This window comes from Pinus tabuliformis, chromosome 2_2 (assembly GCF_031772625.1).
Source record: "Pinus tabuliformis cultivar Carrire ecotype Pingquan chromosome 2_2, CPIR1, whole genome shotgun sequence".
Lineage (NCBI taxonomy): Eukaryota > Viridiplantae > Streptophyta > Pinopsida > Pinales > Pinaceae > Pinus > Pinus tabuliformis.
Genome location: NC_142300.1, coordinates 1,247,724,367 through 1,247,796,455, shown reverse-complemented (window position 1 = coordinate 1,247,796,455; position 72,089 = coordinate 1,247,724,367). Strand labels below are relative to the sequence as shown.

General features: G+C 40.9%; 1 pseudogene; it reads right to left on the bottom strand.

Annotated features, from left to right (window-relative positions):
* Positions 1 to 32,559: 32,559 nt before the first annotated feature.
* Positions 32,560 to 62,142, bottom strand: LOC149198020 (E3 ubiquitin-protein ligase RGLG2 pseudogene; annotated as a pseudogene).
* Between the last annotated feature and the right edge of the window lie 9,947 nt (positions 62,143 to 72,089).

Here is a 72,089-nt window from a genome sequence, read left to right as displayed (position 1 = left end):
CTGATTTATGCATTTGTTATATGAGTTTATATCTTGTTATAAATGTGTGCACTGGGTTTTATTGTTAAATGTTTTCTTAAAGACTATAATCAGAAGATTAGATCTATAATAATTTCATTAAGAAGAAAGTACCCCTGCACAGATCTTCGCAAAATCCCGATAATAATCCAGAGTAGTGCGTGGCCACAAATAGTTCGTGACCCCTCCAGACCACATCAAGACATCCCAAGGTGCGGAAACCTAGTTTCAGCACCCTCCCCTACTACCTCAGATGAGACCTCAGTCCATGCTCTGCAAACTGTTGCCGAAAGGGCCGATAGCTGCAAGATTTGTTTGGCTAATAATTCTTCCGAGCCTAGTTCAGGGCCCAATAATCCAACAAAAGGCCTCCAAAAAAATTGAGTTTTCCAACCTCACTCAGAAGCATTGTGTTTGGTAAAAGAAATTTTTGAGACAGAAGTTTTTGGGAATAGAATATTTTGCGGGTCAGCCTACCATCACCATGGTATGTTAGGATGTTTATCTTAGTTTTGAGCCTTTCTTTGCCGAATGAATTTTAGAATCCAGGATAGAGGCGATCTCAAGTTTCATTCCCAAAGGCTTAGGAATCCCTTGACCGGTTTTGGTGGGATACACGGTAAAGCCTGAGGGAGAAATCTCAGTTTAGGGCCTAGTGATCTGGGTTTTTATTGCAGTAAATCCTGAGAGACTGGTCCCAGTTTAGGGCCTAGTGTTCTGAGATTGGATTGCAGTAAAGCTTAAGAGACAAGGAGACATAAAATTCCTCAAGCATAGTGATGGATTCCGGATGGCATTCCAAGTTTGATCCGGTTGTGATTAGAGCACCGGATTTGGTGTGATCACGGTTTGGTGAGGGTGGACGTGGTTTAACCTCTAGATTCCCTTGGTTACTCTTGGATTGGTTGTTCTATGAGATCCCACATTCATACTTAGAATATAGCACAGGGGTGACTAGTTGAAAGAGAGATTTGGTTCAGCCATGTCTATGGTCGGGTGGTACGTGGAAGTCCCGAAGCTGGTCAAATTTTCCTATGATTAATAAAAGCTAAGTTATCTTAATTTTTCACTTGTTTATATGTGGATTTGATGGTTGTCATATCTCTGATATTTATATGGTTTTATGCTGGCTATAAGAATGGTTAAATGACTAGTTCATCTCATGTTTATTTCATGTATTTACTTGTAATTGTTAAATGGATGGATGCAAGACCTAATTGATGATATAATAATTCAATGAAGAAGGTGGTGATCCTTTTGGTTTTGTTTCATAATTTCGTTCAGTCATTTATGCTCTATCTTGTATCCTAGACCTGTAGGTTGCATTGATGCCAAGTGCTTGACAAAATGTCAGTCCCGGTTGGGGATGCTCATGCATAGTCCTGAGGTTGATTTTTTATTTTTTTTATATTCTCATCATGTCTTTGATGGATTCTAAAGGTTATAACAAGTTTTGGGCAGAGGTCGAGATTCTTGTCTAGAAAAGTAGCTCAAATCCCGAGGACGCTGCCATAGGTTTGCTGGAAAAAGTATAGGGGCCATTAAGGGAATTTTGAGGTCTAAAATGGGCCTCCTAAGGAAATTATAAAATAATAGTGGAAATAATGAAATAAGATTAGATTACATCATCAAATTTAAGAGGGAGAAAAGAAAAAATTGTTTTTTCAACTCATATTTTCAACTTATCTCCCTATGGGTTTACTCAAATTTTGAGAGGCAACACTCATTGGATGCATAATTTGATTCCTCATCCAAGGAGTACCCATGTTTCATACTTTCGATGGACCCTGCTACACGAAAAATGATAAATACATGAAAAACATGATTGCAATCACGTTTTTTCATGTATTTCTCATTTCCATCCCGTCATTCTCGAGGCTTCTAGTTAGAGAATCTTCTCCTCCACTTTAGGGAAAAATTCTTGAAGAGGTTCAACGCGAGTTTTCCTTATATAATTTTGTCTCGCAACACTAGGTCATAATAGTGCAACAAGTTACCAGCATGGGTCTCCAGTGGTGCAAAATGCGTTGATCCTGAAAACTAGGTTTTTGACAAGTTTTCTCAGAAACTCTTTCAAGGCAATTTTTCTTCTCTTCTTCAGGGATGCTTCTGTATATGTTTCATGGTGAATACACTGATATCTTTTTTCATTTTGATGCTTCAGGATATTGGATGGGAAGTGTGACAAATACTATGTAAGAGATACTGTAACCAGTATCATGAAGGGAGTATATAGTCCTACCTTAGTGTAAGCATGGAGTTTGCTGAGGAAAAAGTAGTAGATCAAGAAAATGGAAGTGAAGAGACACCCAATTGATGGTGCATGGTTATAGTGAATTTTTTACAAATAGAATATGTGGAAAGGATTTTTTTCCATTGTACCCTGATTTATAAAGTTAAATTCAAAATTGACCAAAGTTTTGGACAACATATGGAAGAGCATAAATCAGTAGAATATTGGGTGAATTGTGTTATGGTTGAAGTGGTTTAGCCAAACAAATCCCACACTACCAGCCCTTTCAGTAATAGTCCACAGAGCGCGTACTGAGGTCTCACCCGAGTAAGTATGGGAGGGTGCTGGAACCAGGTTTCCACACCCTAGGGATGTCTTGATGAGGTCTAGGGACGTTCGCGAACTGATCTTGTGCACTTGTACTGCTTCACGTAGCTATCCGACCTTCGCGTAGCCCTTGTACCGAGTGCAAAGAGGAATTGTCCAGATCCCTTACCCTTAGTATGTTATTATTATAGATCTGACTTAATTCAGTAATTCTCTATCAATCATTCAATATTCATAATAAGTGTGCACAACCATAAACCTCAGAGAGATGCATAAAACCATAACAGAAGAATGAGCACACTGATCTACAAGCAGATGCACAATATTTTAGAAACACTTATTTTTTATTAATATTTTTCTTCGTTACAAACCCAACTCCACCTGTGCACTCAGCTGCAAGGGTCCGCTCCATCATTAACTCGTAGCTGCGACACATACGCTCATCATGTTGAATTGTGTTGTGTGTTTTGTCTCATCCAGAAAGACCTGTCCAACATCCAACGGAATAGTCCACAAAAAATGTGACCCTCATTACAACTAATGAACAAGGGAAGATCCATCTACCATCCAGCAGAATATTCCACAATAGATGTGACGGTCATTATAACCAAGGAGTAAGGAAAGGATTGTCTAGTGTCCTACGGAATATTCCACAAGGATGAGACAACGGTGACAACCATTATAGCACATTTCCTACAATATCAGCACTAAAATAACCGAAATAGTTCAACTATCTTAGTACATGTGAAAACAAACATGAAATATAAATGCTCATAGAATAGTCTGAAAAAAATCCATAAGTCATGCATAGAAATGTGCTCGCTTGAAAAGGCTTCTATAATCAAGAAAAAGTTCCAAGGCACATGTTTACATTGTACATCACTAGCCCCAGTAGTGGGAAATTGGAGCCACTCCTTGCTCCTCAAAGAACTAACTGAAAATCACTATGATTTGTGGGAGGAGCCAAGGCGAAAGGTCCTTTGCACATAAAATGAGGGGGTATATATAACCAAAGGAGTGATGCCTACCCCTTGTGACTCTTTGACTTCCCTCATGACTGTTCAACTTCCTATGACTTTTAACTTACATTACTCTTCATATTCATGTGTGTCCATTGAACTTTCACTTTACAATACATTTTATTTACAATATTCATGGCCCACAATGGTGATGTAGCATGTGAAAACTCATGACACGACTTGACATGACACTACTAACATGGATTGGTTTGATGATGTGGTAATGTCAAGCTATTGTTGTTGCTGAGTGATAGATGTGTTCTTGGATGTGATTTCTCTTCTCCTCTGCATAGCTTGATGGTGTGGGATCTTCAATGATATTCGTTCTTTGGAGGTGGTTGTTATAGACTTTTTTGTGCCTTACAGCATAGAGCATGAAATGTCAATAATCTAAGGGATCCAAAGTCCCTAAACAAGTTGTTTTTACCCTTAGGGGAACAAGGTCAGCAAACCACAGCACTACAAATCAGTTCTCCACTGAAAAATACTCAAAAACAGGTCAATTCTAGATCAAAGCAGCTGCTCCAAAGGCTACCTGCGCTGCATAGCAGGTGCAACAAAGGCTACCTATGTTGCATAGCAGGCAGAACAAAGGCTACCTGCGTTGAGCGTACTTGGACATGTGGAGGAATCTTTTTCTCAAAGTGCCAGTGCCCAGGAAGCTTCCGGAAAGACACTTGATCATAAGATTCGCCTAATGATGAGTTAAGAGCTTCTAAAACTCCAAGTGGAAGACAGAAACTCCAAGTGAAGAACTGAAGGACAACTGGAGTTGAAGAGGACAACAAGTCACACATCAAGCTGGCTTATCTTCACTCCAAAACTCTATATAAGGATCTCATCCCATGGGATCTGGGAGGCCGGAATTTAGTGCAAAGAATTGCTGTTGGTTTACAGTTGTGAGCATTGGGTGATTGCTTGAGGGAGGTGAAGAAGAGATTTCTCTCCGTCGGGAAGGTGATGCTGGATTGGACCTCTCATGGTTGTATCACCGCCTGAACCTTACTTCCATATATTAATAAAGCATTTGAGGTTCTTCTATTCACATGTGTTTCAATGGTGTATTGTCTTACTTGCGTCTTTGATTTATGCTAATCCTTGAATCAATTATGAATGCATGCCTCTTGTAGTTTCCTTTTCTTGTCTTATTTGCAAGATCTCGTGTAGCTGGGCCCGTGAAAAGACTTGGAGCTGGGAGCAAGCGGCAATCAAAGGAGATTGGATCGACCATTTGCGCAAGACATCGGTAAGTGGATCTCTTCCTTCTATCTCTTGCATGTCATAAAGAAGAAACTTTAGATAGCTTTGCTTTCAGCTGTTGCTAAGGAACTGTCACCCTTAGAGTGGGTTAGGGTCATTCCGAGTTGGATACTTTCCCCCACAACAGACTGGCGACTCCGCTGGGGATTGTGTCTTGTTGGTAGCTTGTGTTTATTGCTATTCATTTCTTAAACAAAAGAGTACCGAATCGAACTGCATGCGAGTCCTTCGAATGCAAAGTAGAGGGCAGCTACTCTAGCCCAGTGCTGGGCCTGTTTATGATTTGAAGATCAGATCCACGAGGACTCTTTTTAGCTCTTTGTGATAGTGTTCATCTTCCTTTAATCATCCTCTAGTGTATACTTGACTGACAGCCTCTGATTTGGCCAAAAACCGCTCATTTTTTAGCAAACTGTGACCCGGAATCTGAGAGAGACGTGACTTGTCTCATCAGTGCAGCTGCCACAAAGGCTACCTGCACTGCAACGCAGGTCCCGAAGGGGCTACCTGCGTTGCATCTCAGATCCACAGTGCAGCACCTGCGCTGATCCAGTTTTGCCTTATGCAACTTGGATTCTCCACTGTCTGTTGCCCAGTTTTCAGTATTGTTTTTGTAGCCAGTTGTCAACCTGTATACCCAGCTGAAACCACTTCTCTTTGCCTTCATTCCGCCTCAGTTGTATGAAGAAACCGTGATTGTTCTTATGGTATTTCTTGCTGTCATTCACAGTTTCCCATAGCGAAAGTGAACTAGTCTTGCTATGACCTCTTGAATCTAGACCTGTGAGAAAGTGTCGTTGTGATTCTAAGAGTTAGTTTATTGCTGTTCATAGCTGCTTGAGCATTTGCTTTCGTTATATGGTTCGAATTTCAGTATTTCTTGTGTTGAAACGAGTGAATATTAAGGTGTTCTTTTGATTACTGGACAAAAACTTGTTTTCTTTCACTTGAAATTGAATTCGAAATTATACAACAGCTTTCTTTTTGTAATACATCAACATTAAGGAAGAAGAAAAGAAATACTTGCATTGTGCATGTGCATTTTGACAGTTTGCATGTCGATTTAGGAAAAGTGCATCAGTGTGTGCTCTATGATCTGTTTGAAAAGATGATGTCTTTCTTTTCCTTCAGTAGTTAAGGTTTTCATAAGTTGAAAGAATTGAAAAAGCTTGCTTATCATTCTTAGACTGCATTTAGGAGTTGTATCATACATCACGTGGTGATCCGTAAAGGCAAACTGCTAAGCAAGATCAACCTAAAAAGAACTGAATTTATCTAACAACGCTTTGAAACATAACGAAACACAGTAGAGGTCTAGGTAGAGACGTGAACCGGCGTCGTTAAACATAGTGACTGTTGATCTCTACGAAGGGGGGTGATTCCTCCTGAGGGACGATAGCACTAATACGGACTTGTGCCCCCGCGTACCGTCGCGTATATTGGGGGACCCCTATAGGAACAAAGCCTTTATCCATAGGAAGCCGTGTCGGGCGCCCTACTGATCGCGATGCAGTGAACACAGCATTCACGAAGATCGACCACTCGTACCGTAAAACGTATTCTGTGGTTTCGCGAAAGGTTTGGCACACCCTTGCCTAGAACTCCAGAGTAGTTTCTTTTGGCCTTTTTCAAACTCTATAACTGAAAAAGTCCATCCGAGCATTTGTCACTTCGGGCTCGTTAATACATCGAAGGAGACTAGAGTCATCTTTAGCTTTTTCTCGACTCTTAAAACATGAAAAAGCAAGTTGTGTCTTAAAAGCTTCTAAAATTAATTCAATTCGAAAACACATTTTACCCTGTGCATTGTTGGTTGATCAAGTAATCTGCAATCGTGGAAGAAAGTCAATCGATGAACCGTCGTTCGCGGAGGAACACGAGACAAACGTCTTTGTCCCCGGAATCGAAAACAACCCGGGCAAAGCGACCTCGTTCAACTGGTTCCAAATCTCCTGTCAAAGTTAGAACAAGTGTTCCAACGACATCTGAGGTTCCAGTTACTCCAAACATTTCTGGAAACCCTGCCCCTATTGAAGAAGTTCAACAGCCCCAGAAGGACAGTAACACTGATCCTAGTCTGAAAGCAAATACTTGTGTTACTGAATCAGGTCCATCAGTGATCGGTTCAGAGAGTCTTGCTCCTCAAACAACTGTCGCTGTCGAAACAACCCCTTCTTCGGCACCAGAGATATTCTACGGACCTGACGGTCTTCCTCTTCCACCCGGTCTGATCGCAATAGAAGAGATTGTAGAAGATCCACAAGCAACTGCTCCAACACATTTTGGAGCAGGGATCATTCTACTTCCTACTGCATCAGAAGCTAGCCTATCACCCAGAGAAGTTCCTGAAGAATCACTAGGCAATCTACTGGATAGACTCAAAATGTCTGAACAACCGTCGACATCCAGGACTGTGCCAAATGACACAGCGACCGCAGAACTCCCTGGGGTCATTCCGACAATGTTCGCCGGCACACCATCTGTCCCTAACTCTCAACAGCTTGCGGGGGTCCCTTCGGGGGCCATGATGACAGTATGGTCTGTTCCTGTTTGTTCTCCCGGGATAATACCCGGTAACTCCTATGTTGGAACTCAACAGATTGATCCTTTTGGAAATCCGTTGGGGCAATCCGGTCCTCGAGGTGTAATAAATCCTCTCGGTTCCGAACCACCACCGTATGGGGGGCAATATGCTTTCTCATTACCCCCTCCAGGAGGTTACCCATACAGGAGTTCACAACCATACTCAGGTTATACTGGAATAACTACAAGTGGTTGGATACCTATGCCATCCTAGCAACCAAGAGTTGTGTATTCTATGCAACAACAGATGCCTGTGACGAACATCCCGACGACACCAGCAATTGTGACTGTGTCGCAAGTTCAAACGATACCTGTTACATGTCAACCTCAGTTTTCTCAGGTTGTAATGCAACAACCCGTTGACCCTGCAACCCAACCGCAATCGCCGGCTAGCGAGGCATCACAAACACAAACGGGTACCCTTACCCCTAATCTTGGCCCAGTGGTAAGCATAGCACAACAACCAATGGCGTCACAACCATGGTTAGTGCAGTATCAACAACCGCAGTTCCAGCAAGTGTACCAAGGTACCGAGCAGCAAATTTTTGCGAATAATGGACAACCGTACCTACAATACGGTCAAAACCAACCACTCTACGGTGGAGTAGTCCATCAACCGTATCAGTCATATCAGCATCAATTACATTATGCTGGTATGCAAAGACCAACTGCTAAGGCGATTCCATCGTACCCTGGGTACGCTTCACCTAACTTGAGTCAGCAGCTGCCATTCGTGGCAACTCTGGAGTTACCCGATCTACATCGGTTGACAAACGATCCTATTGCCTACGCCCCTTGGTGGCCCATGATTCCTCACAAACTTCCATCGGACATTCCTAAATTCAATGGAAATCCAGGTGAAGACCCGTCGAATCATGTCATGACCTTTCATCTGTGGTGTTCATCGAACACCCTGAACGATGATTCGATAAGACTTCGCCTCTTCCAGAGGACATTGACAGGTCCGGCGGCTAAATGGTATATAGAATTGCCAAGAGCCTCTTTCGACAATTTCAGCTCCTTAGCCACGACTTTCTTAACCCATTTTCAATTACCAATCAGGTATGAAACAGGAACCGAGATACTGACCAACTTCAAACAGACGACAGCTACTCACATATCTGATCATATACATGAGTGGCGGCGCCGTCGTAGGATGGTGAAAACATACGTTCCTGATCAGCTACTAGCTGAATGGTTTATAAAGTCACTGCTTCCAGCTATAACGGAGGATGTGGCCAAGGGAGGAGTCGTAACAGAGGAGCAAGTCATTGCTCGTGCTCAATATTTAGACTTGGTATATACTCAGTCTGGCACGCTCTATGACAAAATACCTGATGCCCCCAGACCTGAATTTTCAATTCCTCCCCCTCCTAAATCGAATATTGACTCTCATGCCGGAGATGGCGTGATTGGCACTGCAAGCGCGAAGTCGAAAAAGGCTTCACCTCAGAAAGCCCGTAAGACTTCAGATCGAAATGCCCATGAAGAGATTCTTGCTTCGGAAGTAAATTCCATATCAGCAGATAAAGGCAAAGAAACCAATCAACCAGGAAGCAAGAAGAAACAAAACAAAGGGAAGAAGAAGCAGCAGGATGATCCGTCACCTGAAAAAGCTTCTTCAAGCTCTCCTAGGAAAGGGAAACAGAAAGAGAAGTCACCTGGTCCATGCTCCATATGTGACGAGGATCATTGGACACAAAATTGTCCATACAAAGCTGAGCTCAAGAGATTCTTTAAAAGTCCAAAGAACCCAGCGGTGTTGACTGACCCGTTTCCCAACCCAGGTCAAAATATGGTTGATAGTGGAAATGCTTCCCCGTCGCAAGTGCTGATGTTATCGATCTCTAAGCAGCAAAATGATGCTTTGATTTCGACAAGGAGCAAAGATTATGGGAATCCGCAACTGTCAAACGAAAAAGGTAAAGATCAACCTAGTAGTTCGACAACAACTTCGACAGAAGTTGTCCCACCCATAATGCCAGAATTAACGATAAAACCACCTAAGGGTGTAGTACACAAGTCGACGTTTAATCCTCGTGCCAGAGCGGCGCAGCATTATAACATAGTAGAAGATTTGGCTCAATCGCCATCCGCTATGTCGACTCTAGAAGTACTACAAAATTGTCCATCCCAAAGGCAGGCATTGTTATCAGCAATAGGAGGGGTTGATCCTAAGGATTCCAATCTTGTGTCCTTTGATCACAAAGGGTATGACCCTCAGCTACCAACTCAACTCGCTTTCCTTATCCAGGTAAAGGCCCTCAACAAAACTGTTCACAGAACAATTATTGACGAGGGGGCATCGACATGTATTATGTCGATGAGCTGCTGGAAAACGCTAGGGTCACCAACCTTGTCGAGATCTTCGACAACACTAAAGGCTTTCGACGGTAGGACATATACCCCTTACGGTATCCTAAGTAACTTGAAAGTTGAACTAGGTGGAAAAACAGTAGAGATTGATGTTGAAGTCATAGATGGAAATCTAGATTACAACATCCTACTGGGAAGACCATGGATTTATGCCATGGCAGCTGTCGTGTCGACTTATTTTAGGAAGATCGCTTTCCCGTTTGAAGGAGGGATTATGGTCGTCGACCAACAGAACTTCCTCCTTAATGGTTCACAAGTTACGGGAAGCATTCCCATGATCCATGAAAGCGACCATTCAATTCAAGATATAGGAGTAGGACTGTTGAAAGGCCCCACGATGATGGGGACTTTCTCGCTACCAAATCATATGTACATAGGAAATGTACCGTTGGTGGCCACCTGCAACATGATATCTTCCACGAAGGTCGCAAAAGACAAAGTCATCATGGATCGGGCAATGGTGTTACACCCGAGCCCAATCGAAATATTGTAGCAATCAATGTTTCAGGCATGGGAGGCGAGCCCAAATCAATGCTCGTCAAGCGTCTGGGTAGATAGGTCAGGAGAATGTGGTACCCCTTTGGATCCTTGGTCACGAGTGCATGCAAGTGACGAAGGAATCCTGCAGTCAATGTTGATTGAGGGGGCACCATGGGATGATAACCACCATCGTTCCCTTCCTCAGGAAGATACTCAAGGTGACCTGTATCACCCCTCAGTATTTGAATTCCTAACAAATACTGTAAATACGGTGGATTCCGAGAGAAACCTATCCAATATAGAAGAGACTATAGCCATAAATATCTCGACCAAAACAAACATTGTAGAGAATATTTATGTCGGCAAAGGTTGTTCCCCTTCAGAACAAGAAATATATAAAGCTCTTTTCCGCGAATTTAGAGATGTCTTTGCTTGGTCCTATGATGAAATGCCAGGCATCGACTCGAGTATAGTTGAACATGAAATTAAGATGTATCCTGATGTCAAACCAGTAAGACAACGGCTTCGGCAGGTGCACCCCAAGAAAGCCGCTGCCATCAAGGCGGAAGTTGAAAAGCTCCTCCATGCTGGTTTCATCTACCCGGTTCCTCTAACCGATTGGGTATCGAATATTGTCCCTGTTATGAAAAAACAAGGAACAATACAAGTGTGCATCGATTATAGGGATGTAAATCAAGCTTGTCCAAAGGACAACTACCCTACACCCTTCATCGACCATATAATTGATGAATGCGCCGGATGTGAAATCTTTTCATTTATGGACGGATTTTCCGGGTATAATCAAATTAATATCCGCCCACAGGACCAGTCAAAGACTGCATTTATTTGTCCGTGGGGCACATTCGCTTATCGAAAATTACCCTTTGGTTTAAAGAACGCAGGGGCGACATTTCAGAGAGCAATGAATTATGCTTTCCATGACATCAAGAACATCGTTCAACCTTATCTCGACGATCTTCCGGCTCATTCGCAAAAGCGGACTGATCATCCGCATCATTTAAGAGCAATATTTCTACGTTGCCGACACTACAAGATAAGACTCAATCCACACAAATGTGTGTTTTGCGTCGGTTCTGGTCGTTTACTTGGCTTTATAGTCTCCAAGGATGGGATTCGTCTCGACCCTTGCAAGGTGCAGGCAATCATTAATTTGCCTCCACCTTCGAACTTGCTTCAGATTCAGAAACTCCAAGGGAAAGCAAACTTTCTGAGGAGGTTCATTCCAAATTACGCAGAACTTGCTAAAGGTTATACCCGTCTCTTGAAAAAGGATGTACCTTTCGTCTGGGACCAGGTTGCACAAGCTTCCTTTGATGCTTTGAAAGAAGCGCTAGTCAAAGCATCATTAATGTATGCCCCAGACTATCTAAGGGATTTTAACCTGTATCTGGCTGCAGCAGATACGACCATTGCAATGGTTTTGGTTCAAGAAATCGATGGAATTGAACACCCTATATATTATTTAAGCAAAAACTTAAATGATACGGAAAGTAGATATTCTCATGTTGAAAAGTTGGCATTAGCAGCTGTTCAAGCGATTCAAAGATTTCGACATTATGTCCTCTTTAGGAAGACCACTGTATTGTCAGATTGCAACCCCATGACTTATATACTGTCGCGACAGTTGCTTGGGGGCAAATATTCAAAGTGGATAGCTATCCTTCAAGAGTTTGATCTGGAATTTGTGAAATCCAAATCAAAGAAAGCTTTAGTTTTCGCAGAATTATTATGCGATCTCCCGTCATCGTACAACGATGAAACGTCCAAAGAATCGATCGTGGACGAAAGTTTGTTTCTAATATTAGCAAGTGATGAGTGGTATGGAGATATAATAATTTATCTCCAAACCCAAAAGTTTCGGCCAGACACCTCTCACTCAGAACGAAAACGCATTCGATACCAAGCAAAAGACTACATGATCGTCGGTGATACGCTTTACCGTCGTGGTGTCGATACGGTCCTGAGAAGGTGTCTAACCCATGAGGAAGCCGAAAAAGCCCTGAATGAATGTCATTCAGGCACCTGTGGGGGGCATCAATCTGGATATGCTACAGCACAAAGAATCTTACGAGCAGGATACTTCTGGCCAACAATGTTCAAAGATTGCATAACTGCGGTTAGAAGTTGCCATGCATGTCAGATTTTTGATAGCAAAACCAGAAGACCCCCCGCTCCTTTACAGCCAATAATAGCTGTGGGGCCTTTCGCCAAGTGGGGCATCGATTTCATGCAATGTAACCCCACCTCGACCGGGGGGCATGGGTATATTATAGTTGCAGTTGACTATTTTACCAAATGGGCCGAGGCGATGCCTACATTGGATAACACTGGTGAAACAGCAGCCCTATTCTTTTTTAATCATGTAGTCGCCAGATTCGGCGTGCCACGGGCCATAGTAACAGATCATGGATCGCATTTTCGCAATCACATGATGGTTGAATTAACTGCCAAACTAGGATTGTCTCACGACAGCTCTACTCCGTACTATCCGCAAGCTAACGGACAAGTTGAAGCGATCAACAAGGTCCTGAAGCACATGCTGCAAAGGATGGTGGGGGTTCACAAAAGAAGATGGCATTTGATCCTGTACTCGGCTTTGTGGGCCTACCGAACATCGGTAAGGAATGCCACTGGGTTCACACCGTTTCAACTGGTGTATGGCCTGGAGGCGATCCTACCAATCCAGTGTGAAATTTCGTCCCTTAAACTCGCAATTGATCTCCTCCCCGGAACCTCAGAAGAAGAAGCTCGTTTCTTGGAGTTAATCCAGTTGGATGAAACTCGTCGTGATGCCGCCTTGGCCAACGAAGCCCATAAGAAACGAGTCAAAGCGCAGTTCGACAAAAATGTCAAACCCCGTGTCTTCTCGGAAGGTGATTTGGTCTTGCTTTACGACCAAGAATCCGATAAACTGGGAGCTGGGAAATTCAAGTCCTTATGGATGGGCCCTTATATTGTTAAAAGTGTATTAGCAAAAGGTGCCTACGAGTTGGTAGATTATGACGGAGTTCCACTGGCGCAACCCCGCAACGGGTTGTACCTTAAGCGTTACTATGCCTAATAGTAACCTATATGCTTTTGTTACATTTTTGTTTTCGCTAAAGCGTTTGTTCCGGTTTAAGTAATCCACTTTTTACACTTATTGCAGATGTCAAATCCATTGGAACCGTGGGTCAGATATGCTGACGGAGCGAGTCGTAGTTCGAGGAACCTATCCTCTGCAGCATGGGCCATTTTTAACCCAAGCGGCGAGTTAGTGAGTTTCAGGGGGGTATGTATTGGTCAATCAACAAATAATATCGTTGAGTATAGCGCGTTGATAGAACTCCTCTCTGATGCCATCACCCATGGCATACGCCAGCTAGTCGTCAGGCTAGACTCACAGCTCGTGGTACTACAGCTCAATGGTACCTACTCTGTCCGAAATCCAGCTATTTATCGCAAGTTCCTAAGAGTTAAAATCTTGGAAAGACGGTTTGATTTTATCCAATATCAACACATTTCCAGAAACTTAAACACATTAACCGACTCATTAGCAAACTATGTGTTAGATAGACATCTGCAAAATTGATAAAAAGAGAAGCATCATCGATGTTTCATACATGGATCACATAAAAACTGGAATAAACTCCGAAAATCAAAAATATACATAACTGTTTACGGTTTACATGTAATGTTCTGTAACCAAGACAAAATCGGTCATATGACCCCAAAACTCAAAAATGGCTGGGGAGCACCCTAGCCTAGTGATGCTCATGATAACATGCCACGGCCTGTGTAATCATGCGCAGAAGACGAGACCATCGTCTGGGAACACCAACAGTATGTCGCTGCAATCGTAGAGGCAACTCGTCGATCCGTACATCCGGAATCCCAAGGGTAAGACCCTCGACATGTTCCTGCACAGCTGTAAGAGTCTCGGCCAAGTCAAGGTCACGGAGAATAGCTCTCCCAGGAACCTCCCCTGCGGGGGCAGCGGCCGGAGCTCTCGGACGAACTGCTGGACGGACAGGGCCCACATCTGCATGCACACATGAGTTTGATTAGAGTCTTGATAGAGTAAAGCACAAGGACATTATAAATAAAAACAGTAAACAGTGATAAGGTCAAAATATTTACCAAGATCATCCCACTGCTCGCCATCCGGTAGTACCAAATCCGGATCACCTCGGAAGTCCATGCCAATATATGGATACTCGGAAAAAGCCATATCCTGCCACTCAAACCACCTAAAGAAGGCATCAGTAAAAGTGATCTTAGATTGACCCGCATGTCTAGCCATGTGGTCAACCCACCTCTGCATGCGTGGCTCAGTAGGAGATGGCAAGTCGAGAATAATGTACTGAGGTTGCATCAGGGGTATCTTCTCCAAAGCGAAGGCAGTCAAAACTGAACCGAAGCCAAAATTCTTCAGTTTCCCGTCCTTTACTTTGGTCAACTGGTTTTTCATCTGAACTAGTACTGCATCACACCAGTTAAAAACTTTCGGCTGAAGGCACTCCAGGGCGTGCTGCACATATGACCTGTTGGCAACATGAGGGGATGCACTACCGGCCATCCTACAAATCGTGTACAGAATAGACCTGAGAGACCTGTCAGTAACATCACAGATAGAAATCTTGCCGTCTCTGCTCGGCTGAGATCCCTCCCTGCAATACTGACGGATATAATCTTTCATGGAATCACTCCCTCAGGCCGAACCGGACAAGGAAATGGGGGCACCCCGCCTTGACAACCCAGTCAAGAAGTAAATGTCCACTATGGTCAAAGGGATGGACTTGCCCCTAATCTGGAACACTTGGTTAACAGGATCCCAAGCATCAAGCAGGTACTGCAGTAAACGTATATGTGCCCTCATGCTAGATATCCGGAAGAATTTTAGCAAGCCACAGTTCCACAACGCGCTCATGGTAACAGGATCATGGAGGGCAATCATGTCCTCCTCTTCATGCTCTCGTTCTCGCCACGTAAGAGTCATTCTGCTCCAATAAACTCTGCAAAACAAACAAGAGGAGGAGTAAGATCCCTGACTCGGTAAAGAAAATGGCAAAAATCTCATGAAAAATTGTGCAACCAAGATGTTTTCTGCGCCCAACGCAGGTAGGGAAGGGTCTCACCTGCGTTGGGGCACAAACTGCCTTTGAAGATGAGAACCCCAACGCAGGTTTCGATACAGGGAACCTGCGCTGATGGCAGAGCGCCCTAGAGAAACCCCAGGGACTCATGGGGGCAGGAAAACAAGCATAAAACTGAGAAATTAAACCATGAAAAGATAGAGCTAAGGTTTAGCTCCTACCTGGTGGAAACGGCGCCGAAAATCGTCCACAGAATCTCCCGAAATCAGCTGGTGAAAAATCAAGAGGAAGGGGCACCTCCAAAGCTCCAACAAACCAAATGCACATGAAATGGTAAAATGAGAGGTAAAAACATCTTTTAATTGCTTTTTATGTAGTTCGAAGTGAAATATTAGTATTTTTACTTCATGTTATCCGTTTCTAACAAAGTTTGTTGCAGAAATTGATGATACAGTACTATCTCTGAAAAAGAAGAAGCTAGTCATGGTAAAATATGAATTTGATCTTATCAAACGAGCAGTTTTGGCAAAGTTCATGCTCGTTAAAAAATAAACGCAAGATCCGAGCAGTTTTAATGCGGAAATTCATGCTCGTTAAAAAATAAATATTAAGCATGTGAGCAAGCTTCCCCCAGAGTTCAAGCTCATTAAGAAAAATGAACCGGTAAATAACCATTTGAGACCTTAAAATCATCAGCCATAAAAGCCTTGGTCGTGTTTGTGCACCATCACCTCCACTCTGCAGTTGGCCGATCATTCACATCCACTTGATTGTTTACCTGTTTTGAGGAACAGCTGCGAAGAGTGATCCCACTTAGCCATCCTTGTAACACTGCCGTGATTGGAAAATTCCAACCTGTACCTGGAATCTGCTGCTATCCCTGTTTATCACTCGTTCCTCAGAACACGAGTCTTCTTTGAGCTCTTTTCAAATGACTCGTAAAATATGAAAAGTTTGCCGAGTTTTGGCCTTCCAGCTCGTTAAAAGAACGGGAAGAGCTATCCCTCCTCTAGATTTTAATCTTTTTGGACCTGAGGGATTATTACACAAAAAGATCGAGCGCTTGTCTAGTTCGGCTCGATAAAGATATCGAACATTCATCCCTTCTGTATTGTTTTATACTTTTTCGGACTTAAGGGATTAGATGACGAAAAAGGACCCCTGGAGTCCACTTTATGTACCCTTTTCAGACTCTCTAAAAATGAAAAGGACCGAGTTGTCTTTGTCGCTGGGCTCGTTAAAAATATTAGATAGCGACAAACTTGTCTTTAGACGAGAACGAGTTTCCCCATCGTTAGGCTCGTTAAAACATAGCGATGGGCTTGCCCGAAGGGCAGGTTATAGAACAAGCATATGTTATCCTCCTCAAGCTTGACAAAAATAAAGAGGTACTGGTCAGAAATGACTGGGGAAAAATTGGGAAGAACCTCAAAGCCTAATGGTAGCAAGTCGCTCTTGAACATGACACTTTTGCCTCCGTAAATATCGGGTTGGGTTATTATCATTCACCGGTCCCTTCACCATGGTCTCGCCATACCATCCAAATGGGGTAATGCTACCGATCCATCACATCAGTGTCGAGATATGTTCAAGAGATGTCATTCAGAAAGTGTCAACCGGGTCCCATCCACTACCATACATCATCTTTCATCCTTCCATGACCGCCACCCTGAATCATATTTCACAGATCGTTTTCACCAATCATCACTAGCTCCGTTCCGTGTCACTGATGTGGGATTCATTAAGGCCCTCCTTTGACGGATCACTTCTTGTCGACATCAGCTCATTATCCAAGAAGTTGATCTAGGAACACCCCCTCAGTACTTTGAAGCTTGCATGCCTCAATGGCAAGTTTCTCACTCCCGGCGATAGGTATACATTAATGACCTTCGACCAAGAGACTTTGCGTGGTGTTCGACGTCAGATCCTATATTCACTCCACGTGAATTGTGCTGCAGTACCTTGAGGGTCATCATCATTATCGGTGATTCCTCTCGCGCTTGTTAACAGTTTACATTATTGACTGGTAATCAAGCGATGTCTTTCCATGTTCGACTTCAAGAAATTCTCACATGGATCGACTTGTACTAAAGTGAAGATCGGACAAGTTTGAAGACCCCGGATCTAGTTTCATCCATCCGGGCTGCGATATATATTCAGGAGATAAAAACATAGACATGTGCAGCAGATGAGCATCCTACTAAAAGGATGATAATTAAAAGCAGAGAATTATCAGTCTATTATCAGACGATCGTCTGTTTATGTACAGCAAATGTATTTATAAAGCTGAGCATGGGAAATGCCCGCCTCAGCTAGATCATGAAAAGAAAGTATGAAAAGATAATGTATCGTATTGTATTTTGTTACAGGTCACCTCCCGACGAGTTGAATGAACTTCGGATCCTCCTAATAAAGCATTTCACCCGATGAACGACCTCATACTTTAGGGGGCAACTGTTATAGACATTTTTGTGCCTTACAGCATAGAGCATGAAATGTCAATAATCTAAGGGATCCAAAGTCCCTAAACAAGTTTTTTTTACCCTTAGGGGAACAAGGTCAGCAAACCACAGCACTACAAATCAGTTCTCCACTGAAAAATACTCAAAAACAGGTCAATTCTAGATCAAAGCAGCTGCTCCAAAGGCTACCTGCGCTGCATAGCAGGTGCAACAAAGGCTACCTGCGTTGCATAGCAGGCAGAACAAAGGCTACCTGCGTTGAGCGTACTTGGACATGTGGAGGAATCTTTTTCTCAAAGTGCCAGTGCCCAGGAATCTTCCGGAAAGACACTTGATCATAAGATTCGCCTAATGATGAGTTAAGAGCTTCTAAAACTCCAAGTGGAAGACAGAAACTCCAAGTGAAGAACTGAAGGACAACTGGAGTTGAAGAGGACAACAAGTCACACATCAAGCTGGCTTATCTTCACTCCAAAACTCTATATAAGGATCTCATCCCATGGGATCTGGGAGGCCGGAATTTAGTGCAAAGAATTGCTGTTGGTTTACAGTTGTGAGCATTGGGTGATTGCTTGAGGGAGGTGAAGAAGAGATTTCTCTCCGTCGGGAAGGTGATGCTGGATTGGACCTCTCATGGTTGTATCACCGCCTGAACCTTACTTCCATATATTAATAAAGCATTTGAGGTTCTTCTATTCGCATGTGTTTCAATGGTGTATTGTCTTACTTGCGTCTTTGATTTATGCTAATCCTTGAATCAATTATGAATGCATGCCTCTTGTAGTTTCCTTTTCTTGTCTTATTTGCAGGATCTCGTGTAGCTGGGCCCGTGAAAAGACTTGGAGCTGGGAGCAAGCGGCAATCAAAGGAGATTGGATCGACCATTTGCGCAAGACATCGGTAAGTGGATCTCTTCCTTCTATCTCTTGCATGTCATAAAGAAGAAACTTTAGATAGCTTTGCTTTCAGCTGTTGCTAAGGAACTGTCACCCTTAGAGTGGGTTAGGGTCATTCCGAGTTGGATACTTTCCCCCACAACAGTGGTTGCAAGCTTGTGTCCCTTTATTTCTCTCGATAGGTTCATCTATCAGTTCATCTAAAAGTGAGTCTCTAGGCATGCTTCCCTCCTACTTTTCCTTCTTCATCATCTTGCCATGACTTGAGAGTGTACCTGTTATTTCAATTCACTCATGACGGGATGACATAAATCCGAAAACTCTCTACTCTAAGATGGTGCATTATCATCCATGGACTAAGCTTAGGACAAGTCACATGCTGGAAGACAGGGCTCAGTGGTTGTGCATTCCGTAGGTCTAGTTGGCAGGGAGATAGCTTGATTACTCTTACTGCACAGGGCACAACTCAGGCTTGATTGGGGAACTTTTGAGCACAGTCTTCACTGAGGAGAAAAATTGCATAGTGGCCACTAGGAGACAGGATTGTGTAGTTAAGGTTAGCAGTGGTTGGTGAAAGATGAGGCCAAGGGAGGTCATTTATGCATAGTTTTCAAAGGCAAGGATGACTGGGAAGTAGAGGGGCATGGAGGCCAAAACTGTGTAGTTCTTGAGGAAAATAAGCTCCAACTAAGCGAGGACACTAGGGGAAACCTATACGTAGTTCTGGAGGACAAGGGAGGTTCGGCTCTCTTAGCAATGTAGGATTCCAACAGGTAAGGGAAAATCTTGAGGACTGAAAGTGTGAAATGCGCAGTTCAAGCTAGACAAGAAGGAACTGCTACACAGTTCTGGGAGTCAAGGAAGGTTTCTAAACTTTGGAGTTATGTAGTACAATTGCTCTGGTGGACAGTGACTACACACTGCATACTTCCAGTGTTGGGATGGGGTCCCCTAGGTCAATTTTGGGGTCAAGATAGCCAAATTTTTGGTACAATGATTGTAAATAATGTAAATTCTTCGTGATTTGAAGATGCAGAATGTGTAGATGAATAGGATTCAAAGGGGTTAAAACCCTTTTTTTATGTAAAGTTTGAGTCTATTTTGGGATTCACCTATGGTCCGTGGACCATGGCATTGTATGAAAAAGGCTATAAATAGGTGTGTCTTAGAGAGTCTAAGGCAATAATAGAGGAAGAGTATAGGGGAAGTAATAGCGAAGAGAAGTGGGTAAGATAGAAGGAAGGCTCGGCAGCTGAGTGCAAAAGCACCTATGTAGAGTTTGTAGCTGAGTTCCCGAACCCCTACAGTTCTGTCCGCGGGGCATTTTTGAGTCTGTAACCTTGAATGGAAGATCAATAAAGACAGTTTCCGAAGAATTCTTGAGTATTTCTATTTGTCTTTTTTCTCTTAATATTATATGTTGTCGATGAATGATGTGTTTTAGGGAATATTGATTGAATGTTATGTGATTCTCTTGAATAAGTGTTAATGATGTACGCAATCCTTGTCTAAGTATTTTCGCAGAGACTCTGATCAATTATCTGGCGTTTACTAATAATTTAAGTAAATATTCATGAACCCTAATTTAGGACGGCTCTCTGATGCGTGTAAGTAGGAAAATTGACTATTAAAGGTCCACAAGGATTGATCGTAGACCTTCGCGAAGGTCTAAAGGCTATTTGAATAGAGTTGCAATAGTGTGCCCTAAGAGTGTATCGATCTGCATGAAGGCAGATCTGAAGAATTGGAAGACATCACACAAGTCTTTGGATGCAGAAACCTTGTTCTTGCATCCCCCCATATTGCATCGGGTGAGACTGCAGCATGAACTATGCAGGTTGTTGCCAAAAGGGCCAGTAATGTAGGGTTTTGGTGGTTGGTGCAACTAACTCTGAACCTAGGTAAGGACCCCCTAATCCAAAAAATGGTTCCGTTATCGGGACCAAGATCTACTCAAAAGAGATGTGTGATGTCACATCATTGGAATCCAGCCAAGAAAGAAATTTAAAAGTGGTTGGATCGGAAGATTCACAAGTTCGCGGTGCAAGAAAACAAGAATTTGTGCCTATCAAAGGAAGAGTGGTTGAACAAGTATCTGTATACGGAGACACATGGGATCTTCTTCTGCACCTTCCCCTTTGAATTGTGTGAATGGTTGGCTAAATTAACAAACAGTCAACGAAGTTGGAAGCTCGATAATCCTATAGTGTGGACTCTAGAATTAGTGCGACGATTAGAAGCTTCTGAAAACAAGATCGTGCAGGTTGTAGATCATTGGCTCAATCAGATTCTGGGAGGATTTGTTACACAATTTGCAGTTGACACCTCGGTCAGTTATAGCAAAGCGAAGCGATGATTTTTCAAAGGACGGTGTGGTAAGTATTTAAGATCATTGAATACTTGGATTGAAATGTTGTTATGTGAAAAGAGGGTGATTCCATTGCCTTGATGTTCAAAGCTACATGAAGTGGAAGGCTCTTTAGAGATCGAGAGAGATAAGGTCCAGAATATAGTCCATTAATCAGACCTCCTTCAAGTGATGACAAAGAAGTGGTGAAGGCTTCACCGTGAAGTGTTGTCGAGCTAATAATGTAGGGTTTTCCACGAACACATCATCCATCTACTCTGCCTCCACCTCCACCTCCACTGCATACACCTTCGCCCACACCTCCACCTCCACCACCACCATTCAACATAATGAACGTAATGAAGTTTCTAATCTTCAAACGCATAGGGAGTGAAGATACAAAGAAGTTTTGGTTTGTTGCGAATGTTGTATGGATAGCGCAACAAATTAATGATGACAATATAAAGAAGGCACAGTTGGTTACCTCTCTGCAGGATCGCACGCTAACTTGGTATATTTAGTATTGTTCTAATAATCCTCTTGCATTGTTAGTAGAGACTAAGGAAGCTTTAAAAAAGGAGTTTAGTAAGCCTAAGTATGACTCACAGTCAGTACTTGGATTCAAAGAGATCATGATGAGGGTTGATGAGATGCCTTGGGAATTAGATCAAAGTTTGAAGTGTTAGATTCGAGAAGCTAACATGTTGTTAGAAAATTATATATTACAAATCAATGGAACACATAAAATATGCAGAAATATAAACACATAAAATAATAGAGACACAAATATACGTGGTTCACCCAATTTGGGCTACGTCCAAGGAGAAACAGCCAGTCCTTCCTTTTATATCATCCAACAAACTGAAGAGATACAACCTATACCAGATCCGATGTAATTCCTTCTTCGCTCTCACACAATCTCGTCCCTCTTTCTCACTCAAAATACAGATCTACATAGACGCAATACAATTCCCTCATATATAGCGAGGCGTTGCCTTCTAGGGAAAAAGGCCCTAAATTAAGCATAACTTCTACCGTCAGATCTCTACCTAATGAATGACACAGATTGACTATGAAATTACAACATTTTACAAGGCAATTTTACATCTATTTTTAGCTTCGGGGGCACTGCCACCGATCCCCCACCAAGGGGGGGCTCCAAATAATCGTCGTCACCCCCCCAGCAGCGCACATTTTATCAGTGGAGTTGCCACCACATTACGAACTGGAGTCCAATGCGGCGATACCTCTGAATAAAGAAGATAATCAGGCTCCACACACAACATATGCATCTCACAAATAGTTAGCATAATGAATGGTTCATAGCTTCGATTCTGCCCCACCTAAGAATTTCTCTGTCATAACAAAAGATAGCAGCCCAGGCAGAAGCCTTGGAAATTGCGATGAGATCGCTTGCATCAACTATTCAGGATGCAACCTTAGGGGTATAGCAGATCCACTCTTAGTTAGAGAGCTTACACCTAGAACTACATATTTTGAAGAAGGACTAGGAGACTAAACCAGAAGTGTGTGCGGAAGTCTGGTGTCTAAAGTGCAAGAGCCAGGGGCATGATAAACACCACTGTCTTGTGTTCACGAATTATATTACAGGAGGGGGACCAATTCCCCTGAAGCCAGAAGCCCCACCAGGGGCGAGCGTGGGGGTTGTGCTATAGTGTGTTATTTGTCAAGTTGTTGGACAACATGTGAAGGATAATTGTCATTTACATCAAAATTTCGTCTAAACACCTCAACAATTGTTCTGTAACTTCTACAAATCTGTGGGTCACGATGAAATCCACTGTCGAAGCTATGAGTTGATGATGGAAAGAACGCCTACATATTGGATGCAAGTAGAAACTCAGCCTCCAAATCAAGGCACCAGAGGGGCATGCGGAGGTTATCAAGGATGAGGATTTCGCTGAGGAGGAGGAGGACTTAGTAGAGGTCGGGGTCATATTATCTGTTACAATTGCGGACAACAAGGGAACTATGCACAAGAATTCCAGAATCAGACATGCCCGTCATGTCAATACTACAACCAATTTGACCATATTATAGAAGAATTCCTGGTGATGATAGCTAAAATGAAAGAGAAGAAAGCAAAGCTTCATCAGCCTACGCAAAACTTACAGATGATGATATTTGAGCCCCGCGAGAAAGATCAAAGCGTGAATATAGTGCTAAGAAGTAGAATAGTGACTGGTGATGATAAAGGTAAACAACCTGAAGAGGATGGATGGGTCCACAAGGCCACAAAGAAGGAAGTTGGCTTTGATGTAAATCACACTAAGGAAAATTTTATGGAAGCCAATAAAATATTCATTGAGGTGCCCACCTCAGGAAGTTAGGGGAAGGTGCAAGAAACCAGCGTTCCTGTAGAGGTTGATCCCTTTGTACTCACTACGTTTTTGGAGAACTGCGTAAAATTGTTGCGCGATAGCAAAGATGTGGAAGGCTTGCAAAAATTAGTAAACAAATGCTCCAGCAAAGAGAAGGTCCATGAAGGACAGCGGGTGGTCAGAATGATTGGCAAACATAAGGCAAGAACGGGGCACAAGATGAGGCTCACCGTGTAGATAGATGATTATGAAATGGACTAGGTCATTTTGGATCTGGGTTTTGATGCGAATGTATTACCGAAACAAAAATGGGAAAGAATGGGGAGACCTACACTGTAGTGGTCTTCCAATTAAACTCAGAATGGTGAACCAACGGAAAATCATCACCATGGAATGATAATATGGAGTAACAGTTGATATAGAAGGTGTGAGTGTGATGGCCAACTTTGAGGTTATAGAAATCGTCGATGACAGTAATCCATACCCCTCGCTCCTAGGAATTTATTGGGCCATTGATATGAATGAGGTCATCAATTTTAAGAAGAAGAGGACAATGTCATTTGAAATAAAATATCTTCAGGTCGTAGTACCGTTGGACCCTGTAGAAGGGGCGCGCTATACTGAACCAGTCCGCGATTATGAAGAAAGTGATGATGAACTGGATCAAATCTACAAAATAACAGCACGAGATTAGGACTGGATCAATCTAATGGCAGATGGGGGGTTTGCATGAGATCAGGAGAGTTCCTGCACCTCTGATTCAGACGAGGAATTAGAGCATTGGTAGAATTGCTTGCATGAAGTGTCCACATTGCGATGCAATATGATGATGAAGTCATTGCGTTGTGTTTCATCAGAGGTAAGGAAATTACGCTATTATGATGGTTTAGCTAATGTATATCTATTTTTGGATGACTTTGAGCGTGAATTCCTTGAGGATCACCACTTCCAAGATATATAATTTGCACTGCGTGCTACACCCACACGATGGTGGGGTACGCATAAGGACAGTTTTGCTGGATGGCAAGATTATAGAAGAATGATGAGGTTATGGTTTGGATGTCCTAACACTAGATTGATTGAGAAATATAATAGAAGGGATGATCCACACAATCACCTAGCGAAATGGACTAATGCATGGGGAACAAAGCCGTAACCAAAGTGGGTACACATATTTTTCCACACTTTGGATACATTTCCCATGAACTAGTATCTGGAAATGGAGCTCCGCCGTCGCATGGAAGAATGGGATATATTAAGGGAAGGATTCTTATTGACTTTCAGCTTTGAAGACGCCTTTGAAAGCATCCATGAAGATCTACATGATATTAAGGTAGTCATCTTCAGAACACTGACAGAACTTATGGAATGGACCCAACCAGATTGGAGCACCCACTTGTACCATGCACTGGAATGCTTTAATGTGACTGCTGAAGAGGAAGATGAAGATTCGAGAAACATAATATTCCAGAAGCAAAAGGGCATCGCAAAGTCGAAGGCCCACAAATAGACAACCCAAATATCACCCCATCATTGAAGACAAAGAAATTAAACATATGCATTGAAGCAGAACCAAAGTTTGCAAAGATTGGAGACTATTGGGACAATGCTACCATGGATGAAGTTGTTGAGTTACTCCATGAGTACCAGGATATCTTCCCTACTAATTTTTTGAATTTGAAGGGCATAATTGGTGATTTGGGGATTATGAAGATCACTCTGAAGCTAGACACGAAGCCTATTAAATAGAGGTTGTATCACCTTAATCCTAAATACAAGGAAAAGGTTCACCAAGAGCTGGATAAGATGCTGGAGGGAGGCATCAAAGAACCAGTTGAAGAAGCTGATTGGGTGAGCTCGATGGTGGTTCAAGAGAAGAAACAAAAAGGTGAAATAATGATTTTCTAGATCTGTTGAAGCTTAATGATGCATGTGTCCACGACCCATTCCCACACTATTTAAATATGAAGTGTTAGACAATATTGAAGAGCAGGAGGCCTATTCCTTTACTGATGGGTTTTCTGGGTATCATCATATTAAGATCACACTCAAGGATAGGAGAAAAATGATCTTCATGATGGAGTGGGGTTATTTTGTTGGGCATGGAATCCCCCTACGACATGTTTTGGGGCTCAAAGCCCAAGTTCTGAGTTGATATTATTTTAAAGCTCCACGAATTGCAGGCACGAAATGTATGTTAGAGTCATAGGGTTGTCTGCCCTAGTTTTGAATGTAATGTCGACCTACCCATCGTCTGCGGACCATGTGATTGTATAAATAGAGTGGAGCTCTAAGCGTAAAAGGGAGAGAAGAAAGAGCAAAGTAGGAGATAGAAGCGCAGAGAAAGTATCTAAGTGTGTCTTGGGTCGTAGAGTAGGAATAGGCTCTGCAGCTGAGTGCACAGAGGCCTAATAGACTCCGCAGCTGAGTGCGCAGAGGCCTAGTAGACTCTGCAGCTAAGTGTGCAGACCCTTGTAGCTGAGTGCATAAGGTGGAATAGAGTCTGTAACAGAAGGAAGAGAATAATAAAGAGAATTTTATCTGAATTCCACATATCTTTTCTTAAGTTATTACATGTTTGATATCAATTGCTAATGTACTGTTTATTTACTGCGCGCACTTGTATGAATAACTTATATTGCTAAGTATACTTTACACCTACAAGTAAGCTAAGTTAATCAACTAATATCGGGTTACTAGTAAGTATTTGGGTAATAACACTATTCGGCCCCCCGAGTAGGGTTGTGCGAGGGCAGCATCACACGCTGCGGGGAATGGGTAAGTGCGCGTAGTGACATGCGCGCCGCAGACCACTTGAAACCATCAGACATCTCCAGGGTGTGGGAACCTCATTCTAGCACCCTCCCATACTACTTCGGGTGAGACCTCTGTCCATGCTCCGCAGACTGTTGCCGTAAGGGCCAGTAGTACTGGGAATTTTTTGGCTAAATCACCTCTGAACCTGGGTTAGGCCCTAGATCCCCATCCCAAACGAGACCCCATAGGATCTAGATCAGAGACTGAAGAGTATGATTCACAAAAACAACATGACCTTGACGGATATACAACACTGCGGATGGTTTGTAGCATCACTAACGCCACATTTAAGGACGGCATTGTCATAGCAGAAGTTATCCACCCAGGCCGAAGCTTTGGAGATTGCAATGAAACTGCATGAGACCCCAATACAAGATCTTGGCCTGGGAGTCCAACAAATCCACGCGCAACTACAAAATTTGTGTCTGGAAATGTAGAGTTTGAAATAGGATTAGACAACTCGCTGAGAAGTGTGCGAGGAAGTATGGTGCATAAAATGCAAAGGCCAGGGGCATGAAAAGGACCATTGTCTAGTCTTTGCGAACTACCTAGTGGCACGAGGGCCAATGCCATTAAGACCAGAAGCACAAGCAAGGCCGAGTGCGGTGCCTGCATTATGGTGCACAATTTATCAGATAGGAGGAAAACACGCTACAAATAATTTTCATCTATTGCAGAAGTATGCGCAGACGTCCCATCAATTATTTTGTAATTTCTGCAGGTCGGTAGGCCATGATGAGTGCACCAGTAGAAGTTATGAACTGATGATGGATCAGACTCTTGCCTACAGAGTGCAGACCAAAACGCGATCCCTCGATCCAAATGCAGGGATGGTGCGTGCTGGATTTCAGGGGCGCGGATGAGGTCGAGGTGGAATGGGACCAGGAAGGGGTCACGAACAGCTAATTTGTTACAATTGTGGAGGGCTAGGGCATTATGCCCACAATTATACAAATCCAACAAGAGCATCATGTTTATATTGTACTCAGTTTGATAATGAGATGGAGGACTGCCCTACACTGATAGCGAAGTTGCGTGATAAAGAAATCCTCCAACCTCCCCCCACTTAGAATTTGCAAATGATGAGGTCTGAGCCGCGCGAAGAGGACCTGAATGTAAACATCGTGCTCTGAAGCGGTATGATGACAGGAGATGACAAAGGTAAGCAGCCTGAAGAAAGTGCATGGGTTCACAAGGCTCCTACAAAAGAACCTAAATTCCAAAGGAAGGATCGTGTTCAACATGCTGAAAGGGTGCTCAAACTATTCAAGAAACAATTATATACAAAAACTCCCAAATGTTTCTTAGGCATACGGGAAGTGGAATATCTAGATCACAATGTAGCTCATTAGGGTGTTAAGGTAGACCCTATCAAAATTAAATCCATTAAAGAATGAAAAATACCCACAACCATAAAGCAATTTTGAGGATTTCTTGGGTTGACATTGTAGTATCGCAATTTTGTTAAGAATTATGAGAGAATAGCAACACCTCTAACAACATTACTGAAGAAAGATGCATTTTCTTAGACTCCAAAAGCAACTAAGCCTTCGAACATCTTAAAGAGGCAATGCGCCAAGCACTGATCTTAGCTATGCCAAACTTCACAAAAACCTTTATTGTGGAACGTGATGCCTCAGGATGGAATTGGTGTTGTTTTAATGCAAGAAAGAAGACCCATTGCTTTTGAAAGTTATCCAATCAAAGGAAAGTATTTACACAAACCTATTTAGTGTCTTAAGTTTTCGACAATCCTATCAGGCTATAAAAACCTGGTTCTGACAATCACCGATTAGCATCTTGGGTGAGACTTCATCCACTCTATGGGTGTTTTCGAAAGGGCCAATGCTGAGTGGGTCTATGTTGGCCATTACGCAACAATTCTTAGGTTTGTCAAAATCCTGCACGCCAACAGTTGGTTTGGGTGGGGTTCACTCCCCGTTAATTGTTGGGTCGTTAATATGTCATTATTATTATCACTTTTTAACACTTATTTATACCATTCTTTATCACGTCATTTATCATAATTTATCATATAATTCCATTTTATAATTATTTATGCTCTTATGAACAAATATTATTTCTTCTCCTTTATTTTTAATAACTTGATGATTATGCATGATCTTACCAATTATGAGGTTTTAATAAATTGGTTGTAACATTACTCACCATTTTTAGCCTCCAAGATATTTTCCAGATTGAAGATTTAATCTCCAGCTCATCATTAAATGTGCCAACTCATAAATTTGCTGGAATAAGAAGTGATGATTTTGCATTGGATGTTTTGGGCAAATGGAGAAGAATCTGGAAAATCCAAAACATGGGTTTTGTCCAGAACGAACCAAATTAGTTTTGACATGAGCCATTTTCCCAAATTCGGTCCGTACTAAGAGAAACGGAAGGTTCTTTGAAGACGTTTTTCTCAGATTCTCTGTGTGGCCATTTTCCAAATTATCCAAGTTACAATGCCAAATTCAACCTGTTCCTGTTGAATGATTGATGGAAAGATATTTCAGATATGATCTTGCTTATCAATTTGTTGAGAATAATCCAATTTTGTAATAGAAATCATATTGTTATCATATATGTTGTAACTTCTCTCTGCTCTCTGTGTATTTAAATGAGAACAAAGATTAGAGAAGGAATTAATGGATTCATGATTCATGATGGATGATTAGAAGAGAATTAGATGGATTGTTAGAGTAGAGATAGATAGGGTAGGATAGGAGGAATGGGAGAATTACTATTGAGAAATTGTAACTGTTATTGTTGACTCCTGTTGCTGAAGCATAGAATGAAACAACTGTAATGTTTATGCAATGATTAACATATAAAAACAGTTGCAGTTCCTTTGCATCTCCTGAAGTAATCCGGCGGTGCTTCACTAGAGGCTAAGGGCCCAGCCCTGGTGGATCCACTTGTTTCTTGTATCCTTATTTTACAATTCCGTGTGATGGTTTGATTTCCTTTTCATTTCTTTAATTTGTTTTATTTAGTAATCTTCTATTTCTGAACATTTCGCTAAATCGCCTTGTTATATCAAAACCGTGATTGGATTGCATTGATAGCAAGATTATTATTCATAGCTTAAAATGTCATGTTGTTTATTCTGAAATAATATTGTGCTGTCTAATTTAGATTCTGTTGTTCATTTACAGTTGCGATTGTTGTTAATTTAATTACAGTTCACTTACAACTGCGATTGATGTTCACTTAATTACTGTTCAATTATAACTGTGATTGCCATTCCTATTATACCTGTGGTTAATGTTCATTCTGCTAGGATAAGATTGTTGATTCAGTTTAATTTACAGTCGTTGTGTGTTTCCACTTAATTAGCTTTACTGTTCCGTTATATTTCAGATTGCTGTTCATTTCCATTAATTTAGCTTTGTTGTTCATTTCCATTAATTTAGTGTTGCTGTTCAAATAGGCTTTGTTGTTATCTCTTTCATGCAAGGATTTGATTTCACCTTTTAACTGATATTGCAGTAAGTGTGTTTTAGTAAGTATTTCCAATTGAATTGCCATTTTCAGTTATTTTCTTTAGTGTGGATTGAAATATCAACAACTGTAAAGGACACTGACTACTGCTATCTAAGTTCTCAGATTGGAGATCTTGCCTATGATTGATTTTCATTTGCATCAGTGTACAGGGGAGAGAGTTATCATTACTGATTCCTCAACTGATGATTGTTTGATTAAATGATTTAGTTATAGAACATTTAAGTTTCTTGTTGTTCCGATTAGATTTTGTTTCTAGCATTCATTTACTTTTGCATTTTAAGCACTATACTACAAAACATTACTCTTGAGCAAGTGACCGCCTCAGACTGAGTACACTCTTGAAATAGAAAATTGTCCCTGGGTTGAAAATTAATGTGAAGATAATTAGGAGTTGAAAAAACACATTTTATCACTCAACATTTTGGCGCCACCCACCCATTCTATCTCACATGTGCCATTAGAGAAAACTTACAATGAGATTCAGAATGTTTCAAATTCAAAAATTGTAGAAGCTATGGAAGAAAATGAGGTTTCTTTTAGTATGCATCAACAAGTCATTTTAAAATCTCAAGAACTTCATGATATGATGGCTATGGAAAATCAAGAAAGTAAAGGATATATTGAAGATTGATTTCACTCTATCATTTGTTTGCAGTATCACTCCATACTTCAACAATTTTTGACACCATCTTTGCAAGGGAAGTTGGCTTCTCATACCCTAATATTCATTAATATGCATTTTTCAAATTTGGATATGTGCATACATGAAGCCTTATTTCGAAAGTGGTTCCATTGGAAGTACACTTATACGTAATCATATTCATTTTTTTAAATCAAAGTAGGGTAGTGTAAAAAATAAAATAAATAAGGACATAAATAAATACATTTTGTTTGAAGTAAAAATAGTTGTTTTTGTTGCAACACGTTGTGGAAATCAACATCGGTGATAAATTTTTATTTTTTTTTTGTATGTAGATGAATTATAATGGAAATAATAGTTATGTTATCTCAAAATCAGATCCTGATAGGCTGCTGGTCAGGTTGACTCTAAGTAACTATTTCAAACCTACTTTAGGCTGAGGCTTAGCCTCCTCAACCTGAGAGGGCTCTCTCTTAAAGGATTAATGATTTTGATTAAAGATAAGATGGCTAACTCTTATAGAACAACTGTGAAAAATATGAATGCTGGAAATACATTAAACAACTATCCATTGGGCTTATGGAGTCAACAACACCTCAATATAACAGTGAATTCAACCTTACATAGAAGTCAGGGCACTCAGCATTTAGACATTCAGAACATAACTCATATGGGGCCACAGTTTATAAATGCATACAGGAAATCAGAGCACATTGAGTGAATTCTGAGTGATTATACATCTATACCACTGTAAAAATTATGGAAAGGACAAGATCACCTATTCTGAACATAAGAAATCCTTCATGAATCCTGAGAAGTAAAGTCAAAATTATATTACTGAAAATGAGTCTTTACATAAGCCAAACACAAGCTGTATCATAAAATTTTCCAACCCTGATTACCTTGCTGTTTCAGCTATATATAGAGTTATTATTCTAACTGATCGAGTTTCCTCCTCAAGCATGAGGGGAATTCGAAGTCTATTTCTAATGACACCTATTAACCCTTTAACTAACTAATAAATACAACTGACTACTAATTGACAGCTTTAGAAACCTAAAACAATTAGGATTCTAATTCTACATCATGCTGAACATAGCATTTATTACAATCAAGATGGTGCTCCTACGAGAAAAAGGAGAAAACAGGCTCATTCTCTGACAATTGGTATTTTTTAGTTTAGCTGTGATGGATGCTTGAAGCTTCTTACTGGTCCTTAATGTCGTATCCCTTTACCTCTGCTGAGAAACAGGAAACTGTCCCTGTTTTTATGCCTTTGTTTTCCTCAAAGATATTCGGAAGTAATTAGCCATGTTGATTTTCTTGAATTAGTAATGAGTGCCACGTCCTTGATGTGTTGTAAGTCTTTCCCATATACCTGTGTGATGACAAAACCTTTCAAAAAGATTTGTTGCTTTGTCAATCATAATTGATCAACTCAATTGTAACGTGCAGCTACAGCAGTTTCGTAGCGCGCTACAAAACTGCTGTGTAATTTCAAAAACACAGTCTTCGACTCTACTCTGTTTGTATACCTTATCTTTAATTTCATTGCCTGAAAAAGGAGCACCAGATTTGTCTTGTCTTTTAATATCTGAATCAGAAGTGACACAGCTACCATTGCCAAAAACATGTTCAAGTAGACTGAAAAGGTCCTTATCATGCTTGTTGAATTCTTGGATATCACTCTTCTTAATACTCAAGTACCTGTACCTCATGCTCCTAAACTTTTGAAACAACTTATCTGTTGATAGATAGTGCCCAATCTCCTCTTTAAATCTTCTAGTCACTTCAGTCCAAAACGCTTGATGCTTGGAAAAAGACATTGCATCTTTTAAAGATGTCACACCATGTGCACCACGATTTATACCATCTTGTACAGCAGAAGCAATACAAATTTCATCTTTCAATCCCCACTTACCCTTTTAACACGCCGCTTTACTGTCTTGACACCTGAACGAAGCACTAAATTATCCACATTGGCCTTACGTTCACACTTCTGGTCTTCACTCTGCCCCTTTGCTCAAGCATGCCAAAAAGCTCCTTATCGTAGCTACTGTGCAAATCCACACAATAGAACATGGACCCATGCCAATCCAGTCCCAATTCGGCATATTTCAGATGGCCAAGTCATAATAGATATTTATCTTTCTGCGAAATCTGCATTGACTTTAATACAGTTTTATCCTGGTTGTGATATCACTGCGACATATAGGGCATGTAACAATGTTCTGTCCGCAGTCATAACAGGTCTGATGACCACATCCAAAAGCAAGATCTTTAGCATTCATCAGGCAGATTGGACACAGTTGAGCATCTTGTGTATCCTTGGCTTCTGGAGGAGCAGATCCTGCAAAGGAATCAACAAAATGATTTCGGGAGCTATTTGTTTGGAAACTGTCTGCGTGCTGATATTGTTGCCTTGCAGCATGATTATCATTGCCAAGTGCTGGCGGAAGAGGAGACCTATCAGGCATCTTGCCTCTGCGGCGACCCAGTATTTGAAGATCCCGTGTGGCCTTGTAATGAGATGGTATTTCCATAAGTGATGCAAGGGCAAACTCAGTCTCCTTCCTAGATTGAGCAACATTCTTTGACATAATCTCTGTAAAGTTCACAAACTGGAAGTTGTCAAATGCTCGAGCTGGAATATTATCATCAAACTGCCGCATCATGTCCCAAGGCCCATCTCCCACTCCAACTAAGACAATTGATAGTGGATATTCACTGGCTTCCACTATTGCATTGACTGTATTCTGTTCTTGTGTACTCAGTTGTCCATTGTCAGTGTCAACACTTCTTGTTACCTGTCCATCTGCAATTATCAAGAGAACATGGTACTGCCCACCACTCTGTTCCACAATACGGATTGCTGCTTCAATAATTGGGGCAAAAGATGTTGGCCCAGCCAGTCGAAGATGTGGGACTATCTCCCTTTGCAACTTCTGTTTAGTCGCTGGTTGTGCTGGTTGTGCATAAATTTCTGATGGAACTGTTGGTGAAGGACCATAGGATGAAGAATCCGACAGGCGGTCCAATCCAGGTGTTACACAGTAATTTGTCACTGTCTCCCTGTCAGTCACCCTACTATGTCAAGAATTCACAATAATCAAGTTCATGCCTTCTGAACTGGCCCAAAACCTACTTTTCCAAAGTTTTCCTCATCAGCGCGTCTGTTTCTAAAATATCCGCGCTGACCGGCGGCTCTCAGTATATTTAGTGCGCTGCCAGCGCGGAATCACATCACTTTTCCGCACTGGTCGCATTTTATGAACCAGCGCACCTCTCCTTTGTATTGGGTCGCGCTGACATGACTTTCCCAGTTGTTGAGGCGCGACGTCAGCGCGTCAGTCGCCTTATAATCCGCGTTGATCCTGTTTGGGCGAATTTGTTCCAACATCCAGCCTTCCAGATTATTCCAGGCTTGGTTGTTGTCTTTGTGAGTATCGACTCCCTTCTATGGCATGTCTGTTCGACTCTTTGCAACCACTTCCCTCAAGGATAAGCTCATCCTTCCACCTTTTTAGGAGGCTCCTTCTCCTATATAAACTTCCACCATTACCATGAGCAGCTAGTTTGGAATAGCTTGGATTGTGTAGAGCTTATAGTGCTCAGATTGCTGCTACTATAGGTATTTGGTGTGCTAAGTGTGGAAGTGCATGATAGCTTAGGGAAGGTTGTGTTGTGTTGCTTGTGTGAGAGAGAGAGTTTCTTGTCTTGGGAGAATCATTTCCAAAGGTGAATGCTTGAGACACTTGCTGACTGGCCCCTCCTGAGAAGGTTACCGACGTCAGAACATTTGGTTGTACTCTTCTCTGTTTGATTAATAATAGATGACTGCTATTATTGTTCCATTCTCATTTGTCTATGCAATGGTTAAATGTGAATTACATCTTTTCTGACTGATGTATGGTTGCTTTTATTAGATTTCACGCTTGTGTTTGTTTCCTCTTCGTGTGTGCAGGTGTCTATTCGCGGAGATCGCGGAGGATCGTGACCAGCCAAAGCGAAGGAGTGAAGGTGGCATCTCTTCATCAAACAACAGCGCTGGAATCCAAGTAGGTGCTCTTTACCTCTTGTTTAATTGCAATTAGGAACATGCATAGTAGCATTGACTGATTGTTGCTAGACCCGTGCTGGGCTAGTAGGGATCGCCTCTATCCGTAGAGGGGATTTACCTCTCCAACAATTTGGCGACTCCGCTGGGGAGCTGGCCTTTGTCCTTTTTTCATTCATCCTTGTTTTGAGTTTGTTTGATTGCTCTCTTTTTGAAATTTTGGGGATTAATTATCAGTCTTTTGCGTTTCCTGGGTTGATCTGGGAAATGCCCTTGTTTGATTGAAAGATTGGCTGTTTTGATTTGGGAGTTTTGATTTGCCTGTCACTATTTTTGAGCTCCATCGCGGATTTAATTTTAACAGTCGCGCTGACATCGCGCTCACCCTTTTGCAACATCCTGTTCATCGCGTAAATACGCCTAACAGTCGTGACGATCCTGGAAAATCGGATCAGCGCGGAAAAGACGTGTATAGTCGCGATGTCAGCGCACTTTCTAGCTTTCTACCCGCGCTGACCTTGGGTTTCTAGCTTGATTCCCGCGACGACTATGTTTTTCTGAGATCAGCTCGGTTTTTTGGACAAAATTCGCGCTGACAGCGCGGGTGGTCTTTGTAAAAATTGCGCTGACATGGGTTTTTAGTGTAAAACTTGCGCTGATTCCTGAAAAGTTGTTTTTATAACTTTATCTCCTGAATTCATCAATCTTTCTTATCCCCTGTTGTTTCTTGTCCCTCATTAGTTTTTTTTGATTGCTTTTGGTTAAGGGACTCTCTCTCTTTGATTTCATTCGAGTGACTCTTGTGTTTTTAGACCATGTGACCTAGCCCTTTAGAAGTTTCGTCGAGAAACCGTTTGCTTGGGTTACTTGTCTATTCAAGGTTCATCCACAACCCTCTTATTGATTTGCTTGAGGCTTTTTCACTGCTTGTTGCTGGTTGATTTTTTATTGAACCACTTTTTATGTTGATTTGATTTCTTCACTACCAAGCATAAATCACGATTGTTTGGATCGATCAGTTCACACTTGCTTCCTTCTTGCTTGAATTCCTTTTTGCCTTGCCGAGCTTAGATCACATAGCTCGTGCGGAACTTGGTTTTTCCTTTCGATTTGGAGATCTTTTTTGGATGTTTTGGGAACTTTGTGTGCCTTCATTGAGTGATTTTTGTTTTCTTTTGCTCAGTGTTCTTGTCTCTCAAGATTCATTGTAAGTGCATTATGTCATTGAAAAGAAAATCGAACTAAAATCTTTTGCATTCAATAGTTAATCAAAGGAAAGAGCATTTTGTTGATTTGCATTATCAAAAGAAAAGTTTCATTTCTTTGTCATTAGCTGCATTAGATTGTTTGATTGTTTGATTAAAAGCTCTTAACCTTCTCATAGTTAGAATTCATCGAACAAAATGGTATTCTTTGGCATATAGCTTGCATCTAGGAAATTGTGAGAGACCATACGATAGGGCCTGAAATCGAAACTTAATTTCAAGATCAACCATAAAATGAACTGAATTAACCTAAAAACGCATTGGAACTAAACGCAAATATCTAGAGGTCTAGGTTAGAGACGTGTTCCGGCGTCTTTAAACATAGTCACTGTTGTTTCACATTATGGTTGGGTGATTCCTCCTTCTGTGACTCGATAGTGGTCTAACACGGACTGTGCTCCCACGTACCGTCGCGTATATAGGGAGACCCCACTAGGCTTTTATCCTTTATCCATAGGAAGCTGAGTCTGCCGCCTTGTGAACCGTAACACACCGAACACAGCATTCGGGAAGATTGACTGCAGTACGGAAAGTCCTTGGCTCTCATATGATTGCTAAGGTGTATAAGCAGTTTTACGGGTCGCCTGGTAAACCCTATACCTAGAGTCTCTAGAGCAGTCACTTTTGATCCTTTTCAGACTCCCTAAATGAAAAGGTGCCTGTGAGCATCTTGTCACTTCGTGCTCATTAAACATTCGAAGGAGACTGGAGTCATCTTTTCGTCCTTTTCTCGACTCTTGAAACATGAAAAGGTCAAGTTTGGTTCCTATGTCTTAAAAGTTTATTCGGCCACGATAACATCACCTGGTTAGATCTTTTGTGCGTTAGCTTGAGTAGGTTTCGTTTTCGTTTGCTATGGCAACTTTTCCGGGATTCACTAACCCAGGTTCCCCCTCTAATGGGAATCCAGGACAATTCCCTCCTCTTGGGAATGTTGGTGCTCCGTATATGGCGACGTTGTCCCTACCAGGGTTAACTGTCGGGTTGCCTGTGTGGTTGTTTTCAACCTCTTTGGTCCCTACCGTATCAGCTGTTAGTCCATCAGTCCCTCCACTTGAACAACATCATGTTGATCCTAAGGTGGATCTCTCCCCTTCGACGCCTACTTCTACGTCGTCCTCTTGTACTTCGCCTGGTGAAATTCTCGATGTGAGTAACCAGGTGGCTAAGAAGAAGAAGAGGAAGACCAAGAAGAAGAAGTCCCCTAAGGGAGAGCCTACACACACAGTCCCCCTCTCAAGTCCAGCTATCCACTCCAGTACACCTGAAGTCGGGTCACCTTCTGCTCCTCCGCAGAAGGTTAAGTTTCCTTGTCGATTATGCAGGGAGGACCATCTGCTTCGTGATTGTCCTGGCATTCCCAGGGTATTAGAAGTTTGGTCCCACGAACCGGCCCGCCCTTCATCGTCCACTGATGATCATGGCGATGCTACCTCATCAGTTGGGAATGGTAAGGAGAAAGGGAAGCTTCGAGTCCCCTATCGACTTTGTGAAGCCAAACATCCCCTTCACCTTTGTCCACTCATGGATAAAGCCTCCGTTGTATTCGAAAGTCTTGCTGCTCCTCCGAATCCATTTCCCGCTGGTTATCAACGTATTTCTGCGACTGCAGGTCGGGTCCCTGCTGACCAAGAGATTACTTCAGATTCTTCTCTTGTACAGCCCCCTCTTCCTGAAACCGGCTGTTCCCAGCCTGTCCCAGACCAGTCATCGGTCGGACAGAGTGTTGACTCGAGTTCGCCGCTCGCTCACTCTGTTCCGGAAGAGCAAAATTCTCATGTTCTCCTCGTCTCCTCAGATTCTCCTGAGCTTGATAAAGGTTCTCCTATTGCAACTGCTCCGGAGAGTTCAGATTCGGTTCTTCCCAAGCGGGGGGGCAACCATATGGTTCCCCCACCAAGTAGTTCAGTCATCTCCTTTGATTGGAGTCGTTTGACTGCCCCTCCCCTCCCGTCCCATGTGCCTTTCTGGGTCACCGCCTATGCATGCAATAAGGCGCTGCCCGGCACTGTGTTAGACGAAGGAGCATCGGTTAGTCTTATGCCCGTTACTACTTGGCGAGCTTTGGGTTCCCCATCGCTTGTACCTGTCGCACCGCATCTCACCGCGTTTGACGGAGGAACGAGTCAGCCATTAGGGATCCTTCCAAAGTTTCCTATTACTTTGGGGGGAAAGACTGTCTATATAGACATCTCAGTTACCCAAGGTTCTTTAGACTTCAGTCTTCTCCTTGGTCGTGATTATGTGTATGCCATGGGAGCCCTTGTTTCTTCACTTTTCCCTGTGGTTTGTTTTCCACACGATGGAAGAATCGTGACGTTCGATCAATTATCGTTCGTTCGTCCACAAGCCCCTCCGGCGCACTCGTCCTTCCCTCCTGGCTTTCATCCACAAGTTGCAGCTGCCTCGCCGCAAATCAACTACGTGGCCACCTACCCCGTGCCCGTACCCAGTGATGACACCATCGTGCATAGTGTCCTGGGGGCATTAGGTCCTGATTTCCAAGATGTCGGCCTTCCCTCCAGAACCACTTTCTTGGGGGCCTCCACTTCCCATTCATTATGATGAAGTTCGGTCGGAGCATAGTTCCTTTCCGGTGTCAAGCTCCTTAAAAAATGAAACTAGGCTTAGTCCGAGGATAGTTCCTGATCTTGTGGCGACCTTGTTACAAAACGAAACAAGGTGGTCGAGCATAGTTCCTGATCTTGTCATGAAACAAGGGTTATGAGGATAGTTCTTTTACTGTGTCAACCTCATTAAAAAATGAAACAACCCCCTTTTCAGATCGAGTCTTTGATTAAGATCTCGTAAAATCCCAGTCGAGTCTTTCCAAGATCTCGAAAGTGAACCTTCATTCCATCCACTTTGTCGAATGCAATGAAGCTTGGGGGGCATGTACCTCGATTTGCATTATTATGCTGGGGGAATGCGAACTTATAACAAGCATAGTTTTTCGTTTCAAGCTTGTGTAAACATGAAACCGAATCCAAGCAAAGTTCTCCACGGTTCAAGCTTGTGTAAAAATGAACCCATACCCGATTTACATCTAGTGATTGCCATTTTTATCCGCTGAATTCTGCTAGATGAGCCTTGGTTGTTTCATTCCATTGCTACCATCTCTTAGGCTGATCATATGCTCTCACTTGGTTGTTTATCCTTTCCTGAGGAACCGCAGCGATGAGTGGTTTTATTAGCCAGCCTCTTAACCATTACATGTTTTGAACAGTTCCACCATTACCGGAACCAGTTGCTACCCTTTATACCACTCGTTCCTCTAGGACGAGTCTTCTTTAAGCTCTTTTTTGACTCGTAAAATGTGAAAAGATTGCCGAGTATTTTTCCCTTTTTGACTCGTTAAAGAGAATAAAAATGGAGGTCTGCTTTCAGCTCTTTTCTGACCGTTTAAAGATGAAAAGATTGCCGAGTCCCCCTCTCGACTCGTTAAAAAAATGAGAGGTGGTCGCCTTTAAAGCTCTTTTTTCGACCGTTTAAACTCGAAAAGATTGTCGGGTTTCTGTCGTTTCGAACTCGTTATTTGGCTCCAAAACGACATACTTCTGACCGCTTTTCTACTTTTTCGGGTCGAAGTCACTATTTACGAAAAGTACTCCTCGATCATTTTGGTCGGGCGGTTCTTTCGAGTATTGTTTTATACTTTTTCGGGCTCGAGAGACACAAATTTACGAAAAAGGACCCCCTGGAGTTTTCTTTTCTGTTGTCTTTTCAGACTCTCTAAACAGGAAAAGACGCCAAGTTTTTCCTTTGTCAGACTCGTTAAAACTTAAATGACATCGGGTATCGTCGAAATAACACTTTTTCAAGCATATGCTACCCCCGTCAAGCTTGTCATCCAAAAATAATCGGGGTACCTGCCAGAAATGGTGGGGAAAATGGAACTGTAATCATAGTCGTGTCGGCAGTATGTCGCTCTTAAACATGGCATTCCTCTGCTTCGTGTCTGGGTGGGACCATCTCATCTTGTTTTTCACTGGCCTCCGTGGGTTTGGGTTATCCTATTTGACCTCTCATCTGCTCATTGCCTTGTCACCATGACCCCTGCTCATTTGATGTCAAATACTGCCAAGTCCGCTATCGTGCCACCGATATGTTCAAGAGAAGTTGACCTCTGCAGAGTTACAACCTACCCTTGACGCCTCACATACTTCTGATTCATCACACTAATCTTCCTTTGTCTCGTGTCGATGATGTGGGAAACATTATGGCCCACCTTCGATCAAGGTTACCTCCTGTCAACTTCAGCTCATTATCCGGGAAGGTGACTTAGAGACTCCCTTCAGGTGCCTTAGAGCCTGCATGCCTCAATGGCAGGTTCTTCGTGTTCGACGTGAGGTTTTCATCATTGGCCTCCGATCGAATGATTCCGCGGGTGTTCGACGCCAGCTCATTGATTCACATGCCGTGGATTGTACCTATAGTGCCTTGAGGGCCATTGTCATTATTGGTGGTACCTCTCGCGTCTGTTAATAGTTTTCATCATTGACTGGTAATCAGACGATGTTCATGCATGTTCGACTCCAGCTCATGTATTCACATGCTTGAACTTGTACTTTGTTCGGGTCGGGACGGAGTGCAAGACCCTGGATCCTTGTCTGTTATGGTCCAGGTTGCGATTTTGTGGATGATCATTACATGACTCATTGATGGATGGCTGCGCCCATACTTGAGTCTTCATGGATGGCTGCGACCATACCTTATCATTATTCTGGTCCCTTTAAGCTGGGTGGCTGCGTCCATTCCACAGACCTTTTCGCATGTCTTTTGGATGGCTACGCCCATGCCTAGACTGCGTGTACTTGATTATCAGAGATATTCGGTCCTTCCTGGTGGTGTTCCAGTTCGGCAAAGCGTTGTAAAGCATTTCACCCCTCCCACTCTCTCGGTCTTCATGCTTTAGGGGGCATCTGTTACACAGTAATTTGTCACTGTCTCCCTGTCATTCACCCTACTGTGTCAAGAATTCACAATAATCAAGTTCATGCCTTCTGAACTGGCCCAAAACCTACTTTTCCAAAGTTTTACTCATCAGCGTATCTGTTTCTAAAATATCTGCGCTGACCGGCGGCTCTCAGTATATTCAGTGCGCTGCCAGCGCGGAATCACATCACTTTTCCGCGCTGGTCGCATTTTATGAGCCAGCGCACCTCTCCTTTGTATTGGGTCGCGCTGACATGACTTTCCTAGTTATTGAGGCGCGACGTCAGCGCGTCAGTCGCCTTATAATCCGCGCTGATCCTGTTTGGGCGAATTTGTTCCAACAGCCAGCCTTCCAGATTATTCCAGGCTTGGTTGTTGGCTTTGTGAGTATCGACTCCCTTCTATGGCATGTCTGTTCGACTCTTTGCAACCACTTCCCTCAAGGATAAGCTCATCCTTCCACCTTTTTAGGAGGCTCCTTCTCCTATATAAACTTCCACCATTACCATGAGCAGCTAGTTTGGAATAGCTTGGATTGTGTAGAGCTTATAGTGCTCAGATTGCTGCTACTATAGGTATTTGGTGTGCTAAGTGTGGAAGTGCATGATAGCTTAGGGAAGGTTGTGTTGTGTTGCTTGTGTGAGAGAGAGAGTTTCTTGTCTTGGGAGAATCATTTCCAAAGGTGAATGCTTGAGACACTTGCTGACTGGCCCCTCCTGAGAAGGTTACCGACGTCAGAACATTTGGTTGTACTCTTCTCTGTTTGATTAATAATAGATGACTGCTATTATTGTTCCATTCTCATTTGTCTATGCAATGGTTAAATGTGAATTACATCTTTTCTGACTGATGTATGGTTGCTTTTATTAGATTTCACGCTTGTGTTTGTTTCCTCTTCGTGTGTGCAGGTGTCTATTCGCGGAGATCGCGGAGGATCGTGACCAGCCAAAGCGAAGGAGTGAAGGTGGCATCTCTTCATCAAACAACAGCGCTGGAATCCAAGTAGGTGCTCTTTACCTCTTGTTTAATTGCAATTAGGAACATGCATAGTAGCATTGACTGATTGTTGCTAGACCCGTGCTGGGCTAGTAGGGATCGCCTCTATCCGTAGAGGGGATTTACCTCTCCAACACCAGGTATTATTAACATTAATAATATTATGGCCTCTGCTGCTGTAGTGTACCCATGATGGCCACATTTAGACTGGAATTCTCTTGAACCATCATCACGAAGCTCCCATTTGTATAACTGAATCTTTTGATTGATGCCATCAAGCAACTTTCCATTAAATGCATTCAGATAGTAAACAGAACCCTTTGTCTCCTTCTCAGCAACAACTGCAACATGTGCCAATACAACGACACCTAAAAATCTAAAACACAGCGGATTCTGATAAGTATGACAGCTGGGTGAGATTTGCTATGGATCAGCACAAAATCACTTAGACCGTGTTTCGCTACGAAATCACCAGAAACATGTTGCGCTGCGAAAACACTTAAAACTGACTTATGCGCTACGAAATCATCTAAGGAGATTTGTAGCACATAATAACCTTTGAACAAAGTTTACACATGGAAATTGTGTAAATTATGAGACCAGTGAAGAATGAGGATGCATAGTGAACTCCTTAGACTCAGACTCTAAGGCAAACAAAAACTCAAAGCTAGACTAGCACTGAATTTTTTTTTTTTACCATCAAACTAATGTGAGTGGTTTTGAAATTAGAATTCTTAAGTGATAACAAGTTCTACAAACACTCATTTTCATTTTTATCACCAATTGGAAAAAAAATGCTTGAATATCATATTTTTTTGGCTTGTGGGCTTGATGAAATTTCTGAAAACACAGATGGGACAATCAGTTTTTGGAGGCCTAAATGATTATATTTTTAAAACATGTTTCTATCCTAGTTATTCCTTGATTTCTATTTTCCAACCCAATTTGAATCACTCAATTTGGATTTGAAACGAAAAAGTTAGAACCAAAACATTGACAAGGTGACTAGTAGGCAGCTCAAGAACACAGATGGTACAGTCAGTTTTTGAAGGGCTAAATGACAATATTTTTAAAATATGTTTCTATACTAAGTATCCCTTGATGTCTACTTTCCAACCCAATTTGAAACACTCAATTTGGGATTGAAACGAAAACGTTAGAACCAAAACATTGACAAGGTGTCTAGCAAGTAGCTGAGAAATAGAGTTGGTATAGTCCATTTTTGAAGGCCTAAATGACTGAATTTTTAAAACCTGTTTCTATGATATATTCTCCTATGAATCTAGTTTACAATTCAATTTTAATCACTCATTTTCAATATCGTATGAGGAAAGTATGATCAAAATACTGACTGTCTATCGTAAATCAACACTGTTAAAACTCTGTCTTTCCGGCTGTTCCTTAGAGTATTTGACCTATCAATTCTTATTTTCTCAAAAACATGTTTCTATTGGAGATAAATAAATGAATCTAATTTCATTTCCAATTTGAATCATTCGAATCTGACATGAAACGAAAAAACTATGCTTAAAATATCCACTGTTGTTCTAAGTGGAGTAATCGAAAATGACTCTGTTATGCAGGTTGTTCTAAGTAAAATTGAAATATCATATAATTTAATTTTTAAAACCTGTTTTTATTGGAGTTATACCTTTGAATTAGCTCTCATCTGGCTTTGGAATCACTCAATTTGAACGAAAAACAAAGAAGTTGTGATTAAAACACTGCTGGTTAGTATGGTCAACCACTGCTCTCCCGCAGGTAACAAATAAATTTTACTTTGTTATTTTCTCCGTAGATTTGTTATACATAGTAACTACTTGTTTTTTCTACATAATTCTTGGATTAGGGGAGCCTGATCACCTATCTTTCTCTATGATTTAATATTTTATTGCAGGTAGACAGTGGTTTTTTGCAGGTCTGTTGAAGCCCCGAAAATCGGGTCTACAACAAGGGGGATACCCACCCGGTCCGGACCTTGGTTAGCAGCTCCTTTTCCGTTTGTTGTAGTAGTTCCGACTGGGGATATGGGACCAGTTTCCCAATTTATGTGTGTGTGTGTTGAGAATTGATCTTTCCTTTCTAATAACTTCTAAGTAAAATGCTTTTATTCTAAGTCTAATTTATCGACATGCAATGGTATTCTAATAAACAGAAATATCTAATTCTAAAACTACCCCTAGATTTGATCGTTCAATTATGCGATCTAAAATAGTTTCTACAGCAATTGGTAATAAAGATCATTCAATCGCTATAAGAAAAAAATTCAATAAAGATGAACTGTTTTGTATAAAAAGTTAGCCGAACAGTTGTGAAAAACATATCGCATAATAAGTCACTCATATATTAAGCATAAATAAATGGCTATCACCGTACAGAAGTGCCAAATGATAACTCAAGCATTTAAACATTCATACATAAATAATTGAACATGAATATCACCATAACACATAAGCAGAATTTGTTAAGAGATAAAAGTACCATTTATAACGAGTTCTACTCATGAGCTCCAGCAATAATGATCTATCTCTTCTTAATCCAACATCTACTAAGAGTACAAAAGTGAAACATCAATAGTAGATATTAAACACAGATATCAATAAATCTTGTTCCATTCATTCATCAAAACCTCCTCGGACGGTGCAGAAGTGCATGTTCTGAGGACAAGTTTTTGACAAATTTTAGGACCCTTCTCTAAATGCATGAGAAGGGTTTAAATACTACTAACTAAATCTAAAAATAATTTATTACAACAATATAGGATACGGTTTAAATGACCGTCCTCATTTTAGGAAAAAATAAAGCAAAACTGTTGTTGGGAAAAGTATCCATTCGGAATGCCCCTATCCCACTCTAAGGTGTGATAGTGCCTTAGCAACAAACAAGGAAAACTAATTGAGTATTTCTTCTTTATGAAATGTAAATGAGGAGAAAGTATGTAACTAACCCGTGTCTTCCGCTAGTTTGTTGATCCAATCACTCCTCTCTTCAGTGGCTCTCAGCTCCTTGCTCCTTCACCGGCCCAGCTTCACTGAATTCCTGCAAGATCACAAGAGAGAGAAACTACACGAAGATATAGATATACATTCATAAAAAGCTCAAGATCAGATTAAGCTAAACATGTAAGCATAACAAAACATCATTGGTACACAGCATGTAGGAGAAACTCAAATAGTTTATTGATGGAATAAGAAATTCCAAGAGGAGATACAACCAAGTGAGTTCCGATCCAGCATCTACCTCCCAGCAAAGGAATCCCTTCCTCTCCTCCAACAAAGCATAAATCACCCAATGCACTAATCTCAATCTCAAACCAACAGCAATTCTCTGCAAAGTACAAAATTCCAGCCTCCTGAACCTCTGGGTGAGAGATCCATATATAGATGTAAGCAGAGAGGATGAGTCAGCTTATGTTCTGACTTGTGGCTTCTCTCTGTCAGTTCTTGTTTCCACTTGGAGGTTGAGAGCCTCTTACTCATCACTAGTCGAATTCATTGAGGCAAGTGTCATTGGAGAAGATTCTGGAAGCTTACAGGGTCTTTCCACCTCGTTGAATGAGTTTTCCATTTGTCATTTCCTGCTCAGCGCACGCTGGTAGTGCTTTTAGGTGCGTTGCAATGCACCCAGCTAGTGTACTGGGGTGCACTGCAACGCAGGTAGCTAGAAGAGCTTCTGAATTGATCCTGAATTGACTGTTTTTGAGTTGTTTTTGGTGGAGAACTTCTGGGAGAAGCTGTCATTGGTTGACCTTGTTCCTTTAGGGGCAGGAACAACTCTTTTAGGGAATTTTGATCCCTTGGATTATGGACATTTCATGCTCAATGCTGTAAGGCACAAAAATGTCTATAACAGTTGCCCCCTAAAGTATGAGGCCGTTTATCGGGTGAAATGCTTTATTAGGAGGATTCGAAGTTCATTCAATGTTGGGAGGAGGCCTGTAATAAGATACAATACAATACATTATTTTTCATACTGTTTTCATGATCTAGCTGAGGCGGGCATTCCCATGCTCAGCTTTATAAATTCATTTTTATGTACATAGGACAGACAATTGTCTGATGATAGACTGATGATCCTGCTGAAATCATCATCCTTTGGTAGGATGATTGTCTGTGCTGCAATGTTGTACATGTCAATGTCTTTATTTTTCCTAAATATTTATCGCAGCCCGAATGGATGAAACTAGATCCGGGGTCTTCAATCTCGTCCAATCTTCACTCTAAGTACAAGTCGATCCATGTGAGAAATGTTTTGAAGTCGAACATGGAAAGACATCGCTTGATTAGCGGTCAATGATGTAGACCGTTAACAAGCGCGAGAGGAATCACCGATAATGATAATGACCCTCAAGGTACTGCAGTACAATTCACGTGGTGTGAATAAAGGACTTGGCGTCGAACACCACGCAAAATCTTTCGGTCGAAGGCCATTGATGTATACCTGTCGCCGGAAGTGAGAAACTTGCCATTGAGGCATGCAAGTTTCAAAGTACTGAAGGGGGTGTTCCTAGATCAACTTCTTGGATAATGAGTTGATGTCGACAAGAAGCGATCCGTCAAAGGAGGGCCTTAATGTATCCCACATCAGTGACACGGAACGGAGCAAATGATTTTGATGGAGGTGAAAACGATCTGATGATATATGGTTCAGGGTGGCGGTCATGAAAGAATGAAGTATAATGTATGGTAGTGGATGGGACACGGTTGACTTCTCTGGATGACTTCTCTTGAACATATCGGCGACACTTGTGTGATGGATTGGTAGCATTTACCCCAAAGGTGGATGGTATGGCGAGACCATGGTGATGTGACCGGTGAATGAAACAACCCAACCTGACTCAGGCACGGAGCGGAAGTGTCATGTTCAAGAGCGACTTGCTACCAATAAAGTTCTTTGAGTTTCTTCCCAATTTTCCCCAGTCATTGCTGACTAGTACCTCTTTATTTTTGTCAAGCTTGAGGAGGATAACATATGCTTGTTCTATAATTTTCCCTTCGGGCAAACCCATCGCTATGTTTTAACGAACCTAGCGATAGTGAAACTCGTTCTCGCCTAAAGACAAGTTTGTCGCTATTAATGTTTTTTAACGAGTCTAACGACAAAGATAACTCGGTCCTTTTCATTTTTAGAGAGTCTGAAAAGGTATGTAAAGTTAACTCCAAAAGTCCTTTTTCGTCATCTAATCCCTTAAGTCCGAAAAAGTACAAAACAATACAGAAGGGATGAGTTTTCGATAGTTTTAACGAGCCGAACAAAACAAGCGCTCGATCTTTTTGTGCAATAATCCCTCAGGTCCAAAAAGATTAAAATCTAGAGGAGGGATAGCACTTCCGGTCGCTTTAACAAGCTGGAAGGCCAAAACTCGGCAATCTTTTCATATTTTACGAGTCATATGAAAAGAGCTTAAAGAAGACTCGTCTTTTGAGGAACGAGTGATAAAACGGGTTAGCAGCTGATTCCAGGTAAGGGTTGGAATTTTCCAATCACGGCAGTGTCACAAGGATGGCTAGTGAAATCACTCTTCGCAGCTGTTCCTCAAAATGGGTAAACAATCAAATGGAGGTGAATGATCGGCCAATGGAAAAGTGGAGGTGACGGTGCAAACACGACCAAGGTTTTAATGGCTGATAATGTTACATTCACGGTGGTTATTTACCGGAGGATAGTTTATTTTTTAACGAGCTTAAACGCAAGTTGAAACACTTGCTCGATCTTATGTTTATTTTTTAACGAGCATGAACTATGTGCTAAAACTGCTCGATTAATCCAGTCATATGATAAGAATGTCTCATGTAAGATCCCATTTTTTATGGGGCTTGCGCCTTACAAAGCTATTCCCCGCATCCTTTCGTTATGCAAGTTCGGAAACGACTAATCCTACGAGTTTAAAGGGTTAGACCTATGGGTTTAAAGGGAGGACCTAAAAATTTAAAAAAATAAATAGTCACCCCTTGCTTGCACTCCAAAAGGTTTGCATGCCCCCAGGTATAAAACAGAGTTTCAAGGTTACCCCTACTTTAGTCTGATAAAACATTTGTTTCAGCGAGAGAGGCCTACCTCTTACAGGTCACCCAAAGATTGTTCTATTAATCTTTCAAACAAAACACTTCTTCGGCAATGTCTACCGAGATAGACAAAGGTGATTGACTCAGTTCTGTCAACTCACATAACTTTGACAAGAGAATCTTATTCTAGAACAACCCCTCTTCCAATCACGGATGGGGTACGGACTAGTCATATTCTCCCGCGGAAACCTACCCTATACCCAAAGTTTTCCTGCCGAAGCAGACCAGGACACATGCCCCCTGGGTTCCAGTCATATCCTTCCGAATTACTCGCGCTCATCGGGAGGACGGACCGTGGGTTGAGACATTTCTTGCGTGAAGAGACCATTTATGGATGGTATATGACTATTTGCGATGCGTGATCCAGGAAATGAAAGCTGGTCCACGAGCTTGACCACTCTGCCTTCGTGCAGAAAACACATTACTCTAAAGAGTGAGGAGACGATGGCTCCCATGCAATATATATAGTCTCGTCCAAGGAGTAGGTTATAATCCAAGGGTCCTTGAACGACCATCACGTTCATTTGAACGGTCTTCCCTTTCAATGTGATAGGCACATTGGGGAGGATCCCTAAAGGTCGACTGGTTCCTTTATCAAAGCCTGTCAGATTTCTCTTTTCAGGCAAAAGCACTGGCGAACCAAGCGCTTTCCAAGCAGTAGAGGAAAGGATACTCACAGATGCCCCCTCATCAATGATGGTGCCAGCCATGACCATTCTGTATATTTGGATGATAATTCTTAATGGTATGCTTGCTGGTAAACGGGGTCTACCTAGTTGGTTCTGGTCGAAGGAGACAACTAGGTTGCTTGGTGGTGGGACCGAGTAGACGGCCGGGTATCGCTCTGACGAACTTCCTTCCTGCGATAAAGGAATGGGGGGATTGCCCCCGTGCTCATCGGAGTCTGTTTTGATGAAGAGAATTTGGATGGAGTCATCTTTATCCTCTTCAGTGACTGTATCATTCGAAGATAAATCCTCTGAAGGCAACACCGGGTCCACTGTCGCCTCGACCTTTTGACTTTCGTCGGGTATGGATTCAGCTGGTTCATCTTCAATGACCAGCGCTTCAGCTGACCACTTGAGCGGGTCAGCTGGATTTTCAACTAACGAAGGACTCGGCAAGAGTTTTTTATATCCAGGAGGAAGTCGTGACGGTGAAACCGGACGATCATCCAAAACTCTTTTTGCTTCGTCTAAGAAGGGACAACAGTGGATAGCATGATTGACTTCGCACAGTCTACAGGGAGATCTAGCTCTCCCTTTTTGTCCAAGGACTTCACTTTCGCTAGTTGACGGTGTGCATTCAACATGGCTATCAGAGGTTGATGCCACCGGATTGTGCAAACGGGGAGACCAGTCCCTTAGTATCCGAGGGATGCAGGTACAATCTCTGTGGAAATGGTCTCCCTTGCATATGACACATGGCGATTTAGGCCTAGTCAGTGCTGTGTGTGGATTTTTGTCAGATGACACTTGTTTGCCCCCAGTCGCTTTTGGCTCCTTCTTCTTCTTCTCTTTCTTCTTCTTTTCCTTCTTCTCCTTAGGAACTTGGTTTTTTGTTTTACCAGTTCCGTCAAGCGAAGAGGAAGGAGGAGAGGAAGAATTAGAGGAAGTAGAAGGCTGGTGGGTAACTCTGGACTGGTCTAACTATTGATTCGACTGTTCAGGAATAGTGGTGTTCTGAACGACACTGGTTGAGAAGAGCCAGACCGGCAAGCCAATTGTCAATCCTGGAAGCGACAATGTGGCCATATGGGGCGCACCAACATCTCCCCAAGAGGAGAAGGGACTAGGATTTCCACCAAGGGGAATTCCTTGGTTGGTAGGCTCCATTTTCTCAACCTAAAGATCAACGCAGGAAAAAGGGTATGAATATTCCGTTTAAAATAAATTTTAACGATGCTTGGACACAACTTGCTTTTTCAATTTTAAAGAGTCGAGAAAAAGCAAAAGATGACTCTAGTCTCCTTCGATGTTTTAACGAGCCTGAAGTGACAAATGCTCGGATGGACTTTTTCCGTTATAGAGTCTGAAAAACGCCAAAAGGAACTGCTCTGGAGTTCTAGGTAGAGGGTGTGCCAAACTTTTCGCAAAACCGCAGAATACTTTTTAAGGTACGGGCGGTCAATCTTCCCGAATGTTGTGTTCAGTGCATTGCGATCAGTAGGGCGGCCGACACGGCTTCCTAAGGATAAAGTTTTTATGCCTATAGGGGTCTCCCAATATATACTCAACGGTACGTGGGAGCACAATCCGTACTGGCGCTTATCGTCTCTCAGGAGGAATCACCCAACCATCAGCGAGATCGACAGTCACCAGGTTTTACGACGCCGGAACACGTCTCTAGCCTAGACCTCTATGTTGTGCGTTAAGTTACAAAGCGTTGTTAAGTTCATTCAATTTATTTTAGGTTGATCTTTCTTAGAAGTTTGCCTTTTTGGATCACCACGAGATGTATGATACAATTCCTAAATGCAGTCTAAAGATGATAAGCAAGTTTTTATATCTTTTCAACAATGAAAATCCTAGCTACAAGGGGAAAAGAAAGACACAATCTTTTCTCAAAGAGCATAGAGCACACTGTAAATGCACTTTTCCTAAATCAAAGCATGCAAACTATCAATATGCAAATGCACATATGCATGTATTTGTTTTCACTTTCTTAATATTGATGCCTAAAAAGAAAGCTGTTGTACAAATTTGAATTCGATTTCAAGTGAAAACATAAACAAGTTTCTTTTTGAAAACAAAAAGACGATTACGACACTTTATGATTTTGAAGTAAACACTTGTTTCGACACTAGAAATGCATAAATTCAAACCAAAAGACAAAAGTAAAAGCTTAATCAACTGTGAACAGCAAACAAACTCACTCCTAAGATCAAAACGACACCTACGACAGGTCTAGATCTAAGGGCGACAGTATGACTAGTTTACTTTTGTAATGGGAAACTGCAAATGATGTAACAAATACACAAAGAACAAATACAGTTTCTTTATACAACTGAAGCGGAATTGAGGCAAAGAAAAGGGGTTTCAGATAGGTACACTGACTGATAACAGGCTGCAAAAAACAGAGATAAAACTGAGCAAAAGGAAGCAGGGAACCACAGCTGCACAAGGCAAAGGCTGATCAGCGCACCCTCAGCACAGAGAAACTGAACTTCAGTGCAGGTATCCTTCACGGGACCTACATTGAAATGCAGAACCTCTTCACAGAGTCTGCACTGAAGCAGAAACGAGAATTGTCTCTGGGTTCTGGTCACGGTTTGCAGTTTAATCTACAGTTTTTGGCCGGATAAAAGCTATCAATTAGGTACAATTAGGAGGATGATTTAAAGGAGTACTAAGATCTATCACAAGGGGCTGTTAGAGCACTTGTGGATCAGTTGTTCAGATCATAAAAACAGGCCCAGTGAGTGGACTAGAGTGGCAGATCTCTACTTTGCATTTGAAAATGGCAAATGCATTTCGATTCGGCACTTCTGAGTTTATGAGAAGAACAACAATAGAAACACAAATAAACTAACAAGATACGGTCCCCAGCGGAGTCTCCAATTTGTTGTTGGGAAAAGTATCCATTCGGAATGCCCCTATCCCACTCTAAGGTGTGATAGTGCCTTAGCAACAAACAAGGAAAACTAATTGAGTATTTCTTCTTTATGAAATGTAAATGAGGAGAAAGGATGTAACTAACCTGTGTCTTCCGCTAGTTTGTTGATCCAATCACTCCTCTCTTCAGTGGCTCTCAGCTCCTTGCTCCTTCACCGGCCTAGCTTCACTGAATTCCTGCAAGATCACAAGAGAGAGAAACTACACGAAGATATAGATATACATTCATAAAAAGCTCAAGATCAGATTAAGCTAAACATGTAAGCATAACAAAACATCATTGGTACACAGCATGTAGGAGAAACTCAAATAGTTTATTGATGGAATAAGAAAGTCCAAGAGGAGATACAACCAAGTGAGTTCCGATCCAGCATCTACCTCCCAGCAAAGGAATCCCTTCCTCTCCTCCAACAAAGCATAAATCACCCAATGCACTAATCTCAATCTCAAACCAACAGCAATTCTCTGCAAAGTACAAAATTCCAGCCTCCTGAACCTCTGGGTGAGAGATCCATATATAGATGTAAGCAGAGAGGATGAGTCAGCTTATGTTCTGACTTGTGGCTTCTCTCTGTCAGTTCTTGTTTCCACTTGGAGGTTGAGAGCCTCTTACTCATCACTAGTCGAATTCATTGAGGCAAGTGTCATTGGAGAAGATTCTGGAAGCTTCCAGGGTCTTTCCACCTCGTTGAATGAGTTTGCCATTTGTCATTTCCCGCTCAGCGCACGCTGGTAGTGATTTTAGGTGCGTTGCAACGCACCCAGCTAGTGTACTGGGGTGCACTGCAACGCAGGTAGCTAGAAGAGCTTCTGAATTGATCCTGAATTGACTGTTTTTGAGTTGTTTTTGGTGGAGAACTTCTGGGAGAAGCTGTCATTGGTTTACCTTGTTCCTTTAGGGGCAGGAACAACTCTTTTAGGGACTTTGGATGCCTTGGATTATGGACATTTCATGCTCAATGCTGTAAGTCACAAAAATGTCTATAACAAAAACTAAAACTTAAACTGAATATAAAACTAAAACTGACAACTAACTATCTATGTATCTATTCCTTGTAATCGCAAGCGTTCAGCATTTGCTTGAGGAGCGTTGGCTGGCCGACTTCCGACTTTAACTGTCCTGCGAAAACGGAATCGGTAAAAGCTGGTGCCATCTTCTCAACAGAATTAATGATACATTTGAAAGTCATGCACTAGCTGTGTGGTTTTACCAAGTACGTCCAGTAAGAATCCCAATTCAACTTAGTTAACCTTTTGATGGACTCTACTTTTTCTTGAGCCTTCTGTCTCCAGCTTGCCTGTAGATGCTGTACATTTGGTAGATATCCTGGAGTGGTCTCTGATATTATATTTTCCCTGTGCAAGTTTTCATTGATGCAGTCAATGATATTATTTGCTGTTGTGGCTGCTTCTTCTGCCGATTGTTCTGCTTTCCTCATCTATGCATCCCACTTGTTAAAGAGCATTTCTTTGTGGGTTTCATTGATTATGGGTGCGCCTGCCTTTTTTCCTTCTTCTGATTCCTACCAAGCCAAATATTCAGTAACTCTTTTATCAATTAAATCATAATCATGTCGCAAGTCCACAACTTGATTAGTAATTCTATCGCTTATTTCGCAATAAGAGCTCCATTGTGATATTCTTTGGCACAATGTTTCTTGCTACTGTAGTAGTTGATCATTTAAGGAAATGGATTCTGTGACGAATTCTGTAATCTTAGGATCATCCTTGTGCATCTCTTGCATAACCTGTAACTGTTTTTCTCTTTCGGCCAAACTATTCTGGTATCCTAGCTGCATTTGTTGAAAGTCATGTTGTAGTCTTTCAAGCTATTTTTGTCTTTCGTTGTTGGCACTGGCTTCTTGTAGCTGTTGCTTCAAAACTTGTATTTGATCTTCTTTTTCTTTCAGTAATTGTTGTACCTCAGATGCTTTATCAATGGTCACAGAAGCATATGCTCCTATGATCTGAGATAATTTAGTGAGATTTTCAGTAGGATCAGTGGTGGGATCTTTCCAAAAGATGTCTAATTTCTCTGCATCATGAGAGAGCACACTTTCCAATTTCCTCTTCTTTCTTTGTCTTCTCACTACCACCTTATGCTGTGGACTATAAAATACATCAAGAGAAGGAATTTCCTCTATTTTGAGCATAAGTTCAGAAGATGGGGTAATGGGAATATGTTTCATTTCTGGGACATTACTGATTGTCTCTGTGACTATATCATTCATTGTCTGTACATTACTTTCAGGTGTCTTTGTGCTCTATCCTTCAGTATTGATTAAGTCATTGAATGTCTCCCATTCTTTATCTAGCTCAGTTCTAATTGGTGGTGGTTGGACGATGAGAGGGTGAAGATTTACCTGTGGAGAGGTCAAAACCTGTTGTTCTGGGTGCTCCTTAGGCTGAGCAGTATCTTTTACTGACCCTCCGCTTTTATTATGGTCACTTTCGGACCTCTTGGAGTGTTCTGATGTTTCTCTCCCGAACTTAGATTTAGACCTGTTTGTGCTTGAACTTCCACTGAGATTGATACTGGGAGTTGGTTCCCTCACGGGTTCCAAGCGTAATTTATCCAAAGGGATATTAGCTAACCTCCTTTCTCTGTACATTTTGAACTCTTGAAATTCTGCTGGAGGAAATCGCATTTGGGCCAAATGCAGAACTTCTTTAAGTGTACTTTTTTGTTGAAACATATCATCAAAAAGATCATCTTCTTTAGAAAACACTTTTATTTTGACTGCAGTAGTGAAATTCTTAACGATATCAGAAGGGTCGAACGGTCTTCCTGGAAATTTGAACAATCGTAAACATAACATGTTGTTTACTTCTTTGAATGCATGGCCTAAATCAAATAGTGAAAATGCCCCACAGGCCACAGGAAATTGCGGCCAAATGGCCTTTTTCTTATCCTTCAATCTTTACTCATACCTCCTTCTCCGAAAGTCTAATAAGCAATCTCTCGTGCCAGTAGTTTATCAGGAACATATAAAGGTAGGACATGAGGAGAAGTGAGACTTCCGAATAGCCTGAAATATGTGAAAAGTTCTTCTCCGAACCATCTCGCAACAAGGAGCATATCGACCTCCACTTTGGGAAAAAAATCTTGGAGGGTATTTATCATACAACATTTTGTACAGAGGTAGCATGATTCCATGACAAATCTTGTAGAAATACGGAATGAACTTGGAATCCCATAATTCTTTGTGACAAATATGAACGGGTAAGGGGTCTTGAGTAGTCCATTTCCAGCCCATTAGAGGAAACTTGGAAATATAACAGATTGCATCCATCACATAAGCAGATAAGTAGAAAGGGGGATAAATCCTCTGAGCGGTAGTTCTTTTGGACTGGTAATTCAAAATGGCTATGGCTAAATTGTCGAACAATATCTTAGCCCAATCCACAATAGTAGCATTAGTGGCAGCATCCAATAATGGCAGCCATTCAGATGAAAATTTGTTAACGTCTGGCTTTCCAAAAAGTCTACAGAGCATAGCAGCAGCAAAGCAATACGGGGAGGTGAGAGAACCAGTACTATACATATCGTGCTTATCCTTTTTTAGTGGTTCGTCCCTTCTTGACCAGTCCTTGGTGCATTCTGCCAAATCTTCATTTTCTTTAGCGAACTTCTCCATGAACTGTTTGTTATAAGTCGCCTGTGGCTCTAGTAGATGATACATGAGCCTCAAATCTTGTGGAGTGAACAAACCAATGAGTCCTTGACCCTGAGTCTTAAATTGTCTATTCGTGATATCAGCAATATCCAGTACTGTTATAGACATTTTTGGGCACTGCAACCCCAATCATATATGTCCATAAACCAAAGGCTTCTGGGTCCCTAAAAGTGTTGTTTCATGCCCTAAAGAAACAAGGTCAGCTGATTACATCATCTCCCAGAAGTTCTCCACATGAAACTACTCAAAACTGGTCAAAACCGGACCATACAGGTTGCTCAGTGCTAAGGGTGCGATGCATCTCACCTGCCCAATGCAAAAAGTGCGATGCATACTGAAAATCCCTTCTGTAGGGTGTGATGGGCGAGAATGGACAAGTGGAAGAGACAATTTGCAAGGTGGATGATCATGGAATCTTCCAGAAACTTCTCCTGTGACACTTGCCTCTCTGAATTCACCCAGGGATGAGTAAGAGATCATCAATCTCCAAGTGAAATCAAGAACTATCAGAGAGAAGACACTAATCAAAATCCCAGAAGCTGACTCACTTCCTTGCAATCATCTATATATGGATCCCTCATCCCAAAGATCGAGAGGCTGGAATTTTGTATCTTGTAAGGAAGTGTTGTTGGTTTCTTGGTGGAATATCATAGTGTTGGGTGATCTAAGCTTTTCGTGAGGTGAAGAAGGGCTTTCATGCTGGGAGGATGATGTTGAATCAGATCAATGGGTTGTAATCCTCTCTTCTAATCTTTATATCAATAAAGCTATTTAAGTTTTCCTCCACATTCTTGTATGTCTGATAATATATGCATTTGTGTGGTTAATATATATCTGGTCCTATATTGTTTATGATTGTAGATCTTTGCACTTTGAAGGTATTATGCTGCTTTGACTTTACAGGTACTCTTTGAACTGGAGTGGTCAAGGGAGAAGCGGCAAAGACCAGTCGGTGAGGAGAATGAACAAACAAAGAACCGAGCAAAGGATTGAGGTTGGTATTCTTTGATCTTCTCCTATCTACTTCTCATAAAGGAAAGCGAAAGTAACTTTAATATGTTTGTTTCTAAGATAGCTACCCGTCTTAGTGGGACTAGCAGCTCTGCATAGACACTAGATTTCCCGATAACAAGTACCCATTTGACCATGTCCGTGTATGGAAGAATTTTGAACCTTGCCACTATCCGGTGCAAGAACGAACATGCTAGTTCTGTAATAGATGCCTCAGATGACCCGTGTGAGCCAGAAATAGTTGTAACCTCCATTATTCTGGGGTTTTCTTCCTCGAGTAGACTGTACATGCCTTCCTAAGTAGCAATACAGGCATCTTTGTTACAGGTGGTGTCTATGTATAAGGGTGTCATCTCTTTATCTTCAGAACTTGGAGCTTTACCCTTATTTCCCATAATATTCTCAACACTGCTATATACACTTCTCTGCTCTTCGCTCCTGCAGTTTACAAATGAGGCAAGAGTAATGATAAGAAAAAGGTTACGGGAAAGCTTTAAATGCCGAAATCGTATAAAATATATCACCCTACGTGAAATGGCTCTTCGATAAAATCAAAACCATATTTCATTAATGATTGCCAACTAACTCATTAATTAACATTAATGCACATAACTAGGCATTGGTTTGTGGAAAATCTTTTTTGAACGACGAGCTGCGCAGATCTGTGATAAGGCAATTTTGCGATTTGCGAGATGTGCCATCACATGTCGGCAGTTTGAGGCATTTTAGCTTAAGTGATATTTGAGGCATGTTAAAACTATGATGCGATGAATGTCTTTAACGTGTGATTTCGCATCGTGATTTCACAATCTTAGGATTTCGTTTGTAGGAAGGCATCCATTACCTTTTTGCGATGCGACGCTTTTTATTAAGGGAACGGTTTTGTTCGAACTTATCATAAAACTCAAGTCTTTTTAGATTTTTTGGGTATTCTCCTAGGTTTTATGATAGTAAGATTTATTCAAAAAAGGAATACAAGTACTAATTTAATTTTTAAAATTTTTGAATAAGGGTCCCTACTTATTTAGTATTAGTAATAAAACTAAATAAGAAGGAGGGTTATTGCTGGCCACAACAAGGTCCTAAGACAATAAAGAAGGTCAATTTATGAACGATCGATTTTTGAAAGAAATTTTAATGAAACGAGAGAATTTCATCCAATTCATTACTCAACGGATTCATAATAGAAGAAATGAAGAATTGATTTCCATTTGAAGATTCATGTCATGTCTCTGTCGCCAAAACATTTTTCAAATAGATCATTTTTTTTAATAACATCATAACCGTTGTAACTTAATTTATTTATTTACATACTGTTTTTAAATAAAATGTTGTTTCTTTTCTGATTTCTCTTATATTTTGTGTTTCAGGTGTTGCTTCCTTCAAATTGTAGCCCATCCTTAGTATCAATGCAGTGAACAACTAATTTGTTTTTTCTGTGATTGCATTTTATAATTGTGCATTTTTGTTATTCCTTTCCAAAGGAACATCACTTTCGCACTTTTTCTGTTCCTTTCCGAAGAAACAAAACTTCTGCATTTTTGTTGTTCCTTTCCAAAGGAACAGTGCTTCTGCACTTCTGCATTTTTGTTGTTCCTTTCCAAAGGAACAGCACTTCTGCACTTCTGCATTTTTGTCGTTCCTTTCTAAAGGAACAACACTTTTTCACTTCTGCATTTCTGTTTTTCTTTTCCAAAGGAATAGCACTTCTGCACTTTCATATTTTTGTTGTTCCTTTCCAAAGGAACAACACTTCAGCACTTCTGCATTTTTGTTCTTCCTTTCCAAAGGAACAGCACTTCTGCATTTCTACATTTTTGGTGTTCCTTTTGGAAGAAACAGCACTTCTACATTTTTGTTGTTCCTTTCCGAAGAAACAACATTTTCGCATTTTTGTTGTTCCTTTCAAAGGAACAGCACTTTTTTGGTTGTATTTTTTGTTGTTCCTTAACACTTTTTTGCATGCATTTTTTTTTGTTGTTGTTGTTCCTTTTAAGGAACAACACTTTTTTTGGGTGTATTTTTTTGTTGTTCCCTACAGGGAACAACACTTTTTCACATGCATTTTTTTTGTTGTTCCCTACAGGGAACAACACCTTTTCGTGTGTATTTTTGCTTTTTGGTGTGCATTTCCTTTGTTGTTCCCTACACGAAACAACACTTTTTCGAGTGCTTTTGTTGTTCCTTTAAAGGAGAAACACTTTGGGTGTATTTTCGAGAAAAACCCTTCCTTCCTCTTGTGGGATTATTCCTAGTTTATCTCAATCACATTTTACTGATTCCATTTCATGGCATGAAGTACACTACTTGTATGAGGACAAGAATTATGGATTCTTTTGAAGCGAGTTAATATCATTCACGTTATGATCTTTAACAAGACAGCTCCTTGATGATAGATTATTTTCAAAAGAGACACAATTAGTTATATACTACTTTACTGCATTGTTTTCTGTTGTACATGATACTGATTGATCATCTTAATACCATGCTGGGTCCACCCTTCCTGGTTATAATCTTCTCTGTCTGTAATAAATGAGATTATGGGTATATTTTTTTCTATTGACATGTTCAACTTCTTCCACCATCCCTGCTCTTAAGGAGTATTGAGCCTCCCTCTTTTTATCATAAAAATGTGTAATAACAGAAAAACTTTGTTCGTAGATGGAGAATAGGGGGTCTCATTATGAGCCAGCCTACCATGTTCATAAGTTCATAACAAAGTGACATTCCCATTATGGCCACCAAACTAGGGTTATGATCCATTAGATAGCCAAATTATCCTTGGAACAGGAGGTCTCATCATGAGCCAGCCTAATCACTTTTGTTACATCCCAGTGAATGGTAGTGTGGTTCTCTAGTTACCATGCTAGCACACTGATCTCTTCTGTAAAACAGCACTAGAACTCTCCATTTCTAAATTGAGGATCTTGGCTTATACAGGTTAAAAAGCAACCCTGCCGAGGCTATGGACGCCTGCTGGCAGCAAAGGCTCTGCTTGTGGTATTGAAGCTATATCTTATCATCAATTATTACTATAATACCCTTTTCTTATTCTTTCTTTTTATCAGAGAAGTTATTTCCTTAATTTTTTCCCTATTTTGAACCTTTATGCATGAGAAATTGTTTTCCGATCAATCGCATCATTTTCAGCTAGAATACCGTCAGCAAAGCATTTTTTTGGCATATTGTTGTTCTTTTTTCTTTTTCACGTAACTTATCATCAATCCAAAGCGTCCTATCTCTTATTCATAACTATCTTTATACACTCTACTCTCATTATAATCATAAATCTCGCCCTCTTATCATTGATATGTGTACTCTGCTTCATTTACTGTTGTATTGTTCATTCCCTTGCCTTACCGTCAGCACAACACCTTTCATATGCTTTATGGTCATGGAATCTCTTTTCTACTTAGAAGGGAGAATGTGTGCATTATGGGATAGAATGTGATATAATTACTGAAATCTGCCATAACTTGTTGATTTGACAAAAGATTAGTATTGCATGTATACAAAAGTTTTCCTGATTGAAATTTTTAATTGCATCTTATCTGTTGCTATTCAAAACTAACATTGTGGATTCAAGAACATTGTATGTAAAATAGTGATTTGTTTACAGAAGAATAACAAGTATGAGGGGGAAACTCTATTCGTAGCATGACCACACTATTGCAACTAACAGAAGAGGCTCGAGCAACTCGCGAACACGAACAATTGTTTAGACATGATGTGTCTCCCTGGATTCCGCCTTTTGCATCACTTTCAGCACCAACTCTGCCTACATCAGTGTCAACAAATGCCAGTCCATATATGTCATTCCATATTTTTCTTTTTGGAGGTAAAACTTGAGGTAAAATAGCATAATTTTCTGATTTGTTACGAATTTAGAAGAATTTCATGAAAATCCATTGAGCATTATTTATCATCATTTATTCCACATCTTTACCACTTCCCATTTTTCAATGACATATCATCTTTTAGTTTGGGGGAGTGTTGCTTTCATTCATTTCTTTCTTATGACCATGTCATTAATATTCTTTATCATCCATTGCTATTCTTATTCATTCTCAACACCTCCCTTATTCCATGTTGTTTTACACCAAGCATAGAATTCAACAGATGGTAGCAACCACCTCAATTTGTTTTCTAGCATTGCATAAAGGCATGCTAATTTTTCAGTTTGGGGAGGAATTGCTACACATGATAGATGTTTTCTACTTTCTTTCTCATTTAAGGCATACAATTTCATTTTTATACAATGCAGAAATTGATTTCCACATATTTTTAAAACTGTGAACTCAATTCTTGTGATCTTTGGAAAACACTGACGTATCATTAAAATACACAAACCCAGATAATTTCAAGTTAAATTAGTTCATAAAATTTCAAAAATCATGCACTATCACCTACAGCCATTTTATTTATACCTCATGATCCATGCAACAAAATGATCTGATTTTTGGTTCATAGAAACATTAATATATTATACATCTACTTACAACATTTCAGCAAAATCTGGTTTGTATGTTTTGAGAAAATGGTTAATGAAGTTTGTTGTTACTTATATCATATTTTGCTGCAACTTCATATACACATAACTTGAACGTCAATGTAAAAATTGTTACGCCTTCATCAAGATTGCTAAAATTGAATATTCATTAATTGAGGAAGAATTCTTTTGTTCCATCCATTTCAAGAGTTGGGATGAACAAATTTTTTATTGTTTGGTTAACACAGAGTCTTTGGGTTGCATGAGGACATGCAATATATTCAGTTTTTTGTTGCATGAGGACATGAAATATATTCAATTTGGGGGTATGTTGGGCCATCAATATGTCATTATTATTATCACTTTTTAACGCCTATTTATACCATTCTTTATCACGTCATTTATCATAATTTATCATATAATTCCATTTTATAATTATTTATGCTCTTATGGACAAATATTATTTCTTCACCTTTATTTTTAATAAATTGATGATTATGCATGATCTTACCAATTATGGGGTATTAATAAATTGATTGTAACATTACTCACCATTTTTAGCCTCCAAGATATTTTCTAGATTGAAGATTTGATCTCCAGCTCATCATTAAATGTGCCAACTCATAAATTCGTTGGAATAAGAAGTGATGATTTTAAATTGGACGTTTTGGGAAAATGGAGAAGAATCTGGAAAATCCGAAACATGGGTTTTGTCCAGAACTAACCAAATTAGTTTTTCCATGAGCTGTTTTTCCCAAATTCGGTCCGTACTAAGAGAAACAGAAGGTTCTCTGAAGACGTTTTTCTCAGATTTGTTGTGTGGTTGTTTTCCAAATTATACCAGTTGCAATGCCAAATTCAACCTGTTCCTATTGAATGATTGATGGAAAGATATTTCAAATATGATCTTTCTTATCAATTTGTTGAGAAAAATCCAATTTTGTAATAAAAATCATATTGTAATCATATATGTTGTAACTTCTCTCTGCTCTCTGTGTATTTAAATGAGAACAGAGATCAGAGAAGGAATTAATGGATTCATGATTCATGATGGATGATTAGAAGAGAATTATATGGATTGTTATAGTAGAGATAGATAGGGTAGGATTGGAGGAATGGAAGAATTACTATTGAGAAATTGTAACTGTTATTGTTAACTCTCGTTGCTGAAGCAGATAACAAAACTACTGTAATGTTTATGCAATGATTAACATATAAAAACAGCTGCAGTTCCTTTGCATCTCCTGAAGTAATCCGGCGGTGCTTCACTAGCAGCTAAGGGCCCGGCCCTGGTGGATCCACTTGCTTCTTGTATCATTATTTTACAGTTCTGTGTGATGGTTTGATTTCTTTTTCATTTCTTTAATTTGTTTTATTCAGTAATCTTCTGTTTCTGAACATTTCGCTGAGTCGCCTATTATATCAAAATCGTGATTGGATTGCATTGATAGCAAGATTATTATTCCTAACTTAAAATGTCATGTTGTTCATTCTGAAATAATATTGCGCTGTCTAATTCAGATTCTGTTGTTCATTTACAGTTGCGATTGTTGTTCATTTAACTACAGTTCACTTACAACTACGATTGTTGTTCACTTAATTACCGTTCAATTATAACTGCGATTGCCATTCCTATTATACCTATGGTTAATGTTCATTCTACTAGGATAAGATTGTTGATTCAGTTTAATTTACAATCGTTGTGTGTTTCCACTTAATTAGCTTCATTGTTCCGTTATATTTCAGATTGTTGTTCATTTCCATTAATTTAGCTTTGTTGTTATCTCTTTCATGCAAGGATTTGATTTCACCTTTTAACTGATATTGCAGCAAGTGTGTTTTAGTAAGTATTTCCAATTGAATTGTCATTTCCAGTTATTTTCTTTAGTGTGGATTGAATGATCAACAATTGTAAAGGACACTGACTACCGCTGTCTAAGTTCTCAGATTGGAGATCTTGCCTATGATTGATTTTCATTTTCATCAGATTACAAAGGAGAGAGTTATCATTACTGAGTCCTCGACTGATGATTGTTTGAGTAAATGATTTAGTTACAGAACATTTCAGTTTCTTATTGTTTTGATTAGATTTTGTTTCCAACATTCATTTACATTTGTATTTTAAGCACTATACTGCAAAACATTACTCTTGAGCAAGTGACCGCCTCTGATTGAGTACACTCTTGAAATAGAAAATTGTCTCTGGATTGACAATTAATGTCAAGATAATTAGGAGTTAAAAAGACACATTTTATCATTTTGTGATCCCGTGAGCCGCGCTGCAACCCTAGAGCGTCCCTGCAAGCGCCCTCCCTCATGGAGCCCGGAGGCGGCCCTGCGGCCCCTCCCCCCTACCCTCCAGAGATCGAAGCCTTCAAGGCTCTGGTAAATGCATCAGGAAAACGTCAGGCCTCAGGCCCGCAGCAGAAATTTGTTAAAAAACTGGACAGTATTCCCAAGGTGGCCCTTCCAGAGGCAGAAATCTGCAGATCTGCACTGAATCTAGCAGAAAAAGGTCTGATCGGCCAGTTCACGGGTTTGTGGCCATCCCCTAGAGCAGTTGAAGAATGGGTCAAAAGGAACTGGCTACCTCTGGTAAATGAAGGAATCAAGATCTATTTTGTAGGCAAAGGATTCTTTGTTTTCCTGTTTGAAAGTTCAGAGGACAGAGGCCTGATTTTCAGAAATGGGCCATACTTCATGGGGCCCCAAGGACTATACCTGAACAAATGGTCTACAGATTTTGACCCAGCGCAAGATGTGCCCAAGGTGGTTCCTGTTTGGGTGCACCTCCCGCATCTTCCCCTGCATTGCTGGAATCAAAGCTCACTCCAGTCCATCGGAAATGCTCTTGGAAAATACATTGATCAAGCCCCAAGGAAGGACCAGTATTCCTGTGCCTGGATCTGCGTGGAGGTCGATTTGGAAACAGGATTACCCGAAGCGATTCAGCTATCGGTGGCAAACTGGACACACATACAAGAGCTTGATTATGAACAGTTGCCATTCAAGTGTCGTTTCTGTCACGAGTATGGGCATTTTGCTAGATACTGCAAAAAAAGAAGCGACGAGACAACAGAGAAGGAAAAAGAAGAACAATGGAAACAGGCAAAGAAGACAACATTCAACAGGCAGAGCAACAAAAACAAGGCTAAAGGGACAGAGAACACAGTAGAAAAGGGAAGCACAAGCAACCAAAACGCTGGAAGCAGTGAAGCAAAAGGCAAAGAGGGGGATAAAAACCCCTTTGAAATCCTCACGCCTCCTTCGGATCCTCCGGAAGCAGGGGAAGAAGAACCACCACAGCAGGAGAATATCGAAACTCTAGAACCAGGTAACACCCCAATCTCCTTCCCAAGCAACATTTCATCTCCATCATACGCAGATATAATCAAAAAAAAGAAGAAAACAATGGAGAATATGGGATCATCGGATGATGAAACACTAGAAAGATCAACAAAAAGGGCAGGACGAAGATCAAACAAGGAAACTAGAGAAGAGGAGTCAGAAAGACAAAAAACCCTCGGCAGTCAAGCTACCATCGAAATGACACTAGGGAGGAATATCAGGCCTAGGGCCTCCAAAGGAGGAGGGCCAACCCCTTCAAGTGGTAAATGATGCAGTTGATCTCTTGGAACTGTAGGGGTCTGGGTAATCCCAACAAGGCAGAGGCTATCAAAGACTTATTGAAGATGGAGACCGCGGACATCCTTATGCTCCAAGAGACCAAAGTAGAAGGGGAAACCCTCCTAAACACCAGTACTAAGAAATGGAAATTTGATTCAGGAAAGGCTGTTAGTGCAAGGGGCACAGCTGGAGGATTAGGCACTTTATGGACAAAAGACTTCTCACTAGAACGATTCCTAGAGACTCAACATTGGATTTTTACAGAGCTGCATCACACCGTAAGTAATCTTACCCTCGCTTTGTTTAACCTGTATGTTCCTGTGCATTATGAAGAAAAGAGAGAGTGTTGGAGGTCACTTATAGAATATATAGCGCAAATCAGTCCCACAAATTTAGTCATAGGTGGAGATCTGAATATAACTCTAGATCCCAAAGAAAAAAAAGGAGGGATACTGTCTAGAGATCCTTTCATCAATACAGTGGGCAATTTGATTCTGCAGTGGGATCTGGTAGACTTCAAACCAGTGAAAGGCAAATATACCTGGTCAAACAATCGAACCGGTGAAAATCATATCTCAGCCAGATTGGATAGGTTTCTTATAAGCAGCTCTTTAATGATGGACAACAGAATAGTTTTTACCAAGATTCTTCCAAAGCTAACATCGGATCATAAACCTATCCTCTTATGTCTAAAAGAGGAAGAGGATTTAGGCCCCCTTCCATTTCGTTTCAACCCTCTTTGGGCAGGCAAAGATGGGTTTTTAGAAACAGTTCAAGCAGCATGGAGGATAGAAGTTCTCGGTTCCCCTAGTTATGTGTGGGAGCAAAAAATGAAAAATACCAAAAAAGCACTTAAAGATTGGATAAAGAAATCCATGCAATCTCCCAATAGGCAGAGGAAGGAGGCAGTAATTCATTTGGAAGGAATACAACTGGAAATGGAGGAGAAATAACCCTCTTCCACAGATTTATCCAATGAAAAAACTGCTCAAAGGATGGTATATTGTTCTTTCAGAAATGAAGAGGAATATTGGCGTTTAAAATCTCGAAGTCTGTGGCTCAAATCCGGGGACAGAAATACCTCTTATTTTCATAGACAGTGCAGGGCCCGACTCTCACACAATCACATAACAGAAATCACCAGCTCTAGTGGACAGATATATAAAGGTTTCACTCAAATCAAAGAAGCAGCTGTAAATCATTTCCAAAACCTTCTCAGAGCAGAAAGAAATGGGAATGAGGAGAATGAAGCAGAGTTCCTCACAACCATCCCAAATCTAGTCAGTGAGGAAGATAATGTCTCTCTGATGAGCCCAGTAACGGAAGAAGAAATAACCAGTATTGTATGGTCCATGGAACCAGATAAAGCCCCAGGCCCCGACGGTTTCACAATACACTTTTACAGAATTTGTTGGGAGATTATCAAAATTGATCTCTTCAGAATGATAAGAGGAGTCATGAGGAAAGCAAAAATGGGAGGTGGAATAAAATCCACATTTCTAGCTTTAATCCCTAAGGAAACAAATCCAAAATCCTTCGACAGATACAGGCCGATTTCTCTGTGTAATTCATCATACAAGATCGTGGCCAAACTGCTGGCAAACAGAATCAAGCCACTTCTTCAAAAACTCATCTCTCCAGCCCAAGGAGGATTTGTTAAAGGCAGACAAATCTTAGATAATGTCATTCAAATCCAAGAGGCTCTTCATTCCAGCCACACACGGAAAGAACAAGGTATGATTATCAAACTAGATATGAGTAATGCTTTTGATCGTGTTAATCGTTCTTTCTTGCTCAGGGTTCTTGCAGCCTTTGGGTTCAGACAGGAATTCATAAACCTTATCAAAGCCTGCATCGAAAATATCTGGATCGCTCCAATGGTCAATGGGAGACCAACAGAGTTTTTTTCAGCCACCAGGGGACTGAGGCAAGGCTGCCCATTGTCTCCCTTCCTCTATATTTTGATGGCGAACTCACTAAGCAGAAAGTTGACACATGAGCAACAAAGGGGCACCATTCCTGGGATTAGAATCGTGCAAGGCGTCGCCCCAGTGAATCATGCGCTCTTTGCCGATGATTCACTCCTGCTCGGGGGCGCATCCATGAGAATCGCTAATTCCTTCAAGACAATCCTCCAAAAGTATTGTAGTGTTACGGGAGCTCTAATTAGTGAGCGGAAAAGTGCAGTTTACGGATGGAATACCGATCAACAAACAATTGAAAGGATAGCCAGTGGACTCGGGTTCAAAGGTTATGCAGAGTGGGATAAAATAAAGTATCTTGGTCTTCCGCTGACGATGGGGTCCAATCGTAATAATATGTGGGAGGAGGTGATCTCCAAGTTCAATAAGAAGATAGCAGCATGGGGCGGAGCCTGGCTAACCACAGGAGGCAAGCTCACTCTCATCCGCTTTGTACTTTCAGCTCTGCCTACTTTCCAAGCCTCCTTGCTGTTGGCTCCAAGGCAAATCGCAGATCAGATCTCCAGTTTAATGCGGAACTTTTTGTGGAATGGTGGAAAGGGGAACAGTAGCCGCTTCCATTTAGTTAATTGGGAAATGGTGAAGCGACCAATTGCTGAGGGAGGACTTCAAATTAGAGACCCCCAACAAGCAAATCTAGCCCTGGGTTGTAAACTTCTGTGGCAGCTAATAACTGAGCCCAGACACCCAATCAGCCAGCTCTTAAATCTCAAATATCTCAGAAATCGGTCGATTATCTCCTTCAATCCAGCGTCTTCTCCTAAAGGAACACAGGCTTGGAGGCTTTGTTGTAAAGGGATAGATTTTTTCAGAACACATTTGTACAAAATTCCAGGGAATGGCAAAAAAACATTGCTGTGGAGAGACCGAATCATGGGCCATCCACCACTCTCGGACATGAATGAAATCGCAGATATAAGAGTTTGGTTGAGAACAAAAGGAGTCAGGAAAATCGAGGACATTGCAGAGTGGGATAATGAAGGCAATTGGCAGTGTTGGACTTTGCCCAACACACCAGCGCACTTAAAAACTCAGTTAAATTATTTCATAGAAGAAATCACAGACTTTACTCCAGTGCATAAGGACGAGGAAGATTCATGGGGTTGGGGACCAACAGGGGTATACACAGCCAAACAAGGGTACATACAGATGCAAAGCAAAAAGGACTCTTTGCACCCGGAAGCAGTGTGGAAGCAGATCTGGGAAAACTTCAACATTCGAAGATCAATTTCTTCTTCTGGACTTTGTTTCATAACAAAATCCTAACTGGAGACAATCTATGCAGAAGGAATATAGCTGGTCCACATCGCTGCGTGTTTTGTAAAAAAGCCTTGGAGACCTCAGCGCATATTTTTATTGAATGTGAGTACGCACAGAAGGCCTGGACTAGCTTCTTGGCTGGACTGAATGTAAGACCCCCAGAGCAATGTTCGATATCAGACATGTTTTTGTCTTGGAAAGATAGATATCCCTACAGCATCGCAGCCAAATCCCTTTGGTACAAGGTGTGGATAGCAGCTCCAAAATATGTGTGCTGGAAGTTGTGGCTCTCCCGGAACGAAACTGTTTTTAATCAAAAAGAAACGCCAGCTGGAAATGTCGCAGAAAAGGCCAAGAAACTTCTTATAGAAACTCTAAGACAATCCAATGTCAGAGATAATTCCCTAAGAGATGAAGAGAGAGCATGGTTGGGTGACTTCACTTCTACAGCGAATCTTTCATCAATCATTCGACCAAAGCATAAGGAAAACTGGCAGATTTGAGACAATTTGGAAAGCTTTCAGAAGTGGTGGAAATCTCAAGGAAAATGCACAATATTTTTTGACGGAGCCTCGAAAGGTAATCCAGGCAGGTCAGGAGCAGGGGGGGTCATTTATCTCCCGAATGGAAGAAAAGAGGAATTCAGCTGGGGACTCGGAATCAAAACCAACAACCAGGCTGAAGCTCTTAGTCTTCTAAAAGCTGGCCAGTTGGCCAGAAAAGAAAACCCAAGGGAAATCTTAGTGTTTGGAGACTCAGAATTGCTGATAAAAGCTCTTCTAAAAATGAAAGGGCTTAAGGATCCAGTTCTGAACAAACAGATTATAAGAGTGAACAGACTCTTGAAGGACTTCTCTTCAGTTCAAATTTTTCATATCCTCAGAGAATTAAACTCAGAAGCAGACAGTCTGGCAAATATTGGATGCAATCTAGAAAAGAATATGATAAGTATAAATGCAGGAGAACCGAGCATGGCAGCCATCCCTTAAAAGGGCAAGTCGATCTAGTAAAAGCAGAAATCATTCTGTTAGAAACAGAAAATGTAATACTTGATATGGCTTAGGCCACTCTTAAATAAAATATCCGTTTCGGTTATAAAAAAAAAAAAAAAGACACATTTTATCACTCAACATCAATTTTCAAGTTCAAACCTCATGGGGAGGGGTTGAGGATGAAAATCATTTTGTGGGATCAAAACTATTTGAACTAAGGGGAGCTAAGCTTGATCAATCTTCCACAATCTTGGTAATAAGCTAACATTGTGAGATTTGCATAATCTTGGTGATAAGCATCCTATTTTGTGTTGATTATTCTTCTTCCATTCAATAAACTAGTTAGTCTTGCCTTAGTCTTAGCCTTAGCCTAGTTTATATATATATATATGAAATTTTTAAAAAAATGGAAGAGCTTCTCTTATATTATGGTATCATAACTTTTAGAAATAAATATCAAATAGGATTCCTCTAAATTTTGAATTAAAAATTTCATTGTTGCTATTTGTTTTCAGAAATAATGATAAAAATAATCCCTCATATTATAAAACCCATATAATTACTCCTATAATTAAATTGTGTCAAATTAGTTTAAAAAATATTTAGTTAATAAAATGTATCTATTATGTTATTTCTTTGACTTTATAAAATCTTTTGACATTATACTCAAAAATACATTATGAAAGTTTTAAAAATTATTTTCAAGAGGAAATTATCATTAAATCTTAGATGAATTTATCAATATGACTATTGTGGAGAATGTTTAGTTAATAAAATTCATTTACTAGGTTACTTCTTTGATTTTATAAAATATTTTAACATTGTATTTATGAAAATATTAGAAATTCATTTTGGATTGGGAGTTATTGTGATAAATTTTTTGAAAACAAAATTGGTAAGTTTAAGAATAGCATGTATAATTAGATTAAATAGATAAAATTATAAATGTTAATGATGCAGGAGAATCAACCCCTATGCAATATAATTTTGTCTAGACCTAAGAGGTTCATCAAATTTTCCTAGAGAGAATAGATTTTCCTCCATTTTGATTTTGTACAAATCAGAAATAGTGAGTTTCCCATGTAAATACATGTGTCATGATTCTAGATAGAATCTTGGTTGTTAAAAATGACAAGTGTTGGGTGAGGTGTTAGTAGTATTGGGACAAGTTTCCAAAGAATCTTCGTTTTTTAAAAGATAGTATGCCTAGTAATTAAAGGTAGATATGTGCGTAGAGTTTAGGAGTTAGTCTAGTAGATAGAGCTATAGGAGCAGAGTTGGAATAGCCTTGGAGAGCTTGAGCAGATATCCCTTGTAATCCTTCTGTAAATATCCTAGTTTGGAGAAATAGAAGATGTTTTTCTTTTTGTATGTGTGGTCACACATATGGATGTGTGCTCTTATTCTATATGGGTTACAAGAATTTTGGTTCTCTGTGTAGTCAAATTGTAATAGAAATGTGCAAGTTGTTGGAAATTAAATAACAGAGAAATGGGACATATAAAATATTGTCGAAAATAAATAGAAAAAAGAATAGAACAAGAGTGATATAGACATATGTGGTTCACCTAATTTGGGTACGCCCATGAAGAAATAGTCAGGCCTTATTTTTGTATTATCTAGAAAAATGAAGAGATACAACCTACAAAAAAAAATTGTAACTTCCTCTTCGCTCTCACACATTCTCTCCACTTTTCTTCGCACACAAAATAATCCACAATTGTAATACAATTCCCTCATATTAACCAAGGGTTTCCTTCTAGGGAAAAAACAACTAGATTAACATAACTTCTATTGTGAGATGTTTTGCCTAATGAAATGACCAGATTAACTATGAAATTACAATATTTTACAACACAATTTTATCTCTAATTTATTCTTTGGGGGCATTTCCCAAGCAAAATAATGTGGGGGGAATCCCCCCCCCCATCAGGGACTAGGATCCAAATGTAGTTGAAACAAGACCTCTGAATCAGGAAGAAAATTAGGCTCCACACCGAACACAAGTTTGGTGCTCGTGTAGTGAGCATGCAATGGTAGTAGAGATATATTTGATCCTCATAAATATACCATCGAGTGATGGATTCAAAGTAAAGACTCTAAGTTCATGATGAAGGTGTCAGGCCAGGGTAACTCCAGCAATTAATGAGCGTAAGACAAAACTGGTTGATTTATGCATTAGACAATTATTTATTTATACACATACACAACGGATCAGTTCATCTTCTAGATGACTGTCCAGCTTCACCTCATCCATTTCGGATTAGGTGTCAACATTCCCCCCTTAATCTGAAGGGATGTTGGTGAGTCCAAGCATCGTTCTGAATCTTTCAAGCTTTTCTCTTCCAAGTGCTTTAATGAAGATGTCTGCAATTTGCTCGTTTGTGGAACAATGACGGAGATGGATTGTTTTGGCCTCAACATGATGTCGGATCAGATGATATTTAGTATTGATGTGCTTAGTACGATCATGGAACTTTGGGTTCTTGGCCAATTTTATTGCAGAGGTGTTATCAATCATGAGTGGAGTTGATTGTATTTGTTTTACCTGCAAATCTTCAAGAATTTTCCTGAGCCACACAATTTCTTTCGTTGCTTCAGCTGCTGCCACATATTCTGCTTCTGTTGTGGAATCTGCTGGTACTGATTGTTTGCGTGATCTCCAGGAGACAGCTCCCGATCCAAGACTCATAGCATATCCTGAAGTAGATACCCCAGTTTCTTTGTCTCCATCGAAGTCTGAATCAGAGTATCCAATCAAGTTGAAGTCGTCCACCTGTGTATACTTGATTCCAAGGTCTTGAGTTCCCTTCAAGTACCTTAGAACTCTTTTTGCAGCAGACCAATGTCCCTCACAAGGCCTTTGCATAAACCTGGAGAGGATTCCAACAGCAAATGAAATGTCTGGTCTGGTAGTAGTGAGGTAGATGAGACTTCCTACAAGCTGTCTATACTTTGTTGCATCCTCAAATTCCTTTCCTTCAGTAGATGTGAGCTTCAAGTTTTGTTCCATTGGAGTAGAAAGGGGATTGCACTCTGTCATGCCAAATCTGTATAACAAATCTCCAATGTATTTCTTTTGAGAAAGAAATATGGACTTTGGATGTTGGGTTACTTCAATGCCAAGATAGTAATGAACATAGCCCAAATCAGTCATTTCAAAAAAAATTCCTAATTCTTTCTTTATGGATGCAATATAGCTTTCATTGTTCCCTGTCATTAAAAGATCATCTACATATACCACAAGATATACAACTGTTTTGCCAACTTTCTTGACAAATAAAGTTGCATCATCAAGATCAAAATGATTGAAGTTGAGTTTCAGAAGATGCTCAGTTAGTTTTTCATACCAGGCTCGTGGTGCTTGTTTGAGGCCATACAAGGACTTCACAAGTTTGCATACTTTGTGTTCATGTCCTTTCACAGCAAATCCTTCAGGCTGGGACATAAAAACATTCTCTTTTAGATCTCCATTCAAGAATGCAGTTTTTACATCCATTTGATGGACTTTCCAACCGTTCTGAGCAGCTAGTGCAAAGAGTGTCCAGATGGTGGCCCATTTTGCTGTGGGAGCAAAAGTTTCCTCATAATCGACCCCTTCCTTCTGTGCAAAACCTTTTGCCACAAGCCTAGCTTTGTGCTTGTCAAGTGAGCCATCAGCTTTGTACTTGTTCTTGTAGACCCACTTGCAGCCAATTGGTTTGGTTCCAAATGGA